Raw genomic sequence first — 67,332 nt, 5'->3', positions numbered from 1 at the left:
GTTGTGATAGCATGAGGTGGAATGGGCGGGTGGATGGGGGGTGAGGTAGTATGTGTGAGCAAAATTTGACGTAGCCCGAAGGAATTTCTCCCCGTCCTCTCATTTTATGCAATGGGGGGACGGAGAGGGGGGGTCGCCGATTTAATGAAGCGGCCTTGCTGTGAATGTGCTGTGTCTTGCGACACTGCATCTGACCCAGGGCAGTGGACAAGGTGCAGGAATGACCCGTCATTCAGGATGTGCTAAGATGGGAGGGAGGGTGGAGGGATGTGGAGTGTATTCAGGGATGAAATGGGTGGGAATGATTTTATGCCTTTTCTTTTTGGCTACCCCCCTAATAAGGGGGAGGAGGCCTTGGTATATGTATGTATGTATGTATGTATGAAAATGAGGCTACGTCTTCTGTAGCTATGTGGAGTGTGGTCAGGGATTTGACAGTCTTTTTGTACCATCGCACATAGCTCGGTTGCTAGCGTCTTGGCTTCGTAATTATGCACGCACAGGTCAGGGCTCGAATCCCTTGGCGGAGCTTCTGAATATGTATATATGTTTTTTCTAGTAGTAGTAGTAGTAGTAGTAGTAGTAGTAGTAGTAGTAGTAGTAGTAGTAGTAGTAGTAGTAGTAATAGTGGTGGTGGTGGTGGTGGTGGTGGTGGTGGTGGTGGTGGTGGTGGTGGTGGTGGTGGTTCACGAGAAGATCAGAATTCTTTAGAACTCACAGGATTCATTATCAAGGTTAGAGGATAAGCCTCCGAGCCATATGCAGTTGCTCTATCTGATTATCTTGACTATCATCAGACAGGTTTATCCAGATGAGGATAACCTCTAAATCCTCGAAGGGTTAATTTGTTATCAGTATGTAATGCGCGCGTAGGATCTGAATCTGATGGTTACCCCTCACTTACATCGGCAATCCGAGCACATATGGCTTTGAATGTAGCTAAACATTTTTGGCTTAAGCCTCTCACCTTATTTGAAATTCTTTTTTTTTTTTTACGAAGATTGTTTAAATGATATTGGCCTTGGTGTAGACACTGATCCATGCTGAGCGTTTATAAAACTTCAATTTAAGAAATAGCTGTAACATTTGTTACCCTATCTTTATGCTTACGTGTGCACAAAGATCACTAAAGTCTGAGATTATGGTAAAACATCCACAAAACCATGTTGTGCCTCAATAGCTTCTACCCCTCTTGATATACAGATTAATTGGGAGTTAAATTATCAACCAACCTAACCTTCCGCCTCCCAAAAGATCAAATGCAGGAACATTTTTCATTGCCACTCTGAGACATCAGACAGGGTAAAGTTTTAGCCAGTCATAAGAACATTTACGGGTCTTTCCTGTTGTCGTCTGTACTTGCCACAACAGCGCCCGATTCCGAAGACGCGTCGGCACGCAATGTGTTCGTCACTTGTCGCGTCTTCGGATTATTATCTTCATGTTTCGATTTGACAGTTCGACCACTGAACGTCATCAGAGAGGAGGAAATGAAATTAAATAAAGTGGAGGGAAGGAAAGAGGATGTGGGATATAGAGGATGGGTTGTGGCAATTTGAAGTAGAGAAAAAAAAAACGTAGGGGGAGGTTGGGTTGGTGATGATTATCGTTCCCCACTGTGAAAACAAGACCGATTATGCCAACTTGACTATTGTGATATGATGAGCACAATTTTTTGTTCTACTATTTATAAGTGTTCTGATAATTACAGGTAGAGTACTACAGATAAAAGTAAAGCAAGAAGACCAGTATGCCGCCTTACAAGCTGATGCATTGTAACTATTATTTCAGTAGTGGAAGGTAATGATGTAGTTCCTAAAATGACAAAGTAATAAGTCATATACGGAGCCCTCTAGTCTTGGTGATCACAGAAAGTGTTCTTGTGTTACAATCAATCAATCGATCAATCAGTCAGTCAACCACTCGAAGTCCACTACTAAACAAAGGCCTCCCACACAACCTCTCCCACACAACTGAGCCAACTTCAGCCACACCACTCCTGCAAATCTATCTACATGGTTTCCACCTTCTCTCTGGTATTCCTCTTCCATGATTTCCATCTCGCGATGTCCACTCAGTAAAACATTTGTTCAATTTCACACCAATCGTTCTATTTTCCTTCCTTGCCCAATTCCACTTCGTTCTTTTAACGTCTCTAGTATCTTTCACTCCAGTCAGCTTTCCTACCCATCTCGCCTTCTTCTCGTCTTTCAATGTTATTCCCAGCATTGATCTTTCTATTCTTCTCTATGCACTCTTTAGTTTGATCTCTGTCACCTTCGTCAGTATCCAAGTCTCACACCTGTAGATAATAGCTAGGAATATAAATTGGTTGTATACAAACCTCGCTTCCCAACAACTCTGATACGCCTTTTTATTTCACTTTCATAATTTCTAATCAGTGCATCAGACTTGAATAATAACACTCTTCACCTTCAAGATTCTCGCCATCGACTATAATTCCCAACCACCCATAAAGAGAAAAAAGAGCTGAGCACAGACTCCAGAGAGTCCTGACGTCTACAAAACCTACCCTTACCTTAATATAACCGCCTAAACATAATAATGACAAATTTAAGAACCGCATAGACAAGGCAATTAGCTGTTTTCAACATCCAACTCGAACTCCACCCAGTGTTAAATGTTAAATCTCTCTCTCTCTCTGTCTCTCTCTTTCTCTCTTCCTTTCTTTCCCTCCCTCCCTACCTACCTCTCTTCTTCCCTCCCTTCCTCCTTCCCTCCCTACCTCGGTTCTGGTCATCGGGTTTTCGAATGATTCATCACGGATGCTGTCCGCAATATTATTGGGTCATGAACGTCCACGCGAAAACGTACGAGAAAATATTAAATAATATATGTTCGTTGGAAAAAAAAAATCGTGAGGTTTTCAGCCATCAATCGGGAAATCTGAAAACGAATCTCCAAATCGTGGGCTTCCCGGCGAGAGTGGTTAGCGGGGTCTGTCGCTGCATGTTTAGCCTCCAGATTTAAACGCATGTGCATAGAGCTGGTGTACTCCACGATATAATTATCTGGTGCTTATATTAGGATTTATGAATACACTGCATAAAGGTAATGCGATGTCACATTGGATCCAACTCATAAGCTTATTCATAAAACGCGACTCGATTCGAAGCAATGCTTCGTTGAGAAGGCACCGATACACTTCCATCTCACCTATATTCTCCATGTCAGACACAGTACTCCGTTTCTTCATCCTAGTTAATGCAACAATTCTCGCCCGGTCAGGAGAGAATTCATCTCGCGTTGAGTGACGGATTGAGTGTTGAGACAGAGTAGTCTACCCTGTTGCTAATCGCAGCACACACCTTGGACGCAAGCCACGATAACCAGGCTGCCAGGCGTTGTTGTCATGCCAAAACAACGCCTCTACAGCTGCACGGGACAGATTTTGCTCTACCCACGCGGCTGTAGTACAACTAGGCCTTAGGTCTGGATCGATCGAGACCCCCCCCCCCCCACCGGTCCTCCCTTCAATCAATAAATAGTTCCCTCGGGTGTATCTGACCAGTAACCTTAAGCCTCACATATGGCACGGTTTTGTAACTCTTCGTGTCTGTGTGTGTGTGTGTGTGTGTGTGTGTGTGTGTGTGTGTGTGTGTGTGTGTGTGTGTGTGTGTGTGTGTGCATGTGTGTCCATGTGTATGTGCGCGCGAGAGAAAGTGTGTGTGTATATGTGTGTGTGTGTGTGTGTGTGTGTGTGTGTGTGTGTGTGTGTGTGTGTGTGTGTGTGTGTGTGTGTGTGTGTGTGTGTGTGTGTGTGTGTGTGTGTGTGTGTGTGTGTGTGTTCATGTGTATGTGCGCGCGAGAGTAAGTGTATGTGTATATGTAATTGTGCGCGCGTGTATTTGAAGGAAACAATGATATAACAGTGGCAGAGTGGAGGCTGTGGCGCGCCGGTGGCAGTTCCGAGAAGACCATTTCAAAACGACGGTCAATCGACACATTCTGCTCTGTAACCCTATTTCGGGCTACAAGGACCGGACAAGAATATATTCCCGGACACGAATAAAAATGTTGTTGAACCCCCGGGCACAAGTTTTGATGCGTTAAGTGACAAAGCTGAAATAAATGGCGCATTTATCTCTTGTACGCTCTCACGACGCTTCAACAGATTTTGTTATTGATGCAAGACGAGTTTACTCACCTCAGAGCAGAGTTTCGTGTTAAAGGAGCTCAACGCCAATAATCTCTATTTTAAACATGACCTGGTTAACGCCATACAACTTTATTCAGCTTAGAAGGACGACGCATTAGGCAATACCTCCATTCGAAGATGACGCTTGAGAAATTTTGTTGGGACGATAACATAAGGCTAGTGACGAAACGATGATGTAATGAATAGTGCGAATAGGCTTTTAGCCTGCAAATCATGTTCTAACAAATACAAAACGATTTCATCAAGCTGAGAGACATATTCAGGTGAAAATGGTAAAAACAGCGATCCTCAAAAGGTTTAGCACAAAATAAACCTTAAAGGTCAGATATCAACAGATATACCATTCGCTAAAAATCATCGAAAAAAGTATTTTTAAAAGCATACAAATAAAGTTTTTACTTATTACAGAAGAATTTATTCAGAAAATTCACTTTTAATTGTGCCTCGCATACCACTTTTCCGAAGTCTAGATATTCAGAATAACAATATTGTTTGTTTGGCAACTGTGACGTCACGAACGCGGAATTCCCCGAACCTTTCCCGAAGCGCACGGGCGGAATGTTTCGAATAGCAGACGACGCAATGAAATGAAGACAAAACTGTTTTTTGCCAAATTTGATAAGATGTAGATGGTGGAATTATATAGAATACTGTCAGTATGTTTTTTTATGTACATTAAACTGTAAATACAAAAAGTTATGGAAGTCTTGATATCTGACCTATAAAGGTCAGATATCAAGACTTCCATAACTTTTTGTATTTACAGTACATAAAACAAACATACTGACAGTATTCTATATAATTCCACCATCTACATCTTATCAAATTTGGCAAAAAACAGTTTTGTCTTCATTTCATTGCGTCGTCTGCTATTCGAAACATTCCGCCCGTGCGCTTCGGGAAAGGTTCGGGGAATTCCGCGTTCGTGACGTCACAGTTGCCAAACAAACAATATTGTTATTCTGAATATCTAGACTTCGGAAAAGTGGTATGCGAGGCGCAATTAAAAGTGAATTTTCTGAATAAATTCTTCTGTAATAGGTAAAAACTTTATTTGTATGCTTTTAAAAAGTACTTTTTCGAGCAATACGATGATTTTTAGCGAATGGTATATCTGTTGATATCTGACCTTTAATCAAGAAAGAAAATGTACATTCAATACATGTATACCACATATGGCCAAGCAGGTATAGCGTATTATAAAATTAATGATAAATTTTCAGACATAAAATATCTACCCGATGTGATTCTTTTATTCCCAGGTTGAGAACCACCGCTCTAGAAGATTCGACAAGAATCCAATCAACAGACTCAAGCCGACGACTTTTCGCTCTGCATGAGCATCTGTAACAGCCAATGATTGATTAACCTTATTCAGCTGAGAAGTAAGAGCGTTATCCTTACCGTGATCTTTCGTGTCTTGGTGAAAAGGGTTAACTTATTAATTTCCTTCACATGACAGAAAAGAAAGTGACGAGATTACGCCATGAGGCTCTTAGCAGCGAACATAGACGAATTACCAAGATAGGTGACAGTTACCAGTGGCCACTGCATGTGCCCAGGGAAAGTGAGAACTAAACCAACTTGCCATATCAGAAAACATTCAATAATGATTATTTAGAAAAAACGCTCGCTTTTTGTGAGTAATTATTATTGAATGTTTTCTGATATGGCAAATTGGTTTAGTTCTCACTTTCCCCGGGCACATGCAATAGCCACTGGTAACAATGTCACATTGTTCACTCCATTTCTTGGCAGACGAAAATATTTGTCATTCTTACATCAGTATGACGTCACACCTAGCTAGCAATGGTGAATTTTTCAAGAGAACAGAGAAATCAACCAATATTACCCTACAAAGTTTATTTCTAAAGCAACATACTGTAAATATTCATATGCTTGTATGCAATACAATTTCTGGTGAAATGCCAATCTAAACAAAACGAAGCAAATATATCGTTATTGCACGATGATTAATTACTGATACTTTATTATTTCCAGTGATCTTTACGTTTCTCCCTTAGTCACATATGAAATACATATCCAAGTTAAAACAACATAATTTCTGGAAGAAAGCACCTGGTGACTAGTAATCTATGAGGAAAGATGATTCAGTCACATACCAAAATGTGGATTTCTTCTCATCCACCGTCAACATAGGGTTCCTCAAATTAAGTTTTATATCTGAGTGTTTTGACTGGAGACAAAGATTCCTAGATGGCTGAGTATTTTCTTTGGGGGTGGCGAGTTTTTTGTTGCAGTGACTAAGTGCATTTATCATCCCATCGTACGACTGAAGTGAGACAGTGCCTATTCCGTCCTTAGTAACATCCGCCTGGAGATGGAAGGGGCGTGTTTGGTCAAGACCGGATTGTTGACCGTTAGCAGCTTTAGGTTGCGAAAGGTCTTCTCACAGATCTGGACCCACACAAATAACTGGACATTTCTCGAAAAAGTTTGAGGCGTGATCTTCTATTTCTTAGTTCTGTATAAAATACACCAAAACCTCCAATACTTATAGATATGTAATCCATCAGTATTTCACAATAATTTCAGGCATTTTAGCTAGCATACTCATCAACAACACTTATGCTTCTTCTTTTACAAATTGATATTACATTGGTCCTCTTCCAATTCTGAGTGACTATTTTTTTCCTAATGATTGTACTGCGAATCGTGTCCACCATTTTTTTTTTTCTCATCTTTAACTTTCCAGCTAGAGACCTCGTCAAACTCAGGGACTTCCTCACATCTAGTGTCTCTCTAGCATGAATATTTGCTTCACTTCCAGGTTTATACATTTTAACCTAACGTTCATACGCAATCCCTTTCCATTCACAAAATATTTTCCATTGGTGGAAACTGACTGAAAAATTATGTTCATTATTTTAGGTTGTGTTAATGCTTCTTCATAGACCTCTACTATCTTTAGCTCAGCAATTCATTCCATGTTTCAGTTTGCATTTGACAAATCTGTAAAACAGTTTAGGTTCGCTTTTACATTTCCAGTTACCCACTTTTCGAAGTTTGTTTTTTCCTCTCTTCGGATGTTGGTATATATATATATATAGATTTATTTACATATATATATATATATATATTTATATATATATATATATATATATATATATATATATATTTTTTTTTTTTTTTTTCTTTATTATTATTATTTTTTTATTCCTTACATATCCCTGTCAAACATCTTTCCTTTTTGTCGCTTCACATCTACTTTTCTTAATTTTCCCACTGACCCTGCACACAAACTTTTCTACGTTCGAGCTGTAAAAGCTTAGAAAGTTGCCTTTTTTCTCGTGTTTTTAAATTCCTCTCATTCTACCTGGAAGAATGTCCTCAAACCCATACTATTTGTTTATCCAAAGTTTCATCTACCTTTTCCATGTAATTCATCTGGTGCATGCACTTTAAAGGGTCAGTTATTCCAGGTTCTTTGGGAAAGCGTAAATCCAATCTCGTTGGTGTGTCACCTCTAAACCTTGTTGTGGTTTTCACTCTCTGAATCACTGTATTTTCATCTTTATATTTAGCAATTAGCCCATGAGTCTTCACTCCTACTTATTTCTCACTTTCCCCTATAAATATATTTCATTGGAGTAACTCACCATGATTGTATTTTGAATATGTTTAGTCCTACCCTGTAAGTGAATAGTTGTGTCCGATAGCATGCCTTGATACTCAGCTTCGCTCCATGTTTTTGTCTTACTACCTCAAAGTCTTAGGTTTTGTTTTGTTTTGTTGCAGAGCGAAAAAATATGTTGGTGTGATTAATTAATTATAAATAATAATATAAAATCAACTAAATACTCTGATTATACTTCCAAAAGATATGATAGATTGTTAGGACTAATAGCACGACAAATTCACGTTAAGTTCTAACTGGTGTTGGCAAACTTAACATAGCAATAATCCGTGTGTAATCAGGATGTGCTATTCCCATATGGTCCATAAATCTCAAGCCAATTAAAACCAATGACAAATGAATATGTTGTTTCAAAGAGTCTGAGACACATTTGATGGCAACATCTCTAGCTATTGCCATAAAATTTGTATTTTTTCAGATCCTTTGAAATGGAACATAAGAGAGGGTGCAGCGGAGACTACTCGGTCTGGCGTTAAATATCGAATACAAAGTTTAAATATAATCCTTGTTTCTGTTTCTTTTATTCTGGCTGGCACCTACCTATTTTATTCAGTTCCGTGGCGCCTTCTCAATGGCAAACATGCAAATTATTTCAATTAACCCCCTCCACCCTAGGTGGAAATCACTTTCCTTTTTAAACTATCTGGTGCCAGGACATTCTATTCATCTCCATGACACTCCGTTGTCAGTGAAGTGGTTAAAATAGACGAATATTTAGAGAAAAATGTAAACATCAGAGCTGAGAACATATTCACCCGAAATAAAAACCGGTAGAGAACCAGTGCCCGTATAAAGTAACAGGACATAAATTTAGAAGAAAAAAAATTAGAAACAGTTTTGCTGGCCACATCGCTAGGAAAAGGGATAGATATCACGCAGAGGTGACTGAAGTTGTATTAGAAAAACACCTAAATGATAATGATAGTGTAATGTCTTTGCTGGACATTTGTTTGTTTATCGCCTATCTCTTAATTAAGGTTAAACTTTGTTGATTCACATCCTTAGTTATTTATATATTCAGTTATCTACCCTATGACACATATATCAATTTACTAGTGGCGTAATAGAGGGTGCATAGAGGGTTTAGGGAGAAATGCCAATGTAATGGTATTGGGAGATCTAAATGCTAGGATAGAAAATGAACCAATAGACGGAGTGGTTGGAAAGTGTGGAGTTCCAGGAAAAAACCGTAGTGGAGAGTTGATGGTGGAGATATGTCTAAAGAGTCGATGGTAGTAAATACAGTGTTTAGGAAGAAAGTCAAGCATAAGTACACATGGGAGAGGGTGGTTGATGGAAGGGTGGTAGACAGGGCTTTAATGGACCATATAGTGGTAACCATAAGAAGAGTAGGAATATTTTTGATAATCATGTTCTAAGGGGAGAGTGGATGAATATTATCATTTATTATTATTATTTTTTTTTTTTCTTGGAAGGTAAGTTGACAATGAAGAATAGATGGGGAAAGAGGAAAAGGACAGAAGGTAGGGAGGTGCTTAGAGTAAACTGCTTGAATGAGAAAGAAAAGGAAAAGGAGTATAAGAAGAAGCTGAGAGAGGAGTAAAAGGAATTGAAGGATAAAGTAGAACTAGGATTGGAGGAGGAATGAGGATGGTTCAAGGAGGGAGTCACAAGGTGTGCAAAGATGGTATGTGGAACTAGGAGAACGGGAGAAAATAGCAGGAAAGGTAGTGAGTGGTGGAATAAGGAAGCAAAGAAGGTTGTAGAAGAGAAGAAACGAGCATTCATAGATTAGTTACAAAATAGGACGAGAGAATCATATGAGAGGTACAAAGAAAAGAGAAGAGAAATAAAGCATGAGATTAAGGAGGCAAGGAGGAGAGCAAATGAGAAATGGGGTAAGAGTATGAAAAAAATGAAAGTAATAAAAAGGTGGTTTGAAAGGAAATTAAGAGAGGAAGAGGAGGTGAATCAAATAGAGAAGAAAAAGAAATAAAAGATGCAGATGGAGAGATGATAATGGAAGAGACAGCAGTAAGAGGTAGATGGGCAGAGTATTCTAGGGAGTTGCTAAATGTGAAGGAGGATAGGGAGGGAAAGGTAGTTGCAGTAGGAGGCGCTAAGAAAAGGACTGTGATGAATGGGGAAAATGGAGAAGAAATAAGGAAAGATGAGGTGAAAGCAGATATTAAAATTATGAGAGCAGGTAAGGCACCTAGATTGGATGGGTGTCATGTGGAGGGCCTAAAAAGGAAGGTACAGTGATAGTGGACTGGCTGGTGAGGTTGTTTAATGTTTTTTTAAAAGAGGGTAGAGTGTCGGAGGAATGGCTGTGTAGTTCCACTTTACAAGGGAAAAGGGGACAAGTGTGAGTGTAGTAGTTTCAGAGGGATCAGTCTGTTGAGTGTAGTTGGGAAAGCTTATGTGAGGGTTTTGATTGAGAGGATCAGAAGAACAGAGGGAGTAATTGGTGAGGAACAGTGTGGTTTTAGAACAGGTAGGGGTTGTGTGGATCAGATTTTTGTGGTAAGACAGATATGTGAGTAAGCTTTAGGTAAATGTAAGGCTGTTTTTGTCCTTTATGGATTAGGAAAAAGCTTATGGCAGAGTAGACAGGAAGATACGGTGGGAGGTATCACAGATATATGGGATAGGATGAAAGCTATTAAGAGCAGGCAAGAGTTTTTACGAGAATAGTAGAGTCTGTATTAGAATCAGAAATGGAGAGAGTAAGTGGTTCGAGGTAAAGGTGGGGCTTCGCCAAGGATGTGTTTTGTTGCCCTGATTGTTTAATTCATACATGGATGAGGGTAGTGCGAGAAATAAAGGCAAGGGTAATGGGTTGGGATTGGAGATGGTCAAATGAAATGGAGAAAAAAAAAGTAAGATAAGTCAGTTGTTGCTTGCTGACGACACCGCGCTTTTGGCAGGACCAGAGGAGGGAAGGGAATTAGTGACAGAGTTTGGGAAGGTGTGCGAAAGAAGGAAATTGAAGATAGATGTGGGTAAAATTAAGGTGATGAGGTGTACAAGGGGAGAATGTGACAGCAGACTGGAAGTGAGTATTAAGGGAAAGAGGCTGGAGGAGGTGGATAGCTTTAGATACTTGGGTGCGAATATGGCGGCAAAGAGAGGAATGAGGGTGGAGGTGGAATGTAGATTGAGAGAAGCAGGTAAATACTTTGGGAGATTAAATAGTGTAATGAGAAATAGACATTTGGGAATGGATGCCAAGAGGAGATTGTGTGGAGGCGTGATTGTGCCGACAGCACTGTATGGGACAGAAACATGGAACATAAGAGAGGACGAGTTTGAATATGTTTGAGATGAAATGTCTGAGAAGTATGATAGGGGTTACTAGGCTGGATAAAGTGAGAAACGAGGTAAGGGAGTTGGGAGATAGGGTTAATGAAAGAGTATTGGGATGGTCTAAACACATGGAAAGAATGTGTGAAGAAAGATTAGTAAAAGAGGTGTGAAAGGCAAAGGTGGAAGGAGTGAACATGAGGGGGCGACCGAGGATGAGATGGATGGATGGGGTAAAAGGGACATTGGAAAAGAGGGGAATGTCTGTTGAGGAAGGAAGGGAGAAGACAGATGATAGGGGTGAGTGGAGAATGGTTGTGTATGGATGATGTTGTGATGCATGGAAGGGAGTGGGTGGGGGTAGGGGGAGGGAGGATGTGTGAATGATATTTTGGCGCAGCCCAAAGGGATTTCTCCTCGTCTTCTCTTTTTCTGTATGGGGGACGAAAAGGGGATGGGGGAATCGCTGATTAAATGAAGCGGCCGTGCTGTGGATGTGCCGTGTCTTGCAATGGGCGAGATGCAGGGATGACTCGTCATCCAGGAGGAGCCAAAATAAGAGGGAGGGAGGGGGTGAATGGGAGTGGAGTACATTGGGAATGAAATGGGTGGGAGTGGATTTTATTTCTTTGTTTTTTGGCTACCTCCCTTATAAAGGGTTAAAACCCGCTGGTATGTATGTACGAATATGTGTGCATGTAATTGGAAACGTGGTGGTCTCGTATTCTCTTAGTTGTGGGTTCGATTCCCGCACTCCTTTCCGATTCCCAGCCCAGCAGTGTCTGTTACTTACCGTATTATTATGTCTATATTATTATGTTTTTATCTATTTAATTCGTAAGTATCAATTATTTACTAATTTAGTCCTCATTTATATTACTCTATTTATCAATTTCATGTTATTGATATATCTATTGATTTCTTTGTATATTAATTTTATTATAACTATTTATAATTTTTCTATATGGGAGAAAGAGCTTTTTGTTATATTACAAAGGATTACAAAGGCGGAGCATGCCGACAGGAGACCTTTTGATCCATATCTAGGTCGGATGCAAAAAAAAAGATATATATATATATATATATATATATATATATATACATATATACATACACATACATATATAACATATACCATATATCAATAATAGAATAATAAATAAAAACTATAATAATGTATATAACAAATAAAATACATAAATAAATGCATAGGTATAGTTAAAATAATAAACAAACAGATAAATAGTAAATAATAAATTAACATATAACTAATAATAAATGAAGATCAGACAGACAAATTATAACAAAACAAAAACAAATAATATAACATAAATTATAATCATTACAGCATCTTACTTAGGTATTTATCTAAATGATTCTTAAAGCTTCGAACTGAACTACATTGCACTACCTGTGCAGGAAGTTTATTCCATTCATTAACTACACGGTTGGCGAAGTTGTTTCTACCTAATTCCAAATTGAATCTATTTCCGGACAGTTTGAGACCATTGTTTCTTGTCTGATTCTCATTCAATGTGAAAATTTGGTCACTTTTGATGTTGCCAATTCCCTTTAAAATCTTAAAGACCTGTATCAAGTCACGTCTGAGTCTACGCTTTTTTAGGGAAAACAGATTCATGTGCTTTAGTCGATTTTCGTATGATTTATTTTTGATATTTGGAATCAGTTTTGTGGCTCGTCGTTGTACTTTTTCTAGTCTGTCAATGTCTTTAATGAGATTCGGTGACCATACGGAAACAGCATATTCCAAATGTGGACGAACTAACGATTTATATAGCTTGTTAATGAGTGATGGACTTTTGAAATCAAAAGATCGCGCAATCAATCCCAGAATCTTATTTGCTTTCTCAGAGGCTGAAATACATTGCTTTTTTGATTTGAGGTCGTTACTGATAATTACGCCGAGATCTTTTTCACTATCCACTTTTGTTTACGAATTTCCAAATAACTTGTAATCGTACTTACTGTTATTTTTACCTATGTGCATTACCTTGCATTTACTTGTGTTAAATTTCATTAGCCACTTTTCAGACCATTGCTGTAATTGATCTAAATCTTCTTGAATATCTAATTGGTTTGAGTGATCATTTGCCACTCCGCACAGTTTTGTATCATCAGCAAATTTGGAAACAGTAGATTTTAGTCCATGGTCTATATCATTTATATACATTTGTTTATTACATTTTTATTTTTCCCTAATTTGTTTATCAGATTATATTTCTTATTTATTTATTTATCGATTAATTAAATGTTTTATTTATTAATCTATCTATCAATTTGTTTTTTATTTATACTTTTATTCAATCATAATGTATTTGTGCATTTATTATCTAATTGATGATCTATCTATTTGCATTAGTTTGTTTACTCTTTCATTTTGATTTATTCATTTGTTTATTAGTTTATTTATCTATTTATGTATTGATGTATTATTTTTATTTACTCATTTATTCATTGATTTATTATATTAGTTTATTTATTTATTTGTTTGTTCATTTGTTAATATTTGTCTATATTTACTCATTTATTCATTGATTTACTTAGAGATTTATTTCTAGATGAGCATTCATTTGTTCATCTACTTTTCATCAAAGTATTCGTTTGTCTGTTATAATATTTTTGCACTTATTCATTTCTTCTATCTCTGCTTTCATAAATTAGTTCGTTATGCTGAAGCAAATCGTCAGGCGTTACGCAAAATCTGGTAATTACACCACCATAGCTAATGAAATATCTGGGTGGTTTTAATCCCTACGAGAACATTTGTTAAGTTAAATATAATACCCTGGCATTTGTCAAAATCAAATTTGTGAAGTGCGTCATCGCAGCGACGGGATTAGGGCTATGTTCGCGCTTTGACGCGAAAGACCTTGTCCACGCACGCGCGCGTGCATGGGAAGTTAGGTTGCCAAACATTGTTGATTGATGGTATCGTGAGTATTTCTATACTTATTCAAACATATTACTCAATACGTAATCATATATTTTTACTGAATTATCTTTTATGAAATATTTAGGTATTCATTCAGCTTATTATAGACTGTCATTCATGAAGACTATCGGGACTTTTGAATTTCCCGCTTTGAATTTACGATTCAAAATCATTGTATTTTTCATTTATTGGTTATATCTTATATATCGTGGTCTTTTAAGTAAATAATAATAGTAATACTAACATTTCGGAGTCAGTTATATACTCATTTAGTTTTAAAACAATCGCAAGATGCATGAAAATCTTCATCATAACAGAAAGGGAAAGACGCTTTAAGTTAAGGCGTATTTTGTGCCTTTCGACCAAATTTAACCGATTCTTTGTAAGTGTAGCTTGTCTCCAGTTGAGCCATTTTGACGTGAAATTTGTAACTATATCTGTGTCCACTCTAATAAAAAAAGATTGCGATGTGTAGTCGAATAAAAAGAGTGTAAAAGTAAAAGTGGGTCATGGAGTGCTTGTTTGTGATGCTATTGTTACGAGAAGCTGTTGGCTTCGAAGTGACGCAAACTTATTCTGCCTTTACACTTGCTAGCACATCGTTCTTCCATACCAGGTACCCCAAACTGGACAGAAGTAGGCCAAATCCTGCCGTGCTAAATCCTGCTAAGATGGTGTATGGAGACGGTGTTTTTGGTGGGCGAAGGGTGAGGTGTTAGGGGTTACGAGGATTTCCCCCCTGGGCAAAACACTCACCAATCAGGCCTTCCATCCGTCTTCCACCCCGTGTACACGTTAAACGACCACTGGACATATTGCAGCTTAATCGTGATAGTGCATACGCAAGTTGTTTACATTGAGCATCTGTGATTAATCTTTGAAAATGGTAGGGGAGATTTTTTTCCTCTAGTTCCCCACAGCCAGTCAATGGGCCTCTTGCAGCAACGTTTTTGTTAGTGATACTCTAATAGACAGTGTGACTGTAACAATTATTGATTTGGGTGCTCACGTTCGACTTCAAGACAATATGTGTGATTCTTGTTATTGTCCCATGTTGATCTGATCATGGTAATGAGCACTGACAGTGTTGTGTTAAACTTTTGTGGCAATACTTAACAGCAAGGGAAAATTAAAGTGTCTTGGCAGGCTGAACTTGCTTACTTAGATTATGCAGTAGATTAACCATTTAAACTTGGTCACAAATCTTGCAAGTCAACTGGTGAAAGGGAGAAGTGAAAGTCAAAGTGTGTGAATAATGAAAAAAAAGTATTATTTAGGAGTGACTGGCAAGTTGCAGTGGCAATCTGTAATATTTTCTATATTTTTTACAGGTCTACATACATGTGTACCAGGGTTTAAACCACACTCTCTTGGCCCATGTCGTCAGAATCTGATCAGAACTTCATTTGTTACTAAGGTCAGACTGGGAAAAGTTTTAAGGTTTGCAGTAATTTAGCTTGTATTTTGTAGGTTAATATTAAAGGTCCTGTAGTTTACTAAATGTTTGGTTGATAATGAGTGATGTAATGGAAAAGTTATTACTGAGTGAATTTAATACATAATTTTGAAGGGCTTTGTCAGTGACTGCCAGCAAACATTCCCATTTGTTTGTTGTGCCACAGCTTAGTTATATTGTTTTCCAAATGTTGTGAATTGGTATTCAGATTTTTTTTTTAGATAAGTGATACAATAAAATTTACATAGAAGAGGTCCATGTTTCAGAATTTGATATTTGAAATGCAAAGGCATACTGCATATAGGTAATTTATCTTGTTCACTGAGGACATGAATAGGAAAACAGTTATGTAGTTTTTCTTTGAACTACAGTACTTATTTTGAAGAGCAGCAAAAAGTCTTCAAAAAATGACAGATTTAAAAGTCAAGTGTTAGTGTACAGGAAGTGCCTTGAAATTCCTTTTCTGAGTATCATGGTGGAAAGATGGCATACTAGTTGATTTACAAAATGTAATTGTACAGAAAAGTTATAAGACACTGCAGAAAATCTAGTGCTCTAACGGAGTGGAGTAGTGACCATGGAAATAATTGTGGAAAAGAAATAGATATGATATTATGATAGGCAAAGAGAGGCTGAAGTTTGCCAGTGAAAAGAAAAGTAAAAGGTGCATTGACAAGGCAGAAGGTTTTGGACCCTGCTCAAGAGTACTAAGTAAGGTGAGTCACCATAAAAATGAGTGGCATACTCAATACAAGGGCAAGTAAACCCTATATAGTCATCAGTTGAGAGGGAGTTATGAAATTTTGAAAGCCATACAGGGCACCAAATCTTATTGAAGTTGCTTTAGCAGTTGTTGAGATAAATTATATAGTTGAGTTTACAAGCATAGAATAGTCTAAGAATACTTAGGTTATCATAAGAAAAAGATTGTGCTCTATCAAAGAAATGGTTAACTGTTGAAATTGGTAGTGTTTTATATCTGAGTTGACATGGTTGCTCTGGCTGTTCAATCTATACATGGATGGGGTGGTGCAAGAGATGAATGCAAGGGTAATGGGTCAGGGGTTGGAGATGATAAAAGAAAATGGAGAAAAGTGAGAAATAAGTCACTTGTTTGCTGATGACACTGTGCTTATAGCAGGATCAGAGGAGGGATTGAGGAAGTTAGTGACAGAGTTTGAGAAGGTGTGTGAAAGAAGGAAGCTGAAGATAAATGTTGGCAAAATAAGGTGATGAGATATTCAAGGTGAGAGAGTGACAGCTGGCTGGAAGTGAGCATTAAGGGAGAGAGACTGGAGGAAGTGGATAGTTTTAGATACTTGACTGCGAATGTGGCAGGAAAGGGAGGAGCTGGGGTGGAGGTAGAATGTAGATTGAGAGAACCAATTAAATGCCTTGGAGGATTAAAAAATGTAATGAGAAATAGACATCTGGGAATGGATGCTAAGAGGAGGTTATATGAAGGAGTGATTGTGCTTACAGCACTGTATGGGGCAGAAACATGGAACATAAGAGAGGAAGAGAGATGGAGTTTGGATGTGTTTGAGATGAAATGTCTGAGAAGTATGATAGGGGCTACTAGGCTAGATTGAGTGAGAAATGAAGAGGTGAGGAGGAGAACAGGGGTAGAAAGGGAGATAGGGTTGATGAAAGAATATTAGGATGGTTTGGACACATGGAAAGAATGAATGAATAAAGATTAATAAAAGAAGTGTGGAAGGACTGAATATGAGGGGACATCCTAGGATGAGATGGATGGATAGGGTAAAAGGGGCATTACAAAAGAGGAATTTTTGTTGAGGAAGGACAGGGGAGGACAGAAGATAGGGGTGAATGGAGAAGGGTTGTGTATGGATGATGCTGTGATGCATGAGGGAGGTGACAAGAACTTTTGGAATGTAAAAATAATTTAAGATTGTCAAATTTGAACTTGCTGGTTTAGTCTATGTGGTTATTTAAAGGGCATTTCCTAATTTTTTGGATGTCTTGTGGGAAGGAAAATACAGTCGTTCCACTTATTTGAGATCAAGGAATTGAAAAACATAGAAGAATGTTAAAGAATAAAAGTATCAGATTTCCTATATCACAGCACAGTAGGAGAGGCTGTGTTGTCAAATAGAATAGTTTATAAAAAGGAGAAGAGCACTGACCATATAGCAGCTCCTGTAGAATGATAAAAAAGAATACAAGTTACAAAGGAGAACAGGGGTTCCATATCAAGGTACCTTTGAAGTCAAAGGTTTTTGCCAAACTCTATCACATGGTTTTGATGCTGTGTGTTTAGTGTAACAGCATAGGTCTTGCCAAAATCCTCCAAAAATGAGAGAGTTAAACTGAATCATTAGATCATTATATGAATGTCAGGTGCAGGAGTTATGCTAGCAATCAGAGAAAAGGTCATGAGCTGAAAGAAGTTTCATAATCTTCCTGTTAACCACTTAAGTATGACTCAAATTCTCATGCGCATCATACTACTCACATTATAAAATGTAAAGTCACTGCTGTATTACTCATTTTCTTTTACCCTGAGTAATAATAAACACAGAAATCGTTATGAAACCAATTCACAGAATCCGGGAGTAACTCGTGTACAACTACGAAAAAAAATGTAATCAAGACGCCAATGCCAGTATCCTCATGTACCCACTTGTGTCTCATGATGCCTACTTAGACATCATCGTACTGAAATGGTTAAGGATAGAGGAACTTTCCTCTTATTGCCCCACCACTATTTTTTTTATTTTTATGTTGTCTTTGATTTTGTTTAGGTTAGGTTAGGTTATTGTCCCAGCACCAGAATGTAATGAAGTTTACAAATGATTGTTTTTAAATTATCCATTATAGGCTTGTTTTTTTCTGGAAAAAAAAAAATGGTAAGATAAACAGAGAAAGGTGGGGGCAATAACCTAACCTAACAAAATCGAAGACAACAGAAAAATGAAAGAAATAGTGGTGGGGCATTAACAGGAAAGTTTCAGGATAGATTCTATCAGTCCATTGCCCCTTGTCTCTTTTGCAGACCTGCAGCCTATAGGAAATTGGCAACAGCCTTTGGGTCATAAGTCACTTAGAGAAGAGATATAGAGTTGTTGTCTGGGGACTGTTAGTGTGGGGCATTGTAATATGAGGTGTTATGTGTCTTCAGTGTGTGGATGTTTTTATTGTGTAGGTGGTGGGCTGTTATAGATGTTTGAGTAGTATGCTGCTGGGTTAGTATTTTGTTGCACTCCTATTGGTGGTAGTTGTGAAATGTAGTGTTAAGGGTTCTGGCATACAATTGTTTTCATAATTTTAATGTGGTTTTCTATTGGGAGGGTTTTGGTATCTGTATGTAGGTGTCTGATAGGGATGGTTTTGGTGGATCCTGTTATTACTTTAAGTGCTCTATTCTGTAAATTTTATAATTTGTTTGTGCTCATCTTGTTGATTGTTAGGAACCATGCTTTGGAGGTGTAGTCAAGGGTGGTACTCGTGAACTGTTTGTACATAGTTGATGGTTGATAGAGGTTCTTACTGATGTACAAAGTTGGTGCTGAGGATGGATTTTAGAGGATTTATCTTGTTGATTTTTGCTGTCAGATCTTTGATATGTGGATTGAAAGTCATATCAAGTGTAAGGCATAGAAGTTTTGGGTTCTTTTCCAGTGGAATGATTAGGACATTTAATATTACTATATATTCTCTCTATTTTGAGTTTCTGATAGTTTTGACCACTTTTTGAATTTTTTATGGTGTTTACCACTTTCCATATTTTGCCATTATCATTGTAATCCATCTATTATTTTCTTTATTTATTTATTTTTTTTTTTTCTATTAGTAATTTGATTTCCAATGTTTCAATTCAATTGCTTGATTATTTTATGTTTCTTTTTTTCTTTTCTTTTTTCCTTTTTTCTTTAATGAGGCTATCTGGTGTGTGTATATATATATATATATACATATACATACATATACCAAGGCTTTATCCCCCTTACAAGGGGGGTAGCCAAAAAGAAAAAGGCATAAAATCATTCCCACCCATTCCATCCCTGAATACACTCCACACCCCTCCACCCTCCCTCTTATCTTAGCACCTCCTGAATGACGGGTCATCCCTGCACCTTGTCCACTGCCCTGGGTCAGAAGCAGTGTCGCAAGACACAGCGCATCCACAGCAAGGCCGCTTCATTAAATTGGCGACCCCCCCTCTCCGTCCCCCCATTGCATAAAAGGAGAAGACGGAGAGAAATCCCTTCGGGCTGCGTCAAATTTTGCTCACACATACTACCTCACCCCCCATCCCCCCACCCATTCCACCTCATGCAATAAAAAAAAAACATCATCCATATACAACCATTCTCCATTCACCCCTGTCTTCTGTCCTCTCCCGTCCTTCCTCAATAGACATTCCCCTCTTCCCCAAAGCCCCCTTCACCCCATCCATCCACCTCATCCTAGGACGTCCCCTCATGTTCACTCCCTCCACATCTGCCTTCCACACCTCATTTACTAGTCTTTCTTCACTCATTCTTTCCATGTGTCCAAACCATCCTAATATTCTTTCATCAACCCTATCTCCCAGCTCCTTTTCCACCCCAGTTCTCCTCCTCACCTCCTCATTTCTCACTCTATCCACCCTAGTAACCCCCATCATACTTCTCAGACACCTTATCTCAAACACATTCAAACTCCTCTCTTCTTCTCTTATGTTCCATGTTTCTGCCCCATACAGTACTGTTGGCACAATCACTCCTTCATACAGTCTCCTCTTAGCATCTCTCTTTGGGAGAGTATGTGATAGAAGAAAGCTAAAGATAAATGTGGGTAAAAGTGAGGTGATGAGATGTACAAGGGGTGAAAGTGGCAGTAGACTGGAAGTGAGCATTAAGGGAGAGCGACTGGAGGAAGTGGATAGTTTTAGATACTTGGGTGCAAATGTGGCAGGGAAAGGTGGAGTGAAAGTGGAGGTAGAATGTAGATTGAGAGAAGCGAGTAAATGCCTTGGTGGATTAAAGAGTGTAATGAGGAATAGACATTTGGGATATATATATATATATATATATATATATATATATATACATATATATATATATACATATATATATATGTGTATATATACATATATATACAGGTAGTCCTCACTTTACGCGCTAGATGCGTTCCAAAAGGCAGCGCGTAATGTGAATTTCGCGTAATGTGAGGAATTAAACTCACTACTTTGCTGTTACAAGTGTTTCCAATACCATAATCCTTCCTGCAGCTGAGCCACGAGCTAAGCATATAACCTCTGACCTGCCTTGTTGTTGTTGATTTACCACCACATATGGGATCATTTTTATTTTACTTTTATGAAAATAAAATTACCCTTGGACAATGAAAAAAATCATGGGTCAGGAAACCATCCCGCAAGCTGAGATGTTGCTCTCACACGTTTCCATACTGACAACAACACAACACTCACCGCTCGCTGTGTACTATTGTACTTCACCCCCTGACGTGTCACATATATATATATATATATATATATATATATATATATATATATATGCCTTTTGGATAGTTGTTGCTACTTTGTTTATTGCTTTTATCCAGGGATGAGTATTGGCCTATTTCAAAATATTTATATATTTGATGTTGTGATGCATGAGGTGGAATGGATGGGGGGTGAGGTAGTATGTGTGAGCTAAATTTGACGCAGCCCGAAGGGATTTCTCCCCGTCTTCTTCTCTTATGGATGGGGGGGGGGGTTGCCGATTTAATGAAGCGGCCTTGCTGTGGATGTGCTTGCGACACTGCTTCTGACCCAGGGCAGTGGACAAGGTGCAGGGATGACCCGTCATCCAGGAGGTGCTAAGATAAGAGGGAGGGTGGAGGGCTGTGGAGTGTATTCAGGGATGGAATGGGTGGGAATGATTTTATGCCTTTTCCTTTTTGGCTACCTCCCTTGTAAGGGTGAAAAAGCCTTGGTGTATGTATGTATATTCTATCTATATATCTATGTTGTCTGAATACTTTTGCCAGTTTGCTTTTGGTAGTTATGAATGTTCTCTTGATTGTGGGTTTTAATTTATCTTCTTATGGGAATGATCAGATGGTCTTCAATGGTTTCCCATGTAATTCGAGTTTGTAGGGAGGGTGAACACATTGTTATGTCTGGAGTTAATTATATTTAGGTTGGGTAGTTGTTCCAGAATTTGATGTCCTCTTTGATTTGCTGTCTGTGTGTTAGCCAGGTTGGATGGTGTGTATTCAGATCACCTGCTAGTATATGGTTTGTTGTTGTTGTTCCCTAGACCATAGCTCAGCAGTCCTTCTCCCTGAGGAAACCACAGCTGGAACAAGGTTTTTCCACAAATCCTTTATAGAGTGTATATTGTGTTTTTGACATGCATGATTGTGCACATTGCAGTCTTCTATAATGTGTTGTATAGTATGGGGTGAAGTGTTACATCCTGGGCAGTTGTTTGCAATACTATCGTCCAGCCTCTTCTGGTAGCTTAGAAAGGCTGGATGGCGGCCACATCGCAGTCTGGCCAGGTGGATTCTATCCTTTCACAGGAGAAAGGATTCAGAGAGATGGATATCAGGGGGTCTGTCATGCAACAAAATATTGTCTTTCAGTTTGTTGATGGAGCAGTGAATGATATGATTATGGATATGTTTCTGGAGGGTGGTTGGTGGTGCTGGAGGAAGAAGATAGTATTTGTGAATGGTATAGGTGTTTGGATGTTGTTTTGATGTTTCTTAGTGTGTGTGTGTGTGTGTGTGTGTGTGTGTGTGTGTGCTGTGTTTGTGGAGGCTGCAGCAAGTGTTTGTGTGCCTCTCGTGTCAACGTGCTTCTTGACTTTGAGGACTTCTGTTTCATAGTGTAAATGGTCTATAAGTGTTGTATTTGTGTAGCCTGTAATTGTCTGTATGGCTTTGTTTTGTATGGTCTGTAGAGTGTTGAGGTGTGTCTTAGTGAGTTTAGGGACCCATGCAGACCTCACATTATTCATCACTGAGTGTATGCATTGTTTGTTTACTGTAGTATGTGTTAAGTCTAGGTGTGCACATTGTCCTTTTTTGTAATGTGTTGTTTGAATGACATAGATGTATCATGTATTATGCCAAGAATCTTGGGTGTATGTGTGTGTGGTATGAGAGTGTTATAGAGGCAAGGTATGTATTTGTGTTCTGCTGTCCAATTGGTGAGAACTGTTGCTGTGGATTTGGTAGGCGGTATTTTGAGGCTTTGTAGTGAACCAAGTGTTGAGGTATGGTTGTAGTATTTCTGCAGCATTACCTGCATTATGGTGTGTGTATGTAATTGTTATGTTGTCTGTGTAAGAAGAGATTTGCATTTCTGAGGTGGTGGGTGTGGGTATATCATGCATATGATTAAAAAGTGTAGGGATAGAACTGGGCCCAGTGGTACTCCATTCTTAAAGTTTCTGGTGTGTGATGATTGGTCATTATATTACACATTGGCATCTCTTCCTGCCAGATAATTGGCCAGCCCTCTTTTGGTATTATTGTGCATGTCTGTGTTATATATTTTGTTTGTGTGATTTGTGTTATTGACTTATGTGGTTGGAGCTGTGGGATGAAGCTTCATGGGGTTGATGTTGTGGGATATATATATTTGTGATAGTGTTGGTTGTTTTCTTTATTCATGTTTGGATTGTGATTATTTCAGTGATGGTGTGAGTAATTGTCTGGTATCTTATTAGGAAGTCTGTATTTACCTAGTTGTGTTTTACAGGACTAGAGATATGCTCATAGTGACCCGTTTTCGTATCTCTCCGCATACAGTTTATTCTTAAAATCGTGTATAGTTTTGGCATTCACTGTTTCTCTGTTCAATTTGTTCCAGACATCAATCAGGTCTCTTCTGTAAGTGTCCTTTAGTTTCTTTTCATGTCCTCTTGTTTCTCATATGTCCCACTTTAATAAGTCATCTCTATCGAGGATTTCCATCCTTTCATAATTCTGTAAATGGTCAACAAATCACCTCTTTCTCTTCTCTGTTCCAGTGTTGACAGATGTAGTTTCTCCAATCTTTGTTTATATGTCAGATTGGCCAATGTAGGTGCCATTTTTGCCGCTGCTCTTTGGATTCTTACCAAAAGTTTAAATATAGTTGATGAAGTGTTTGAGATGGTGCCCCTCTGTAAGGGACACCATCCTAGCCTCCCAATAGGGGGGAGTTTGTGGCATTGTACCATGTCATCATGTTTAGTGAAGTAAAAGTCATGGTGTGCATTGTAGTGATAAGTAGATGTGTCTGTAAGAGCTGGCCAAATAGCTATATGTATCATCTGTTGTAGAAGAGGTTGCAAGGAAGGGCAATTTGTAACAAGACAACAAAAGAGCACAAGTTCTGACACATCTTGTCACTGTCTAAGCCCCTAGTAATGTGTGCATGCAAGGTGGTTCAGTGAAATTATTAGATAAATTGATGTCTGGTAGTTTTTAGTTGATTAATCTACAATGGCAAAAGTAACAGATTTTATAGAAGAATGGTTGTATATGGATGATGTTGTGATGCTTGAGGTGGAATGGACGGGGGGATGGGGGGTGAGGTAGTATGTGTGAGCAAAATTTGATGGAGCCCGAAGGGATTTCTCCCCGTCTTCTCCTTTTATGGATGGGGGGATGGAGAGGGGGGGTCGCCAATTTAATGAAGCGGCCTTGCTGTGGATGTGCTGTGTCTTGCAACACTGCTTCTGACCCAGGGCAGTGGACAAGGTGCAGGGATGACCCGTCATCCAGGAGGTGCGAAAATGGGAGGGAGGGTGGAGGGGTGTGGAGTGTATTCAGTGATGGAATGGGTAGGGATGATTTTATGCCTTTTCCTTTTTGGCTACCTCCCTTGTAAGGGGGAAAAAGCCTTGGTATGTATGTATGTATGTTAGTAAGAAAATTAGACAGTGTTTTGAGAATTGTAAGAGTTAACTTATGGTAACAGTAGTTATTAAGGTTGAATAACACAAAGGTTTACAAAGGCGGAGCATGCCGACAGGAGACCTTTTGATCCATATCTAGGTCGGATGCAAAAAAAAAAAAAAAAAATCAAATAATAAATAAAAACTATAATAATGTATATAACAAATAAAATACATAAATAAATGCATAGGTATAGTTGAATAACAAACAAATAGGCAAATAGTAAATGATAATAAATTGACATATAACTAATAATAAATGAAAATCAGACAGACAAATTATAACAAAACAAAAACAAATAATATAACATAAATTATAATCATTACAGCATCTTACTTAGGTATTTATCTAAATGATTCTTAAAGCTTCGAACTGAACTACATTGCACTACCTGTGGAGGAAGTTTATTCCATTCATTAACTACACAGTTGGCAAAGTTGTTTCTACCTACTTCCGAATTGAATCTATTTCCGGACAGTTTGAGACCATTGTTTCTTGTCTGATTCTCATTCAATGTGAAAATTTGGTCACTTTTGATGTTGTCAATTCCCTTTAAAATCTTAAAGACCTGTATCAAGTCACCTCTGAGTCTACGCTTTTTTAGGGAAAACAGATTCATGTGCTTAAGTCGATTTTTGTATGATTTATTTTTGATATTTGGAATCAGTTTTGTGGCTCGCCGTTGTACTTTTTCCAATCTGTCAATGTCTTTAATGAGATTAGTTGACCATACGGAAACAGCATATTCCAAATGTGGACGAACTAACGATTTATATAGCTTGTTAATGAGTGATGGACTTTTGAAATCAAAAGATCGCGCAATCAATCCCAGAATCTTATTTGCTTTCTCGGAGGCTGAAATACACTGCTTGGATGATTTGAGGTCGTTACTGATAATTACGCCGAGATCTTTTTCACTATCCACTTGTTAACGAATTTCCAAATAACTTGTAATCGTACTTACTGTTATTTTTACCTATGTGCATTACCTTGCATTTACTTGTGTTAAATTTCATTAGCCACTTTTCAGACCATTGCTGTAATTGATCTAAATCTTCTTGAATATCTAATTGGTTTGAGTGATCATTTGCCACTCCGCACAGTTTTGTATCATCAGCAAATTTGGAAACAGTAGATTTTAGTCCATGGTCTATATCATTTATATATACTATGAATAGAGAAGAAGAGAGAAGGAGTTTGAATGTGTTTGAGATGAGGTGTCTGAGAAGTATGGTGGGGGTTACTAGGCTGGATAGAGTGAGAAATGAGGAGGTGAGGAGGAGAACAGGGGTGAAAAAGGATTTGGGAGAGAGGGTTGATGAAAGAATATTAGGATGGTTTGGACACATGGAAAGAATGAGTGAAGAAAGACTAGTAAAAGAGGTATGGAAGGCAGATGTGGAGGGAGTGAACATGAGGGGACGTCCTAGGATGAGGTGGATGGATGGGGTGAAGGGGGCTTTGGGGAAGAGGGGAATGTCTGTTGAGGAAGGAAGGGAGAGGACGGAAGACAGGGGTGAATGGAGAATGGTTGTATATGGATGATGTTGTGACTGCATGAGGAGGAATGGGCGGGGGGGTGGGGTAGTATGTGTGAGTAAATTTTGACGCAGCCCGAAGGGATTTCTCCCCGTCCTCTCCTTATATGCAAGGGGGACGGAGAGGGGGGGTCGCCGATTAAATGAAGCGGCCTTGCTGTGGATGTACTGTGTCTTGCGACACTGCTTCTGACCCAGGGCGGTGGGCAGGGTGCAGGGATGACCTGTCATCCAGGAGGTGCTCAGATGAGAGGAAGGGTGGGAGGGGTGTGGAGTGTATTTAGGGATGAAATGGGTGGGAGTGTTTTTATGCCTTTCCCTTTTTGGCTACCTCCCTTGGAAGGGGGAAAAAGCCTTGGTATATGTATGTATGAATAGAAGTGGCCCAAGAACGGAACCCTGAGGAACTCCACTTGCAACACTTTTCCATCCAGAAGTTTTTCCATTTAAAACAACTCTCTGTTTTCGACCTTTCAACCAATTACTAGTCCAACCTAATAGGCTACCACTTATTCCATGCAAAGCTAATTTAGTAAGTAGTCTTTCGTGTGGGACGGTATCAAAAGCTTTTGCAAAGTCTAGATATATTAAATCTATATTGTTTCTTTTGTCATAATTCGAGATAACTGTGTTGTAGAATTCGAGTAAGTTAGTCACGCAAGAACGTTTCTGTCTGAAACCATGCTGGCTATCATTTATCAAATGTTTACTTTCTAAATGATATTCGATAGCATCTCTGATGATAGTTTCCATTATTTTTCCTACGATTGAAGTCAAACTTATAGGCCTATAGTTATTTGGTTTCTTTTTGTCACCTTTTTTGAATATGGGAGTAACGTTAGCTAGCTTCCATTCTCTTGGGACATCTCCGGATATGATGGATTTCTTGAAAATAATTTCTAATGGAACAACAATCTCATTTTTCATTTCCTTTAAGATTCTTGGATGCCAACCGTCAGGCCCTGGTGTTTTATTAACTTTGAGTTTGTCTATACACCTTTTAATTTTTTCTTTTGTTATATTTACCGTAGTAAGTTTACCCCAGACTTTTCACAGATTTCAGTTTGGAATTCACTTTGAGGTGTTTCGTTTACGAATACCAAGCTAAAATAATTGTTTAAGATATTACACATTCCTTCATTTGAATATTCAAGTTGACCGTCAGCAGATAATAGTGGACCAATGTGATTCCTAACAACCTTTTTATCTCTAATGTAACTATAGAATTCTTTGGGATTCTCTTTGGATTTATCAGCGATGTTCATTTCGTATTGTCGTTTTCTTTTTCTTATTGTCTTTTTTAAATCTCTCTGTATTGATACATAACTTTCATAGTCATTAGATGCACCCGAGCACTTATATTTCTTATAAGCCTGTCTCTTTGGATTCCATCGTTTCATCGTTCATATACAAATGCTCTCCATTCATTCCCTTCTAATGCACTCTCTCTTCCTTGATAGATATCCCCATTACCTTCTGCACTCCCTTTACCTCCTCCATCCTCTTTGTTCTTGGTATGCATGAACCACCTGAGCACTCTTTAATCTGCCTTGTGACATCTTTCTAATGCTACTCTGCCTCCACATTTCTTACTTTATCCATCTTCGTAACATTTGCTATACTTCTCAAACACTTCATCAACTATATTTAAACTTTTCCTTTCTGCCTACTTCAGAATCCAAGTCACCATAGTGCCATGGGTACTATCACTTCTTCATAAATCTTCTCTTTGCATTCATCTTCAAATACTGATTTCTCATGACACTTATAATCCACACACACATTGATATTCTTTTTTTTTTACTTTTCCCAAACTCCATTATTCTACATTTCTTAATGTTGAAGTCCCACTTCTGATTCCATTTCCAAACCTTGTGGTCTCTCTGTAGTGATTCACTATCCTCAACAATTTAGCATTGTCTGCAAAGCTCATGTAACATTTCACATCTTCATCCATGTCATTCACACAAATAGCGAACATTACTGAAGCTAATACTGATCCCTATGGAACTCCATTAATCACCTCCTCCCAACCAGAACCTTTTCTCTGAGTACTACTCTTATTTTTCTATCCTGCAGGAAATCCTCCATCCAGTTTAGTAGGTTACCTTGGATCCCTCCTATGTTTTTCAATTTTTTTTTTTTTTTACATACATATACCAAGGCTTTTTCCCCCTTACAAGGGAGGTAGCCAGAAAGGAAAAGGCATAAAATCATTCCCACCCATTCCATCCCTGAATACACTCCACACCCCTCCACCCTCCCTCTTATCTTAGCACCTCCCGGATGACGGGTCATCCCTGCACCCTGTCCACTGCCCTGAGTCAGAAGCAGTGTTGCAAGACACAGCACATCCACAGCAGGGCCGCTTCATCAAATCGGCGACCCCCCCCTCTCCGTCCCCCCATGCACAAAAGGAGAAGACGGGGAGAAATCCCCTTTGGGCTGCGTCAAATTTTGCTCACACATACTACCTCACCCCCCATCCCCCCACCCATTCCACCTCATGTATCACAACATCATCCATATACAACCATTCTCCATTCACCCCTGTCTTCTGTCCCTTCCCGTCCTTCCTCAACAGACATTCCCCTCTTCCCCAAAGCCTCCTTCACCCCATCCATCCACCTCATCCTAGGACGTCCCCTCATGTTCATTCCCTCCACATCTGCTTTCCATACCTCTTTTACTAGTCTTTCTTCACTCATTCTTTCCATGTGTCCAAACCACCCTAATACTCTTTCGTCAACCCTATCTCCCATCTCCCTTTCCATCCCTGTTCTCCTCCTCACCTCCTCATTTCTCACTCTGTCTAGCCTAGTAACCCCTATCATACTTCTCAGACAACTCATCTCAAACACATTTAAACTCCTTCTCTCTTCTTCTCTTATGTTCCATGTTTCTGCCCCATACAGTGCTGTTGGCACTGTATATATATATATATATATATATATATATATATATATATATATATATATATATATATATATATATATATATACATATGGTACTTTGAGGAAGGTTTTTGTAAGTCTAGGAAAGCACAATCACCCCATCCATCCCTTTCTTTTATTATATTGAGTAATTGTCTCAAATGACTTGTCCCCTGATAAACAAACAAAATTGTCAGAGAATCCTATAACTTGCTAAGATCAATAAAAGTGGCTTTTACCTATTTAGACAAAGAAATGGGTAAAAAAAATATTAGTCACATTAATAAGGCCTAGGCTGGAGTATGCTGCGACACTATGGTCACCCAGTACCAAAAAGAATTAAAAAAAAAAAAAAGATGAAAGAATCCAAAGAGCAACCACAAAAACAGCCCCAGCACTTTCAAACCTGTCATATGAGGAGAGACTGGCTAAATTGAAATTACCAACTTTGGAACAAAGAAGAGAGAGAGGGGTGACCTACTGACCATCTACAGAATCATGAAAGGCACAAGTCCTTGATAGAAAGGACTTACTAAATTGGGACAAGAGGACATAAAGAAAAAAAAACCTCAAAAAGGGTTATAGAAGAGATCTGAAAAAAAAAAAATCCACACAGAGTGGTGGACATGTGGAACAGACTGGACAAAACAATAGTGTGTGCAAAAACCAAACATGAATTTAAGACGAAACTAGACATTGCAAGATACAAAGGTGGGACACCATGAGTATAGCTCCCCTTCCTGTAAGATACAACTAGGTAAATACACACATCAGTCGAAGTGACAACGAAGTTTGGAACTCCAGGAAAAATTCAAGTTTCGTTGATCTCAATAATGAGGGAGTACCTTTGTTGTATTAGTAGGGAAGGAAAAAGCTCATGTTGTAGTGGGAAGGTGAAGAACAAGGAGAAAGGGAGGGATTACTGAGGAAAATGGAAGGAAATGAGGAAGGGGACAAACGGGCCCTGGACATTAGAAGAGGTGTCAACAAAAGGAGTGCAGAACACACAGACGAGGTAGAACAGGGGAGCAGAGGTGTCAAAAGCAGAAATATAGATAATAGCAGCTCAATGGAAAGAGAAGATAACTGCTTTTATGGATTTAATGAGGGAGGAGATGACAACCTCCCCCGACTAGTAAATCTAGAGGAGAAACTTAAAAAAAAAAAAAAATGAACGAAGCATGGGAAGAACTAAAGAAGGAGAACCAAAACCTAACTATTGAAAGAGAAGAATTAAAAAGACAGTTAAAAGAAGTAAAAGATGAGAATGAGAAATTAAAGAAAAATAATAAAGCGAATAAAGAGTCCATAGCAAAAGAAGTACAGGGTTGGAGAAAAGTCCAAGAGAACAACAAAATTGTATTTAGAGATGTAATGACACAACAGATGAAAGAACAAACTAAGGACACAGTCATTAAAGTGATGAGAGAGAAGGAGAATATAGTAAGAGACTTAGCAGACAAAAATAAATGTATAATTATATTAGGGATGGAAGAGAAGCATAATCCAAATAGGACCACAAGAATAAAAGAGGAGAAGGAAAAGATAAACAAGATATTAGAAGTAGTTCAAGAGGATGGACAAGAAACAGGGAAAGAAATTGAAGAAATATATAGAATAGGGAAATACAATACAGATAAGACCAGACCAATTAAGATCAAATTCAGGTCACAAAAGACAGCAGAGAATATCTTAGCAAAAACAGGGAAACTAGCAGACAGTGATCAATATAAACAGGTATGGATAAAAAGAGAAATGAATAAAGAGGAAAGAGAGGATGAGAAAACAAAAAGACTAGAAGCTAAGGAAAAAATGAGAAAAGAACAGAGTCAAAGAGAAATTCTATTGGAGAGTAGTGGATATGAAAGTGAGACAATGGTTCATAGCAGAGAAAAATGGAAAGGAAACAGAAAACATGATGGAAGCAGCAGAAAATGAAGTGTGTCTTACACATACGTGTACCAAAGGCTTTTTCCCCTACATGGGGGTAGCCATAAAGAAAAAGGCATAGAAACCACTCCCACCCATTCCATTTCCTATATATTCCACTCCCCTCCACCTTCCTCCCTCTTTTCTTAGCACCTCCTGGATGATGGGTCATTCCTGCATACTATCCACTACCCTGGGTCAGAAGCAACTGATTTTGAGAAACACAGAATTTTTTTTCAAAAAGTGAACTGGGAAAACTTTTTAACCCATACAGCATCGGAGCCAAAATTGATTGATTTATTTTTTTTTTTTTTTTTTTTTTTTTTTTAATCAACTCAAAATTTGCTTATTTTGATTCAACTTAGCATAGAAGTGGAGAAACTGGGTCGATTTTGTCAAGATATGTGTGCAAAAGTTTGGTAGAACATACGTAGACATTCTTTCACTCCTCACGCAGGTTGAATGAGGTATTTTTCAGGGAAGCTTCATTAGAATTTCATAAAGTGAAGGAATTTTACATTTGTGATGTTTCAAATCAATGTACAGTCACCCATATTAGTCTGACACTTATGGAAAATGTGTTTATAAATAGTTTTTGTGGATTTTTTGGCAAATATTTATCACTTTGTTATGTGGTAAATTGATTTTTCAGTATATATATATATATATATATATATATATACACATGTATATATATATATGTATATGTTGTGTATGTTAAAGACAGATTGAACATTGGCAGAACTTCTAAAAATGATATATGTATGTGTGTATATATATATAATATATATATATATACACCAACTAATTGAGAAAATGACAGAATACAATATACCTCTGTGTTTAACTTTTGTAGATTACGAGAAGGCCTTTGACTCGGTAGAACAAATGGCAATACTAAACTCGCTACGCAAGCAGGGTACAAATGAACAGATCATAAAGGTTTTAGAAAAGATTAATGCTAAAGGTACCACAATAATTTGACTACATAAAGATACAGAAAAGATCAAGATCGAGAAAGGAGTACGGCAAGGCGATACAATTTCACTGTAACTATTTACGGCTTGCTTGGAAGATATTTTCAGAAGATTGAATTGGGAAAAGAAAGGTTTAAAGATTAATGGCGAATATTTGAGCCACCTAAGATTTGCGGATGACATTATTCTTATTTCTGAAAGAGCAGAAGACTTGCAAGATATGCTGAGTGATCTAAACAAGGAAAGTGTCAAAGTAGGTTTAAAAATGAATAAAAGTAAAACCAAAGTAATGTTCAACACAAAAGTTCAAAGTAAAGAGATTGTAATTGATGATTAGAGTCTTGAGGAAGTTGGAGAGTATAGTTATATAGGCCAGATGGTGAAAGTGACAAAAGATCATGATAAGGAAATAAAAAGACACATTGCAATTGGTTGGAAAGTGTTTGGTAATTATAATAAGATCCTGAGAGGCTTTACCTTTATGTGTGAAACATAAATTTTACAATCAATGCATTCTACCAGCAATAATCTATGGGTGTGAGACTTGGAAACTAATGAAGGCAATGGAAACAAAACTAAGGACAGCACAGAGGAGAATGGTATTGGTATTATAGGGCAGTTGCGGTGGTTCAAGAGGAACGTGGGGTGGGATTCCATATGCTGCTTGGCTTGGCGGTCATGTGGGGTCAGGTGTGAGGCGGGTGGATGTATTTGTTTGTTTGTTTTGTGTGAGCAATTGTCTCATGGCGTATTTGGCGGCATGTTTTGCAATCTTGATATCTCCTGTTCTGTTGTTGATGCAATCGTTGGTGTTTATGTATATTGCTTCTAATGTTTTTCTTTGTGGTTTGTTTAGGTTTTCATGTAAAATGTTAGCTTGGTTCCATTGAGGTAAATGTTTTTCATCTATGTGGTTTACCCAGGCGTTTGTTGTATAGTGGTGACGGACATCAGCTTTGTGTTCATGTAGGCGCCTGGGTAAACCACATAGATGAAAAACAACATTTACCTCAATGGAACCAAGCTAATGTTTTACATGAAAACCTAAACAAACCACAAAGAAAAACAGAACAATGTACATAAAACCAAAGATTGCGAAATTGCCAGTTCTGTACATCTGAATATGTACTAAATAGCACCTGCCAAACTATCGAAGTACAACTTCACCTCCTTGTACTTTGTTTCATACACCAGTCACCTAAATTACATCCTAAAGGCCTAAAGGCCGATTTTATACTCCCAAGTTACCCCCCCCCCCAAAAAAAAAAAAATTGTTGCCGGGGTTGCCAGTTTTGTCAATAAATAAAAAAAATTGGGTGTCTTTTATAGCCAATGGATAGGGCTACTTGGTTGTTACCACAAATTAAACCCTTGATGTAATGCCTATTTTTGGTGAATTTTTTCATTTGCACCATACGACATATGCTGCTGACCCTGTAGGGGTTAAATGAAGAAACAAAGATAGAAGAGAAATGGAACATATGAAAAGAAAATGACAAGGAGGGAATAGACAAATACATACCAAAGTAAAAACAAAAATGGGTGTACATAAGTGCTGTTATAACAAAAAGTGTAGGGAGGCTAAAGATAGAAGAGACAAAGCCTGGAAAAAGATAAAAAAAAAAAAAGACCAAATGGCAAACACATCACACTAAGAAACGAATATGTAAAATACGCAGGGGAGAAAAAAGAAACTATGAAAAGGACATAATAGAAAAATGCAAGGACCGACCAAAATTATTCTACAGATATGTAAATGACAAACTAAAAGATAAACATGAAATAATGAAAATGCGTGAAGGAAATAATGAATTATATATAGACGATGTAGAAATGGCTAAAATTATGAACAAGCATTTTAAATCTGTATTCACAAAATTGGGAGGAAGGACAGAAAGAAACCCCCCCCATGAAAGAAATAATGGTGACACAGAAAGGAATAAGGAACAAAATGAAAAACCTTGACGTCAGAAAATCATATGAGCTAGAAGGAATTGCAAATTGGATATTAAAAGAATGTATAGATGAATTAATGGACAAAATACTCAAAATAATTTATTTCTCACTCAAAGAAGAAAAAGTACCACAAGATTGGAAAAGTGCAAATATTGTACCAATATACAAATGAGGGTGACAAAGAAAATCCAACTAACTAGACTGGTCTCCCTTCCAAGTACAATAGCAAAAATATGCAAAAAAAGTTATCAAAAGTAAATGGATCAAACATTTGGAAGAGAATAATATATATACATATACATAGACCAAAGGCTTTTCCCCTCTTACAAGGGAGGTAACCAAAAAACAAAGGCATAAAAACCATTCCCAAAACTATTTGGATTTGGATGCAGAGGATCATGTGCCACAAACTTGATTTTCTTTTACTCGAGGCTAATAGAAATAATACAAGAAAGGGACGGATGGACAGGTTGTGCCTTCTTAGAATTACAAAAAGCATTTGATAAAATACATATACCAAGGCTTTTTCCCCCTTACAAGGGGGGTAGCCAAAAAGGAAAAGGCATGAAATCATTCCCACCCATTCCATCCCTGAATACACTCCACACCCCTCCACCCTCCCTCTTATCTTAGCACCTCCTGGATGACGGGTCATCCCTGCACCTTGTCCACTGCCCTGGGTCAGAAGCAGTGTTGCAAGACACAGCACATCCATAGCAAGGCCGCTTCATCAAATCGGTGACCCCCCTCTCCATCCCCCCATGCACAAAAGGAGATGGGGAGAAATCCCTTCGGGCTGCGTCAAATTTTGCTCACACATACCTCATGCATCACATCATCCATATACAACCATTCTCCATTCACCCCTGTCTTCTGTCCTCTCCTATCCTTCTTCAACAGACATTCCCCTCTTCCCCAAAGCACCCTTCACCCCATCCATCCACCTCATCCTAGGACGTCCCCTCATGTTCACTCCCTCCACATCTGCCTTCCATACTTCTTTTACTAGTCTTTCTTCACTCATTCTTTCCATGTGTCCAAACCATCCTAATACTCTTTCATCAACCCTATCTCCCAACTCCCTTTCCATTTGATAAAGTACCACACAAAAAGCTACTATGAAAAATTTAAACAATTGGAATACAAGGGAAGTTATTGGAATGGATGAAATATTTCTTGAATGGGAGAAAAATGAGGGTGGTACTTAGAGACAAGAACTTGACCTAGGAAGAAATGATAAGTGGAGGCCCACAAGGTTCTGTATTGGCTCTGATAATGTTTGTCATATAGATTTATAAATGACATGGATGGTGTGGAATGTTATATGAACTTCTTTGCAGATGATGCAAAACTACTAAAGAGAGTAAGTACAGAGGAAGATTGTAAATCACTACAAAAAGACCTGGACAAAGTCTGGGAATGGAGTCAAAAGTGTGAAGTGAACTTCAACATCAAGAAATGTAGTATAATGGAATTTGGAAAAAGTAAAAATAGAATATTGAGACAATATGAAATTGGTACAAAGGAAGTTAAAAAAGTCAACTTGAAAAGGGACCTAGGAGTAATTATTAGCAATGACATTGCTCCAGACAAGGATATCAACAGAATAGAGAAACTTTCAGTTTACTAAGATCAATGAAAGTGGCATTTGACCACTTGGATAAAGAGATGGTAAAGAAAATATTAGATACATTGATAAGACCAAGATTGGAGTATACTGCAACACTATGGGCACCCAGTACTAAAAAAGAACATAAATTAGAAAGAATTCAAAGAGCAACAACAAAGATAACACCAACACTCTCCAAATTGATGTACGAACAAAGCTTGACCAAACTCGAACTACGAACCCTGGAACAAAGAAGAGAAAGAGGAGATCTACTAACCATCTACAGAATTATGAAAGGAATGGAAGTCCTTGATAGAGATGATTTATTAAAGTGGGATAAAAAAAACAAGAGGACATGAAAAAAAAATAGGATAGTTACAGAGAAGTCTGAAAAAGAATAGCTTCTTACACAGAGCGGTGGATATCTGGAACAAATTGGATGAGGAAACAGTGAGTGCAAAAACTATACAAGAATTTAAGATCAAACTGGATACTGAAAGATACAAAAGCAGGTCACTATGAGCACAGCTCTTCCTGTAAAATACAACTAGGTAAATACACACACACATTGGTACAAAGGAAGTAAAATGATTTACCTCCGAAAAGGATCTAGGAGTAATTATTAACAAAGACATGTCACCAGACAAGCATATAGACAAAATAATTGGAGAAGCCTATCATTTACTAAAATCAATAAAGGTGGCTTTTAAATACTTGGATGAGGTAATGGATAAAAAAATATTAGTCACACTGATAATGCCAAGATTGGGGTATGCTGCAACACTATGGACACCCAGCACAAAAAAAAAGAATATAAAGAAATTGGAAAGAATCCAAAGAGCAATGACAATGATGGCACCAACACTTAAAAAAAAATGACATACAAAGATTGTCTAAACTGGAACTACCATTCCTGGAACAAAGAAGAGAAAGAGGAGACCTACTGGTCATTTACAGAATCATGTAAGGCATGGAAGTACATGACAGAAGAGGCTTGTTAAAGTGGGATGAAAGAAAAATAAGAGGACATGAAAAGAAACTCAAAATGGATAGATATGGAAGAGATCTGAAAGCAAAATAGTTTTCCACAGAGTGGTGGATGTGTGGAACAAATTGGACAAAACAATAGTGCGTGCAAAAAAACACACAAGAATTTAAGAATAGACCAGATGCTGATAGATACAAAGACAGGTCACTACAAGCATAGCTCCTTTTCCCATATAATACAACTAGGTAAATACACACATTCATTTATATGCCTCTTTTATTCCATAATTTACCTCCACCAACCCCTTACCCACCCACTGATGCATGTAACACCAAATACTGAAAAATTGTCTTTTCCTCTTGCTTCTCGCCATTTAAATTCACATCCATCCCGCTACCATCACCATTCCTTGTACATCTCATCTCCTTATTTGACCTAAACTTACTTATATATTTCTCATCACGCATCACAAATTCTATTACCAACTATTTCTCTCTGGAGACTTAGCAAAAAGTGCAGTGTCATCCTCAGCTGGCTCACCTCCTACTTCCATTCACACCCATCAACTCCAAACCCCTATGCAGCACTCATATACCTCCCTTACCGCAACATACCTACTGTACCAGTAGCATACTACTCAAACATCCATAACAGTGTATCACCACAGAACACATCCATACAAAAATACACATACTCGGATCATAAAAAAATTACTCCAAGAGAAACCACCTAGCTTTCAGCTCCACCAAGGTCCCTCAAATATCTGCCCTACAAAGAAATCATTCTTACAACAAATAAAAAGCTCACACCTGTTCCATGTCCCTCCAAAACTCATTTGTCATCCCTCCCATGTCATCATCTATGGACAAATTGTCATTCCTGTTCACACCACTTGGGTCAAAGGCAATGCAGCAAGACAGTACCTCCACAGCGGAGCCATACAACCAGAGCTGGTTTGCTCCTCCCTGCTTCATTATGTGGTCCCCCTGTCTCATTCAATTAAAATTATTTATGTAGCAAATAAAAAAAAAACGTCCCTTCAGGCTGTGTCATTTCTTCATCCATTTGGAACAATTGTCCATCCACTTCTATATTTTGCATTCTATCTTCCTTGTTCAACAGACATTCCTCTTCTATCCAATACCCACTTCATCTAGTCCATCTGCCTCATTCTCTTTCTCTCAAGTTCACTCCATCCTCTTCTGTTTTCTCTTTTTGTTTTACCATCAATCTTTCCATATGCCCAAACCATCTTGGCACTGATCAATCCTATCCAACTCTTTCCACCTGAACATAGATCTCACCTTTACATTTCTTATTCTTATAAGATATAAGGTGTTTTATAGACATTTTTTATTGGGAAAAATTCATCTGAAAAAGTCAACAATAGTAATTTTTTTTACATTATTATAGTTTTATTAGATAGATAGACTTTATTTGGCAATGAATCAATGTACATGAAGTGCAAATAATGACAAGACCACATAGTTCGAAATTTATTCATTTATTATTATGATTTTTTTTTTTTTTTTTTCACATCCGACCTAGATATGGACCAAAAGGTCTCCTTTCGGCATGCTCCGTCTTTGTAATCCTTTGTAATCCTTTGGTAGATATGATATAAGTCTTATGGGCAAAAAGTCATACAAGTATCAAACGTTAGGCCCAGAATTTGAGCGATCTTTTCCAGTGGAAGGATTTGGCCAGTCAATTTTACTAAAAGGTAATTTTTATTATTATTATTATATTATAGTGGAGAATGGTTGTATATGGATGATGTTGTGATTGCATGAGGAGGAATGGGTGGGGGGTGGGGTAGTATGTGTGAGTAAATTTTGACGCAGCCCGAAGGGATTTCTCCCCGTCCTCTCCTTATATGCAAGGGGGGACGGAGAGGGGGGGGTCGCCGATTAAATGAAGCGGCCTTGTTGTGGATGTGCTGTGTCTTGCGACACTGCTTCTGACCCAGGGCAGTGGGCAGGGTGCAGGGATGACCCGTCATCCAGGAGGTGCTCAGATGAGAGGGAGGGTGGGAGGGGTGTGGAGTGTATTTAGGGATGAAATGGGTGGGAGTATTTTTATGCCTTTCCCTTTTTGGCTACCTCCCTTGGAAGGGGGAAAAAGCCTTGGTATATGTATGTATGTATTAATATTAATGGTTGATGTTAATAACTTCACTGTTGATTTCTGGGTAAAGATTCCATTCTGTTGTTGAGCCATTGTTCCAGTTTGTTCAAGTAGGCTTTGATGTTCTTTGCTGATACTGTGCTGGGTTATTATTTTCGTCATCTGCATATGAGAGAACATTTTTAGCTCTGGTTCTGCCTCTTCATTAGAAAGATTCATTTGTTAGTTTGTATATGCATGTGCCTCCATATACTTTGTTTAACCCACAAGTATGGCAGAAATGACCCTCATATCCAGGTTGGAAGTGCGTTTTTGGCTGAGATGTCTGCTCTTAACTCAGCTAACCCTCAACACTATAAGGGTGTCATGTCAACAGTCACCAGTGCTTCCTTTCGTGGGGATGGTATCACACTGGAGTCAAAGTCATAGATATAGAAAGGAAATAGGCAAGAATTGGTTTACTAATAGGGTGGTCGACAAATGGAATAAACTTAGTAACCATGTAGTAAGCACTGAAACTAACAGTTATTTTAAGAAATGATTAGACAACTTTATGGATGGAGATGACAGGTGGTGATGGATACGGAGCTGCCTAGTGTAGGCCTTATGGTCTCTTGCAGTCTCCTTCATTCTTATGTTCTTATTTAAGGAAGGTAACAGAACAGAGTTAGAATTGATTTTTGCAATAGAGGTTAGTCTCCATAGTGGGATTAGGTGCATGCTTTGGCTGGCTACCTTCCTTTTAAGGGGGAAGAGTTTCATGGAATATTGATAGATGATAGTCTACAGTTACACTACATGAGTGATTAAGGCCATCATATATGTATGTGTGGATATATTTTAAGTTTTAATATGAAAACTGCTTGCATTATTAGTTTTATTTTTCATTTTACAGACTAACTGTGGGCTGCATTAAGTGATGCCCGGACTGCGGTCGTTGGCAGTACGCCGGCGATCCACCCGCTCCCCACATGGCCTTCCACCCAGTCATCCACCTCATACTCATACCAGTTGTCAGAACAAGGAAACGACTCCACATCTGACATCTTTTGAACACCAAGAAAGAAAGGATGGTACAACTTTGCAGGAGGAACACGAAGACTGTGACCAAGACCTTCAAGACTGGAGGAACAAAAGCAAAGGATCGGTATTACAAGTATTGGAGCCACGGGTTACACCCCTTACAGATGTGATAAACCCAGCTCCTATAGCATCAGGACTGAGTGACCTGACGCTTGAAAGTAGTGATATAACCAAGTACAAAGACTGTGTGCAGGAGAACAGTGCTAAGCAACGCAGCCCATCTTGTGAAAGTGGCTTAGATCTCAGTTTTGATAAAAGTAAGGAGGAAGAGGAGGCAAGTAGGGGAAGAATTGAAGGCGAGTGTAGCAAATCTTGTGGGTCAGGAATAAGTGGAACAGAAAAAGTGGAAGTGTGTTGTGTAGACGATGATGGTTTTGTTTGTTTAGGTGAAAAAGAAGATAATACAATGGCAAGTGTCATGGAGCGGACCAGTGCAACAAACAGGGATAGCTCATCTCCCTGTCTGCAGGAGAGAATTGTTATAAAGATGAAGCTTTTGCCCAATAGTGATATGAATAAGGAAAACAATGGGAAGGGTTTGTGGCTCAATGGTGACTGCACCACTGAGGGGATAGTCCACAAATATACCCGTTGGACAATTGACAGTATCATCAATGGTGAGGGACATACAAGAAGAGGGGACGCATCGTGGCCCTCCAGAAGTAGTGAAGTGAAAACTGAACCAGATGCAGTGGAGACTGATGTCTCGATGCTTAATGGATACGATTGCAGTGTAAAAGAAACAAAACAAGAAAGAAACCAGTGTGAGTGGCAAGATGGAATAAAGAAAGAAAGACTGGATTATGATGAAAATGGATATGAAGAAACCTCAAATGGTGGGATTGGGGATGATAGAAGAGAAAGGGACTGTTATGCAAGCTCAAGATTTTTCCCATATGAAATTAACACAGGAAGAAAAAGAACAAAATCATCCTCTTCCCCATTTAATTCCTCAGGTGGTCAGATTTGTAAGTGCACAGACAGAGACAGACCAGACCACAAATGTAATGTACATTTTGGCTTCAGTGGTAGCAAAAGCAAAAATCGAAGTGAAAGAGAAAATGGGAAAAGAGTCAGTAGTTCCATAAAGAAATGTTCCATAATAATAAAGAAGGTGTACACACCAAACAATGAAAGTAGTTATGAGAGTAGCTTGTGTGAAAATTCTTATGACAGTCCTGATGAGGATCACCCAGCAGAACTTGAGGAAGCAAGTGTTGTTAGACCCAAGCGGAAAGCTGCTGTCTTAGCCAGTGAAAAGTGCCATGAGACACTGGACTCTTTTGGTGAGGTTAAAGACTGCAAGCCTGATAAATTGCTCAACAAAGATGAGGGTCTTACCAAACATTTTAAGAAAGAACCAGTTATGCTTCTCAAGGACATTAAAAAGGAACCTGAACCCTTTGAACATGTGCATGATGAAATCGAAGGATTCTGGAAACCAATAGGTGATGAACAACACGAAGATAAAAAAGTACTGGATAAGGAACCTGGGGAGGTTTTAAAAGAATTTGAAGAACAACAACAAGTTAGGGTTGTGACACGATTGAGTAAGGAACTCTTAGGGCAGATGAAACATAAGGACAAGGAACCAGTTGGACTTTGTAAACAAATGGATAAGGAGTCGTTACCAGTAGGTCTTTTGAAACGAATGGAAAAGGAACCTATGGGGGTTTTGAAAGGAATAGGTAAAGAGTCCATAGGCCTGTTGAAACAGTTTGATAAGGAGCCTGTTGTGCTTGTCAGACCTGTGGAAAAGGAACTTGCAGGGCTAGTGAAACAAATATCAAAAGAGTCAATGGGTCTTATTGAACAGATTAAGAAGGAACCAATTAATATTAAACAGATTAAAAAAGAACCAGTAGTCTCACCAAAGCCAGTGAAGCCACGAAGAACCAGACTCTCTACGTGCAGCATTCGAACTAGAAGTCGTTCTAGTGAATTGGATCCTGCCCATCCAAGTACACCTGTGACACCTCAAGTGCAAATAGTTAACCATTCTCTTCCAACACAGTGCGATGACAAAAACTCCATGTTTTCACCTGATTCAAAACAGGTTTTACAATGTTCTGTCAGACTCTGTGACGTTTTTATGAATCAGTTTGGGAGGTTCATATGTCCGAGTTGTGATAAACCTTATAACAGTAATGACTGTGTCTGTGTAAATCTTGGGGACCTCACAATGGTTTTTGATTGTAAGAAGTGCTTTTGGGTAGTTAAAAGACGAATTGCGACAAAAGAAGTTCAGTATTTAAGCTAGTTGATAGTGTTGTATGAGCAGAAAAAGAATCAAGATATTGTGATTATTTACTCGTGAAAATGTTTCTGTTTGATTTTTATGCAAGTATGTTTTAAGTTGAATTTTTATACAGAAAGTAACAAGTTTATCTCCTTTTACTCACATACACACACACACATGCTTGCACACAGACATATTCTCCCTCTGTCCTTCGTTTCCTTCCTTCCCCTTAGTGCACCCTCCCACTCTAATTTATTACACACCATTGTAATATACCTCCCCTCCTTTCTCTACCTCTCTCTTCTCTCCCTCTCCATCTCTCTCTCTATCTTTCCCTCTCTCCCTCCGTCTCTCCATCCACGTTTCTTTTCTAACCCTCTCTGTTCCCCCATCTGTATCAATCTCTATCTCTTTTTCTTTTTCACTTGGGGATATGCAAGACCAATGAAAAACAAGAATTTAAGTTTATATGTTGTGTGACAAAAGTTCAAATTATAGGATTATTTGGGAAGGTTTTGTATAATGAATGATTGATTTGAAGGTGAAATTAACATATGCATACAGATGAGTCACAACCTTAAATTTGAAGTGAAGTCTAGCCCATAACTGTAAATGAGTTTAGTTCTATGATCTCTCATTGGCATGTTTTCAAGAAGAATCATTAGTTGTTATTCTTCAGGTGATTTGTAAATTTTAATTATCTTCCAAGTTTCCCTTGTGTGCTGACCAATACAGAGCCCTAAAAGTATGTGATTTTACACACCAGGATTATTTCATTCCTATTATAGAAGTACAGTAAACACATTTTTGAGAAATAATGGCCAGTGTCATACTTGAGTTGGTTATGGAAACTACTACAGTAAGCTCCTTGTGTTAAGATAGGGAGTAAATACATCACACACACACACACACACACACACACACACACACACACACACACACACACACACACATGGTAATTACTTACAGACACACAACACATGAGCTCTGAGTGTGGTGAAAGGAGACCACATCTGAAGCGTTGATCATAAGTCCAACATGTGATCCAAGACCATAGTGAAACACACACACACGTTGGACTAACAGCGAAGATTGGAACTCCGGAAAGAAACAATTTTTGTGGATTACAGCAACAAGGGAGTACCTGTGTTGTATTAGTAGGGAAGGGGAAAGCTCGTGGTGTAGTGGGCAGGTGAAGAAAAAGGAGAAGGGGAGACATTATTGAGGAAAATGGAAGGAAATGAGGAAGAGGACGAACGGGCCCCGGACGTCAGAAGGAGTGTCAACAAAAGGTGTGCAGAACACACAGACGAAGTAGAACAGGGGAGCAAAGGTATCAGAAGCAGAAATATAGATAATAACAGCTCAGTGGAAAGAGAAGATAACTACTCTTATGGATTTAACCCTTTGGCTGCCCGATGCTGGGAGGATTTATGTTTCCGAAAAATTGCATTTTACCCATAATATATGAAGCGTCTATTTCCTTCTTTTGCATAATATTCTGATGTTGTGGACACCATTCCCAATCCAAATATATCAATATTAGCTTTCTGAGATAATTCATATATTTATTATGAATATTTTTTTCTGAAAAATGAAAATTTTGGGGAATTAAAAAAAATTAAAAATACAAAAGTCATTCTTTTGTATGCCAGTAATACTCAGTAAGGTAGATAATGACCATATGTTATAGGAACAGTGATATAGAGACACATAAGTTGGTCCTGAAGAAAAAAAAAAAATTACGTAAAAATTTATTTCTTAGGGTACCTAAATTTTCTATCAATAAAACGATTATTCACACATCTTACCATATCACAGCTAGCCTATCATAATTTTCTATCACTGGAAGTATTGTAACTAGAATATTTTAAGGCTAAAACGTTTATTGAGAATATATATATGATCGATCAAAAAACATTTCAGTCGTCTGCAGCTGCTACTGAAGAGAATTATCATATGCTATTAATTGTGGAAAAAATCATCCTATTTCCTATTTCTTAGTGATTGTAAAACAACTAGTCAACATATGAATGACAAAACTTAGCTACGAATCATATATTCGGCCTTTTATGCAGTTTTAGATGCTGATTAAAGTCCATTCGCTCGCACATGTTTACAATCTATCAGCTGATATTGCCGCGTAGATAAGGGCTATTAGTTCGTCCAGCTAGTAAGAGATGGCAGCACCTACCGGTTGTAAACTTGATCTCTCGTTTCTATAAGGTGTTGGGAGCATGGCGCGATGTTTAAAATGTTTTTTGGCTTGTGGTGCATTTTTCCGAGTTAGGGCTGTCATGAGACTGTTTTAATTTTTGCAAAAATGCGCATTGGGCAGTCAAAGGGTTAATGAGGGAGGAGATGACAACCTCCCCCGACTAGTAAATATAGAGGAGAAACTAAGAAAAAAATGAACTAAGCATGGGAGGCTAGGTCTAATCAATTAACACTAGTTACACAGAACCAGAAATGGAAAGAAATAGAAGAAATATATAGACTAGGGAAATACAATACAGATAAGACCAGACCAATTATGGATTCAGGTCACAAACGACAGCAGAGAATGTCTTAGCAAAAACAGGGAAACTAGCAAAAAGTGATCAATATAAACAGGTATGAATAAAAAGAGATGAATAAAGAGGAAAGAGAGAATGAGAAAGCAAAAAGACTAGAGGCTAAGGAAAAAACGAGAACAGAACAGAGACAGAGAAATTCTATTGGGGAGTAGTGGATATGAAAGTGAGGAAATGGTTCATAGCAGAGAAAAATGGAAGGGAGACAGAAAACAGGATGGAAGTAGCAGAAAATTAAAAGTGTCTTGCACAAATATAGATGGCCTAATAACAGGCTTGAATGAACTGAATCATTACCTGAAAGGAAAAGAGCCTGGACATAATGGGAATTGTAGAGGCAAAATTGAAAGGTCCACTACCACCCAACAGTGTAGGACATGGTGCATATAATTATTGGATTAGGAACAGAGAGGTAAAACAAGGGGGTGGAGTTATGTTCCTGACTAAGAAGGATATAAATGTGAGGAATGTCACATATGGAAAGAATAAGAGTAGAGATGATTATGATGGAAGTGAAGGACAGGGATGGGAAGAGCAGGAAGTTTGTGGTAAATTATGTGCCACCTAAAACGGTTTTGTGGGAAGAGAGAGAACACAAAAATATGTTAGAAGACACAAGGATAACACTAAATAAGATAACGGAAGATGGAGGGAAAATAATAATAATGGGTGATTTTAATTGTAAAGAAATCTGCTGGGAAGAGATGACAGTGAAGGGTGGAGATGACCTAAAATGGGATAGTAGAGATAGTGGGACACGGAAAGAAAATTAAGAAAGACAGTTATAGAAGAGACCTGAAAAAGAACAGCTTTCCCCACAGGATAATAGACGTTTGGAACAAGTTAGATGAAAATGTGGTGTGTGCAAAAATGATACATGAATTTAAAAATAGTCTAGATAAAACGAGATATGAAGACGGGACACCACGATCATAGCTCCCCTTCCCGTAAAATGCAACTTGGTAGATACACACACACACACACACAAGATCTCTGGAGTCTCATTTGAGGTGTGGATTATAAGTCCCACACCTGATCCAAGACCATAGTGAAACACATACTCATACATACATGCACACATAATTTGCTGGTGTAGCACATGGTGTTGAGGGTTCATGATGACACGAGCCCAAAGTCAGCACTTCACTAACACTGCAAGACATTAGTATCCCTTTTGAACAGGTGCATGTGTACAGGTTTGTGTATGTTAGGTTACACCATTGACCATAGATCAGTCTGCACTAAGTCTGTTCAGAAGGTATCTGACCTTATTGCTTTTTCTCAACCTGTGGCAGCCAAGAGGCAAGAATGGCACCAAGTAGTATAGTTGAACTTACTATACATATATATTTTGAAGTCATGCCAGGTGAGTTGGTCGCTTCCATGCAACTGATACGTACAATTGTGTAGCATGTGCTCATTACATTATCTTTATTCATCACTTACTCATGATACTAGGAGAGCAGCATGACAGCATCAAGATTTTTCAAAAATATGGTAAAACTCAAGCTCTAACAATTTGTAAGTTGTATAATGATTTCAGCACTGATGATATAGGAATTACATAAAGAATGCTTCAAATAGTTTTAAGATGGTTAAGCTTTGGTTGACAGTACCTGTTGTTGTGTCAGGCCATCAAAAAAACAGAATCCACATGTCATTGACCAAATGTGTAATTTGATCACAAAAGATCCTCTGTTAACCATTTAAGAAATTGCTTACAACTTTGAGATTAGCAATGGTTCTGTACATATCATTTTAACAGATGATTTGGGTATGCACAGAGTGGCTTTGAAATTTGTACTCCAGCTTCTTTTATGTGAGCAGTAGAGTTCCACCTTAACATCATACAGGACATTCTGGAGTGAACCAACAGAGCTCCTGGGTTCATAAAGACTATAACCAAATGGAAATTAGTCATTGAGTATGACCCAGAAATCAGGGCTCATTCATTGCATAGGAAGATTTTAGGGTCCCCAGAGCAAAGTGGAATTGATGCTGATTGTGGCTTCTGACTCTCGCAATGAATACATATTTTTTTCTTTTTTTCTTTTTCTTTCTTTCTCTCTCTCTCTCTCTCTCTCTCTCTCTCTCTGTCTCTCTGATGCAAAAGATCAGACCTGTGGAAGTCAGGCAACTGGCATCTAAATCATGATGGCACCCTAGCCCATTCTTTGCAACTGATCCAAGATTTTTTACCAAACACCAAATTCTTCAGTCACCAGACTTTCAACTCTAGACATGGCTCATGTGGTTTCTGACTGTTCTCCCAAGATGAAGATGCCATTGACAGGGCTTTGACTTAGAGCCATGAGAACATCATGGAAAGTAGTGGCCCATTTGGTAGTTATCTCAAAACAGGACTTTCAGAAATTATTTCAGCAGTGGAAAAACTAAAGGGTTAAGTGTATGGAATTACAAAGTGCCTATTTTGAAGTACATTATGTTCAAACATCTTCCTCTTTTTCTTCTTCTATTAAGGTTATATGCTTTTTGAATAGACTTTGGTATATACTCTCCATTGGCTTTAACTGGTTCATTCTCTCTCCATGCATCTCTATATTCTTTCTTTATCCATTCTTATATGCCTTTTCTACATCCATCAATATTATGTACTGTATAGATTGTCCCCCATCCTAGTACTTTTTTTAATGTATTGCTAGAGGATGAATATCTGATCCATGCATCCCTTGTCTTCTTTGAAACCAACCTACTTATATCTTTAACTTTATTTTAGTGACCTTATCCAGTCATATCATTCTGTCATATAGCTTTTCTTGGTATATTCAGCAAACCTGTTCCTTCATAGGTCTTGCATTCCATTATGTCACCCACACCTTTATACAGTGACATTACACATAACTTTCTCCACAATAGTGATCACACAATAGTGATCACTGGTGGGAGAACACAACAAGCTAAGATTTGTTTCACCCATATGCTGTTATGGGTGGCAATATAAAGTGCATAAGGTGACTCCTTTCTGTTCAAGATAGTTAGTGGAATCTCTGGTTGTACTGCATACATTGGCAGGGAACTTATTTCTAGCCCTCTGCCCCACCCCCCACCCCCAGGAAGCTATATTTACTATCCTCCTTAAAGAAGAATGAGTCTAGTTTCTAAAAATATAAATTTCAATAATTTCTCCTTTGCACTTAAGAAATTGTCATACCATTTCTCTTATTGATTTACTTCCTTTTAAACAAGCCAAGAAAGTAGCCAAACTCCTTTTGGTTGTAGAGGTTTGGTGCACCTAGGGTTGTAGTTGGGTTGATGACCCCTGTCATGACTGAACCCATCTAGGTGTAGATTGCAAAGAAAATCACTTCAGGTCAGATGCTTTAACCCTAACTTTAGGTTTGTGTTTTGAGGGGTTGGATGGACACTGATGGTTGGATTGATAGCCTACTCCATAGAAAATCAGCTGTAGACAAATTATAATATATGTGTGTGTGTGTGTACCATTTTTTCTTTTTCTTTTGTCTTCTTCCCTGTTTATGGAGAAATTGCAGCCTACTTGGAAATTTTTTTTTTAGTTTATTATGGTTGAAGATTAAATTTGGTTACAATGCTATAGGATTGCATTTTCTCACAGAATATGCAGAGATAAATTTGTCTTCCTGTAAGTACATGAAAGAGGGTCAGTAATGTTATCTTAAGCACACAAGGGAAATTATTGTTTTTAGCCTGTATGACATCTTGTTCAAACCTTTGACACTTGTCAAATTTTGTTTAAAAGTATGGGAACAGTGATGACACAGCTTTGCAAGTCAGGTACACTATAGAAGGTAACTGGTGATGGCTTGATCTACCTCTCCAAATCTACAGTGTTCAGCATAGAATTTGCTAAGGGTACATTGCAAAGGATGGTTTGATTATTTTGTTTGAAATTGGCTAATTGATGCTTTAAAGCTGGCTTCAGTTAAGTGAAATGTATGTTATCATTTTTTGCTGTAGCTCTGTGGAAGGTGATGATTTAACCAGAATGCCAAATGAAACACAGGTGACTGTTCTCCAAAACTATTTTTACTAAGGTTTTAAGATTAATCTGTTATGAGGCTAATTGTGAAATGGTGTTCATAGAAAATATATTTTCTCGTATCTGTATGATTCACACTAATTAGTAAGACAGGCCACAATAACATGACACTGTGATGTGATCAGCAAATAGGAAAACCTTCAGTCCTCTCTATAATATCAAAATACAATTTGGACTGGGCAAAATCTCTGGAAAGAGATGAAAATCTGACCTTTTGGTCTATTCTTTTATTTCAATGAGTTCAATTACTGGCTGTATAGATGTATTATGGAGAGGGATTGGGTTTTTACTTTATTTTCTCGTACAGTCACACATTTGTTTGTCTATGAATTTGCATAGCATATTTATATATATGTATGTATTATATGTATATATATGCATTATGTGTGTGTGTGTATGTATGTGTATATGTGGGTGCATGTGTGTACTTAAATAGTTGTACTTAATTGAGTTTTACAGGATGGGTTTATAGTGTTCTGTCTCACAACTGATATAATTTATTCATCATAATTCTATCATAGCTTAGTTGCAATGCACACTTTGAGCACACTGCTTCCACTGGGAATTCATTCCATTGTTTACTTCAGTATTTGGAAACCTGTACAGTACTTTGTTTCATTTATTTATTATTATTTTTATCCTCAATCTCTCCCTTCTTCCTCCCTCCCCCTCCCCTTTCCCTCCACACACACACACACTTACAATCTCACTCACACTCTCTCTCTCTCTCTCTCACTCACACTCTCTCTCACTCACTCACTCACACTCTCTCTCTCTCTCTCTCTCTCTCTCTCTCACTCTCTCTCTTCTTTCTCTCTCCTATCCTCTCTTCTCTCCTCTCCTCTCCCTCTCTGTCTCTTCTCATCTCTATCTCTCTCTTCTCTCTATCTTTTCTCCTCTCCTCTCTCTCTATCTCTATATTTCTTGCCTATATTGTTAGCAGTTTATATTCATGACCCCATGACTTTTATTATAACCAGTGATGTGTACTTTGACATGGTAGTCCTGCAAGACAGATGGCTTCTCATTCATCTTCAAAACATACTTCAGCAACATCCTCACCTACATTTGGAGATGCAGGGTCTGACACTCTCCAGACCAGGCCCAGGATAATCTTTATATAGTTGTGTAAGGAGAGCTGACAACTGCTATCTGCTTCGTTGTACTACTAGTGATATAGAAAGTCCCATACCAATATCAGTCAATCAGTCTGTTGTCCCAGATCTTTTTTTGCAAGAGACCTTTGGCCCAAAGGTAACTGGCAACATCCACCAGATTGTAAGATGAGTTGTTCTATGGCTTTGTCACATTAGTTGCATCTGGGGCAGTTTCTTCGTGAGGCCAAGCCTGTTCTGTGTTGGTATTGTCTTAATGCTGGATGATGAATTAAATGTCATGCAAGTGTGGTTCTTGCTTCTCTGGGAGGGATTTTTCTATGGCCCCACACCAGTACAACACACACCAGTGTTTCTTTCCAGAAACCTGGGCTGGACAATCATTGCCAGCTATTGTGGAGATGTGTATTTCCAGCCAGTGAAGTCCAAGGAAACAGTTATTATCATTATTACTATTATCATTATTATTATTGTTATTATTATTATAATTATTATTATTACTATTCTCATTATTATTTTCATCATTGTGCAATTTTATTTTATTCTTGCTCCTCCCATTAATGCATTTAAGCATTGGAATCATTCATCTATACTTCCTTCTATTTTCATTTAACTAAAAACCTCCAGTTACTTGGTGCATTTTGTGTGAGCACCATACTTCAGAGCATATTCAAGACTGTTAGTATTGACACACAGACACATAGAGGACTTCCTGGAAGAGGCGCCTGTGACTCTAGGTCCACATTTACACTTAACACTGAATCTTTTACTTTTTCTTAACAGACCACACTTGTAACCTATCTATGACACATAAATTGTTGTATGATACTTTTCTCAATACATTCCTCATACATGTCGAGTTTAGTTCAAGAAGAATTTGAGCACACCACATATTTTTTTTTTTCCATCTTCCCAGTTTTCTTATTGATTTTTTGCATACATTTCTTTTCTTATTGCATTCCTTGCATGATTATCTCTCTCCCATTGTTTTTCATGTATTATCAGTAACAAATTTTTATCCCTATTAATTCAGCAAAGTAGACCCAAAATCCTGTGTGTGGTATGTCTTTGCCTATTGCAGTTGTGAATTGGCTTCCAAATCATATAACCAATTCCTTGTCACAGTTATAAATGAACCACAACACATATATTGGTTGTTATTGTTGGCTAGCTCTCATTGTGAGTGGATTATGGCACTAGAATTATAAAAGAAATTTAATTCCCTCTTGGACTCCGGTAATGGAGTAGAATAGAATCTAAATTCTATTGATATCAAGTATAGGCACCTCTAAACTTTTTTGTGCCTCTCATCCGTTGGAAATATGCAATACTAAACTCGGCTCTTCTTTGTAAATGTTTTGCAAGAGGCAACAAATACATTCACTGTTTCTTTCCTTGCACTAGGAGGACCTAGAATGATTCTGATGTATTCCAAGCTGTCTATTACTTAGTCTTTCAAAAAGAGGATTTCAAAACACTTCAGCTTTACTAACTCTTGACTTTAAATTTATGTTTCTTCCAGTTGTAATGAGAACAGTACTGTAGGAGTCTTGAATTATAATTTACAGTATGCTGATAGGGACTTGTGGAGGGACTTCGTGAGGCATCATCGCTGACAGGGCATCGCCCTACCTGGTGTATGGTGAGAAGTGAGAAGTCTTATCACCATAGCACAACCTTTACAACAAACTTTGACATTATATAAATCTGATGAATATTATATGAATTATGAAAATTAGCATCAGGCAACAGTATAAGAGTTCTTAGGACAATGATAGGCAAAGTATTGATTTTGTTGGGTCTCGATACTGTTACCTCATTATCAAGATGAAACTTGATGCATTGACTTGTTGACAATTTTTTTCTTTTTTTCTTTTCTTTCTTTAATCATACAGTAACCCCCCTATCTCCACTCCACATGTCATGCTTATATATATATATGTATATATATATATATATATATATATATATATATATATATATATGTATATATATATATGATGATTATTCATTGTGACAAATTTGAGGACAGGGACAATACAGAAACATGAGAAGAGCTTTGAGTTTTATTACCGATGTTTCGAAACGTTGGTAATAAAACTCAAAGCTCTTCTCGTGTTTCCGTTTTTTCTCTGTCCTCAAATATATATATATATATATATATATATATATATATATATATATATATATATATATATATATATATATATATATATATATATATAAATATATATATATGTACAACACTGAATGGGTCCTAGTGAACAGATTACATTTTTATCAACCACAACACAATTTAATTCTAAGCCATCAACATACAACACTTGTCATGTGCTAGCCCTGGTTCGAGTCCTTGGCCACACCATGTTTCAATTTCTGCATGTTGGCCTCCGCAGATCTCCCGTTGTTGATGGTTTACAATTAGTGTTGTGGTTGGTATATATATATTATATATTATATATATAGATATATATATATATCAACATTGTTCTTGGAAACCAGGCCTTCAAAGAATGATTGCAAAGAACTGGTTTGGATATGGGAGGTATTTAAAAACAATGTTTAAAAGAAATTCACTAAATGTGTGCTTGTATATGTATGTATATATATGTATATGTATGTATATATATTATATATATATTTATATTTATCTTGTAGCATTAAATTCTATCCATTATGTTTATTTCTATTATTTTTCATTAATTTGCTGTCTTTTATCACATAAATGTAAACAAATGGCAGATTAATCCATATTTGTCTTCATACACTCCATGGAAATTAGCAGTAGTACTTCACTTGCATCACCATTCATTTAATACTTCACTGTATTTACTGTTTTCATCTTGCCTTCTTTTAAATCAGAGATTAATGGGTATATTCATTTGGTCAATAAATGCCTCCAAATTCAAAATGGGGTTTACGAATGTCAGGACTCAATTGAATTTTTAGGCCAAATGAGAAATAGAAGTTTTAGAAGAAAAACAAAATTAAAAAATGTAATGAATCTTAATTTGAGGAACAGTAATTAACAAAAATGAGGAAGTTATTTTTACCTTTGGATAAAACATTATTATTATTATTATTATTATTATTATTATCATTATCATTATTATTATTATCATTATTATTATTATTATTTGTTTATTTATTTATAAAGTTATATGTATATATTCATGTGGGTTAGTGAGGGATCACAAAAGAGTCAACAATCAAAATGTTTGCAGAGGGGGGAGGAGGCTGCTTTAATTTATTCATAAACTGACATGTTTCCATTAAATAAGTGTATGTTTAAAAACATATTAGTATATATGTATTAGCCTTGGACTAATGACAAATATCTGCAAGTGGTGGTCTTATAAGATGAACATCAGATAGTAACCATCTCCCAGCCACTGTCTTCAAAAACTTTGTACACTCGCTTCCATCTGGAAATGCTGCCAGGATGAGTTGACACTGTCTCCAGACTGGCCTCAAGATCCTTCTCAATCAACTCTTCAACTGTATTTCTTCCACCTCTCCACACAAGGAGAGCTGACAACCTGTTAGCACATGACATCGAAACTCGTCACACTAATGCAGCACATATCTCTCAGGGAAGAAATGTAGGACTATTATCTGTGGCCAGTGTGGCTATGAGCTTCCGGTCATTGAAACTCAAGGCAACAATTATTATTTTAAATATTAGTTTTTAATGGGGTGCCTTTTTTCTCATTTGCTCTCTTAATTCCTTCAACCCCCTTCTGTCTATCTCTATCCCTTTTCTTATCTCTCCCTTTCTGTCTGTTCTCTCTCTCTCCTTCCTCTTTTCCCCACTCTGTTTTTTAACATTGCAATAAAAGCAAATTTGAGATATAATCTTTCAGACCCGAGTCAAAATTATCTTTCAGTTATTTCTCTTAGACCATGTGCTCCATCCTTGTCTCCAAAATATCAATGTTACAACTTTTACAAGTGACACTGATGCATGATTTAATGGATCATCACAGTTTTCTTTCATGAATGTGGGAAAATTATCTCCACCTTCTTTATAGAAATGGCAGTAATTACCCTCTATCAAGTTCCTGAACATATCTGTGATAGGATAGCTTAATTGATTTACACATTCCTTCAACATCCAATCTGAAACTTTAAGAAGACCTATACCTTTCCTTTTGTTTAGTGTATTCATCTTATTGTTCCTTTCTGAGGGAGTATGTCTCTGTTAACTGGTTTTCTTGTTTGGTTGTCCTCATACAGACAGATCCCTTCCCTATGTAAAGACTGTTGTGTAATGCTATGGATACATCTTCCTCCTACCTTTCCTGGGTTATTTATTGTGTTCAGTAAAAATTTTTTTTTTTAGGGTCTAGATTTCATCTTTTTCTGGAAATATTCTTCATGTCCATTTCATACTTCTGTTTCACAGTATGCTTTTTCTTTTGCATAGTTATACATCTGTATTGAACCAATTCCTCATTGTTACTGGGGTCTCTTACCTTCTTACCTCTTACCTGTTTACCTCCTCTTATACTATGAAGAAAATTGATTTTCTTGCATTTGCCATCATATTTCTTATTATGGTTTCGTTTCAAAATCCAGGATTATTGTCTTAATATCTTCTTTATACCTTTCCTGCCATTCTAGAATATAACATCTAATTATGTATTTGAACTTTTAAGATGCCATGATCTCTCTTGTATAAGGGGCTGAAATTATATATTTTTGACATTACACTTTCCTGTCTTGAAATTTATGTCAGGCCCATCACCTCTTTATGTTGACACAGTTGACAGTTCTGAAAGAAATTAGAGCAACATCCTTTTCATTTAATTAATTTAAAAATCTACATACATAAAATTACCCCTTTCACTGCATGGATGGTTTCCTTCCACTTAATAAAATTGCCTGGCTGCAGCTAGAACAAACAAAATATGAGTAACAGTGAAAGGATTAAAATCATTGAACCTGTGTTTAGTGTTTCTTCTGCAGCTACACTATTTCTTGAGTATGAATTAAGTATTTTTTCTTTCTCTAATTTTATAAGAATGTTGAGTACTTGATACATGATGATATTGTTCCTTTTCCAGTCTTAAATTCAGGGATTAAGATTTATGAGTTTTACATTATGTATTATGGCTTACAATGCCCTACAAGGAATCATCACTCCTGCCTGCTTTCTCTATATATCCCTCTATATATGATGTCATTTTATATTTAGTGTTTCAGTAGGTGCAAATACTTTTAATTTTATTATCTATACACAATGCCCATCAGAATTAGAGTACATCATCTTAAAGGATTTGTTTCTTTAACCCACAATTTTCTCTCTCTCCATCCCTCCCTCTCACACACACACACATACACTTCAACGAATGGACGGCTTAGAAGACGTTCAGAAGAAAACTGAAGTCTGTGGATCCCAACGCAAAGAGAAGTGCCTAGTGTTTTTACAGGGTGGGGGGGAAATTGCTCGTGGAGTAGTAGGAAAGTAGGGAAAGAGGAAAGGGGGAGGGATTACTGAGGGAAATGGAAGGAAATGAGGAAGGAGTAGACTTGGCCCAGGCAGACAGGCGAAAGGTAAACAAAAGGCCTCCCGACGACGACGAAATGTCTAATAAAAATGTAAAGATTAGAAGTATAGATAAGTGATGAAAATATTTTCAAGGGATTTAAGGGACTGTAGGGCGCGAAAACACGAAAAATTCTGGAAAATCAACGAATTTTAGGTAAACATTTCAAAAGATTCTCTATGATGGTGGTAACACTTTAGCCAAATATTACAGCTCAATTCCGTTTCTTTTCTTATATATAAAATAAAATAGATAAATTTTTGGCAACCTCTGGCAACCCCATTGCATGAAAAAACATTCTGTATATTGAAATAAAGTCAAAATTTTGATACCCAGTTCTGTTTTGTTTACTATAATTAATATATATGGAGATATCTGGCAACTTGCCCAACACTAATCGTCAATCACCACAAGGATCTCAGTATCTCTTCAAAGCTAAGGAGAAAGGATGTCGCCCTGTCGCGTATCTGTTAGCCTACCAGTCATGCATGCGATCGTATTATCTTTTATATCAACCAACAGGTATTCAAAATATTCTCTATGATGGCTGTAACACTTCGACCAAATATTACAGCTCAATTCCGTTTCTGTTCTTATATAAAATGAAATAGATAAATTATTGGCGACATCTGGCAACCCCATTGCATGAAAAAACATTCTGTATATTGAAATGAAGTCAAATTTTCGATAGCCAGTTCAGTTTTGTTTAAAGTTTTAAATGGAAACGTAAAAAAATAGACAATGTCACGAGTGAGTACGCGGCCGGAGGATTTTAAATGCCGTGCGCTCCTTTAAACTTTAAATGCCTCTCCTGAAAAGTTTATGTTTTTATATTTAAAATAGCCATATCTCTGTTTCTTTTTGTCCGATTTCATTCATTCTTTCGAATTTGTAAAGAGAAAGAGTAATTCTTTAATTTGATCAGGAAAAAACAAAGGAAACTGTAACTTAATTTTTTTGTTTAATTTATCATAGCAGATTTTCACTGAAGTTTCTACTATTCAAAATAAAAAAATCATAAAAAAGAATAAAAGAGAGTAGGAAAAAATCTAACTCAATGAAGTTGTATCCAAGACTCTAATCTTTCATTTCCTACATAGTAGGCTGATTACCTATGCCTGTGGATACTTCAATGATTACAGATACTATCATAAAAAAAAAGAAAGAAAAAAATTAACTACACGTAATATATACATGTTACTAAAACAATTTAGTATGCAATAATACTCTTTCCGATAGAGTAAGTATACATAAGTTCACCAAAGAAATTGAACAACTTTTATGACACGTTCACCTATAAGCACTTCCCACAGTCCCTTAAAGAAGGTGGGGGGGACACAACCCCCCCCCCCCCCCCCCGACTGACAAGACTAGAGGAGAAGGTTGATAAGGTGATCGAGGACTTGGAGAGTAGGTTAGGTCATATGAACACCATTTTACAAAGGGTTGAAAGATTGGAAGAACTAGAAAAGGCGAATAAAAACTTAACTGATGAAATAGAAGACCTAAAAAGACAGTTAAGAGATGTAAAGGTGGAGAATGAGGAATTGAAGAAGAATAGTAAAGAAAACAGAGAAACGATAGCTAAAGAAAGTAAAAATTGGAAGAAAACCCAAGAAGGAAATAAGGTTTCATTCACTGACATAGTCAAACAGCAATTGAAAGAACATACTGAAGACTCAGTTATTAAAGTGATGAGACAAAAGGAGAATATAGTAAGAGATTTAGCAGACAAGAAGAAATGTATAATTATATTAGGAATGGAAGAGAAACACAACACAGATAGAACCACAAGAATCAAAGAGGAAAATGAAAAAGTAAGCCAATTACTAGAATCAGTTCAGGAAGATGAACCAGGAATTATGAAACAAATCGAAGAGAAATTTAGACTCGGAAAGTATAGCACAGACAAGACCAGACCAATTAAGATTAAATTCAAGTCACAAACAACGGCAGAGAATATCTTATCCAAAACAGGGAAACTAGCAACAAGTGAACAATACAAAAAGATATGGATAAAAAGGGAAATGAATAAAGAGGAAAGAGAGGAAGAAAAGCAGAAAAGACTGGAAGCTAAGGCAAAAAACGAGAACAGAACGGAGTCGGAGAAAGAGAGATTCTATTGGAGAGTAGTGAACATGAAACTAAGGAAGTTCGACATACAAAAGAAAAACATAAGGGAAACAGAGAACACAATGGAAGTGGCAGAAAACTAAGAGTGTCTTACACAAATAAAGATGGATTAATAACAGGATTGAATGAGCTGAATGATTATTTGAAAGAAAAAGAACCAGACATAATGGGAATTGTAGAAACAAAATTAAAAGGCCCACTACCACCCAACAGTGTAGGACATGATGCATACAATTATTGGATTAGAAACAGAGAGAAAAAACAAGGGTGGAGTTATGTTCCTGACTAAGAAGGATATAAACGTGAAAGGTGTCATATATGGAAAGAATACAGTAGAGATGATTATGATAGAAGTGGAAGACAGAGATAAGAAGAGCAGAAAATTTGTGATAAATTATGTGCCTCCAAAAACAGCCTCATGGGAGGAGAGTGAACATAAAAGTATGTTAGAGGACACAAAGATAACATTAAATAAAATAATGGAAGATGGAGGAAGGAATAATTATGATGGCGACTTTAATTGCAAAGAAATCTGCTGGGAAGAAATGACAGTAAAGGGTGGAGATGACTCATGGGGAAACGCTCTACTTGAGATGTTTATTGACCACACAATGACACCATGGATACAGGAGAACACTAGGTATAGAAAATGAAGAAGAAACCATCGAGACTAGACTTATTAATTACATCTGAACCTAGAATAGTGGACAAGATTGAATATAAAACACCAATAGGTAAAAGTGACCACATATTGATTGAACTGGAACTTAATGAAGAAAAATATATCAAAAGAAATGAACAATATAGAAAAGGAAGAATGATGTATGAAAAAACAAACTTTGATAAAATAAGAGAATTCTTTCAACAAGAAAACTGGGAAAAAATATACAAAGAAGAAACATCAGTGGAAAAGAAATGGAATATTTTGACAAAAATTTACAAAAAAGGAGTGGAAAAGTATGTCCCAAGACAAAAACAAGAAAAAGAATATGTAAAATGCTGGTACAACAAAAGTTGTAGAGAGTTAAAAGATAAAAGAGACAAAGCCTGGACCAGATGGAAAAAAGACAGAAAACCTGAAAAATGGAAAATATATACCAGTTATAGAAATGAATATGTACAAACATGCAGAGAGGAAAAGAGAAAATATGAAAAAGACGTCATAGAAAAATGTAAAGATCAACCAAAACTATTCTACAGATTTGTAAACAATAAACTGAAAAACAAACAGGACTTGGAGAAATTAAGACAAGGGGGAGTTGAATACACTGAGGAAATGGAAATGGCGGAAATTATGAACAAACATTTTAAATCAGTGTTTACAAGGGAGAACATACAACCTGAAGAGATTGAATGGAAAGAGAAAGTCCCCCCTATAGAAAAAATAGAAGTATCAAAGAATGAAATATTGATACAATTGAGTAATCTTGATGTCAGAAAATCACATGGACCAGATGAAATAGCAAACTGGATTCTGAAAGAATGCAGGAATGAACTGGCAGACAAAATACATAGCATAATAAGCAGTTCCTTGAAAGAAGGAAAAGTTCCAGAAGATTGGAAAAAAGCAAATATAGTACCTATATATAAAGGAGGAAATAAAGAAGAACCTACCAACTATAGACCAGTCTCTCTAACAAGTACAATAGCAAAAATTTGTGAAAGAATTATCAAAAATAGATGGGTAAAATACTTGGAAAAAAAACAACGTACTAAATCCAAGGCAATTTGGATTCAGACAAGGACGATCATGCATCACCAATTTAATATGCTTCTATTCAAGGCTAATAGATATAATACAAGAAAGAGATGGATGGGCTGATTGTGCATTTCTAGACCTAAAAAAAGCTTTTGACAAAGTACCACATAAGAAGTTGCTTAAGAAACTAGAATCTGAAGGAGGAATACAAGGTAAATTACTAAATTGGATGGAAGACTTTTTGCAAGAAAGAAAAATGAGAGTAGTGATAAGAAACCAGCACTCAAAATGGAATGAAGTAATAAGCGGTGTCCCGCAGGGAACAGTCCTGGCCCCAATAATGTTTGCTATATATATTAATGATATGGATGAAGGAATTGAAAGCTATATGAGCTTCTTTGCAGACGATGCAAAACTACTGAAAAGAGTGAAAACTGAAGAAGATTGTGAATCACTACAGAGAGATCTAAATAAAGTACAGGAATGGAGTAAGAAGTGGGAGATGGAGTTCAATACAAAAAAGTGCAGTATAATGGAATTTGGAAAAAGCAAAAACAGAATAACAGGATCATATAATTTGGGAGAAGAGGGAATAAAAAAAGTAGAAAATGAAAAGGACCTGGGAGTCATTGTTATGAATAATATGTCACCTGAAAAACATATAGATAAGATTTTTGGAGAAACTTATAATTTAATAAGAACAATCAAAGTGGCATTTACATACCTGGATGAAGAAATGGTGAGGAAAATCCTAATCACCCTGATAAGACCAAGATTAGAATATGCAGCAACAATATGGTCACCAAGTACAAAAAAATGTATAAAAAAACTTGAAAGAATACAAAGAGCAATTACAAAACTGGCACCAACACTCTCAAAACTATCATATGAAGAGAGACTACAAAAACTTGAACTACAGACACTAGAGCAAAGAAGAGAGAGAGGAGATTTGATAGCTATTTACAGAATCATGAAAGGCATAGAAATTACTGATAGAGAGAATCTGATAAAATGGGATGACAGAAATACAAGAGGACACGGAAAGAAAATAAAAAAAGACAGCTATAGAAGAGATTTGAAAAAGAACAGCTTTCCTCACAGAGTAATAAACAGTTGGAACAAGTTAGATGAGAAAGTGGTGTGTGCAAAAACAATACATGAATTTAAAAATAGTTTAGATAAAATGAGAAATGAAGACGGGACCCCACGAGCATAGCTCCCCTTCCTGTAATATACAACTAGGTAAATACATGTTCTCATTCTGTATATTGCCTGTAACATTTGAACCTGTCTTTAGGAAAAGGAATGAAAAATGTTTTCTTCTTTTGTCATTTATTTTTTCAATTTTTGTAGTGTTCTGACCCATGGGTAAGCTTCTTCACAGCCAGACTCTCTTGAGACCATGTCCACTTCATGCTCCATTGTATATTCAACTTAAGATACCCTTAAGAGGAAGGAAAAAAAACTGTGCTTTGTGATCCTCCATTTGATCCTCTTCTTTGTTGAAGTTATAGATATCCATTTTTCACTCGAATGAACTCTTACATATCTATACATCTTATCACATTTTTTCACCTTAATCAGGTTTACAAAATTCAGCACCCTCTCATATATATATATAGATATATATAGATATATATATATATATAGATATATATATATATATGTATATATATATATACTGTATATATATATATATATATATATATATAGATATATATAGATATATATATATATATAGATATATTTTTTTTTTTTTAAGTTTTCTTAAGTTTTGATATTTATTAGCATATCACTCTTTCTAATGCCCCAGCCCCAGTTTGCTAGCAGACCCAATTCCTCAAAGTTCACTCCAACAATATGCTACTTGCCCCTTCTCTTCCACATTCACACTCTCCTTGTCCCCTGTCTCCCCTTTTATTTCTCAAAATCCCTTTCCAGTACACAGAATGGAATGTATGCACTCTAATTGCTCCACAATTACCAATATATAAAGGAGGAAACAAGGAAAATCCAACCAACTACAGACCAGTCTCCCTAACAAGCACAGTAGCAAAAATATGTGAAAAACTTATCAAAAGTAGATGGGTTGAACATCTGAAAGAAAAAAAACTATACTGAAGCCAAATCAATTTGGATTTAGACATGGAAGATCATGTACAACAAACCTGACTAATAGAAATAATACAAGAGAGGGATGGATGGGCAGACTGTGCCTATTTAGACCTACAAAAAGCATTTGATAAGGTACCACACAAGAAACTAACAAGAAAAATAGAATCAATAGGTGGCATCAGAGGAAAATTATTGGAATGGATGGAAGACTTCCTGACAGGAGGAAAATGAGGGCAGTAATTAGAGATAAATATTCGAAATGGGAAGAAATGATAAATGGTGTCCTGCAAGGTTTGGTATTGGCTCCAATCATGTTTGCCATATATGGATGGAGTAGAATGTTATATGAATTTCTTCACAGATGACACAAAAATACTAAAAGTAAGAACAGGAGGATTGTGAATCATTAATCAGACCTGAACAAAATCTGGAAATGGACTCAAAAGTGGGAAGTGAACTTCAATATCAAGAAATGGAGTTTAGAAAAAGTAAAAACAAAATAAAAAAAATTATAAAATTGGTGAAGTCAAGAAAGTGAACTCTGAAAGAGACTTTGGAGTAATAATCAGCAAAGACATGACATCGGACAAACATCAATAGAATAGTCAGAGAAACCTTCAACCTATTAAGGTCAATGAAAGTGGCATTTGACTACTTGGATGAGGAAATGATTAACAAAAATATTAGTTACACTAATAAGACCAAAACTGGAGTATACAGCAACACTATGGACACCCAGTACTAAAAAGAAAATAAGGAAATTAGAAAGAATACAAAGAGCAATGACAAAGTTGCCACCAGCTCTTTCCAAATTAACATGCAAACAAAGATTATCCAAATTGGAATTACCAACACTGGAGCAAAGAAGAGAAAGGAGATCTACTGACTTTCTGTAGAATCATGAAAGGAATGGAAATACTTGATAGGAAGGATTTACTAAAATGGGACAATGGAAAACAAGAGGACACAAAAAAAAAAAACTCAAAAAGGATAACTATAGAAGAGATCTGAAAAAAATAGCTTCCCACACTGAGTCCTGGATACCTGGAATAATTTAGATAAAGAAACAGTGTGTGCAAGCACTATTCAAGATATTAAGAAAAAAATTGATGCTGAAAGATATGATACAAAGACTGGTCACCACGAGCATAGCTCCCTTCCTGTATAATACAACTAGGTAAATATATGCTCCTAAGCATTCCTTGTCTCTCCATACTTTCCTGGCTATAGCATATATGCCAGTCTTTCAAACCTGCCTTCTTCTTTACTTTGTGGAATGTCTTTAACCTTACCATGCCCCAATCCTCTGTTTTCTGCCTTGTTTTCTTGATTCCACATTCCATCCAGCACCTCCCACTTGTGTATTTAAATACTGTAATTTAAATAGAAAGGAGCTATGTTTGTCAGGTCTTGTAATTATTTCTCCATCGGTGAAAAACAGCTTTGAATTTTAATTTTGGTTTTAATTTGGGTTCTGCATTTTTTAATGCTATTCCACAACTATATAAAAGTTTTGTTTTTTGTTTTGTTTTTCTTCTTCTTCTTCTTCTTCTTCCATGACCTCATGACACCTCTTGTCACAAACCAAGAGGTCATTTCAGTCAGTTTTATCCACCATCTTTGACCTGAACAATGCAATTATATCACTTTTTTTTTTCTATCTCTATCTCTGTCTCTGACTCTGTCTCTCTCCTTTCATTGATAATAGATCCAGGGTGTTTGATCTGTACTCGTATGGATTATCTGCTAGGCTGGAGATCAGTTTGGTTACTAATGGTTGTATTGTCTCAATCTTTTTTTATATCCTCCATTTTTTATGGAGGTCACAGTAGTGCTGTATTTCTCATTTGGGGAGGATATTCTCTCTCTCTCTCTCTCTCTCTCTCTCTCTCTCTCTCTCTCTCACCATTATCTCTCCGTCCATGTTGTGAATAGATTTATGTTTACCAACAATCTGTATATCTCACCTATAGTCTTGCTGATGTGTTTGTCAGGTGACAATTTATCCATAATCAATACTCTCAAATTCTCTTCTTTGTTTTTACAGTTGTTTAACTTTCCATTTAATAAATTGTTGTTGGTCTCTGTACTTTTGCCCATTTCCAATACTCTTCATTTTTGTCACTAAAATTAATTTTTTCACACTTGACTCCAGTCATATATTGTGTGTGTAATGCCTGTGTATGTATGGAGAGAGATTTTTTCAGTAAGAAAATTAATTATAACTGAAAAAGTAATCCAAAATTATCACTGATAAAACAAATGTCATTGTGAAATTGAAATTGCTTAACAGCATTTAGGGTTTGCTCAATGAAATTAAAAATCAGGGTTTCATTATTTGGTTACAAAATGTTAACAAACTTCTTGTGTAAGAATTATAACAATGAAAAAGTGATCCAAAATTATTTCTGATATAGAACAATTGTCAGTGTGAAATTGCTTAACAGCATTTAGGGTTTGCTCAATGAAGTTAAAGATCAGGGTTTCATTATTTGGTTACAAGATGTAGCCCAATATATGTTCAAAAAAATTCTCATGTAAGAATTATGACACTTTGTGTTCAGCATAGTCATTTGAATAAAAGGATACAAGATTATCATGGTCACTTGAGTATTTCTTATTTACTATTTGGATATTTGTACAGAATTTGTAACCTTGACCACCTTCCAAAAGTTAATTTTTACCACTGAGACCAGTGTTTGGTTAAGCTGTATCGTGTACCATCTTCATTTTCTCAACAAATTAGTGCTTTCCCTTTTGCAAGTGAAAGCAGTAAAGGAAAAATGGGATTTGTTTGAGTTTATTTCAGGTATTTGTTGCTTGTGGAGAAGATGAGAGGGCTTGATTGTGGCATTGGGGGATGCTGGTGAAAATGATGCAAGAAGAAAAGGATAGGGCCAACGGAAAAGAGAGAATACAAAGCATTGAAAGTCATGGAAACTGGAAAGGCACATGAGTTAGATAGGTATTACATAGTGTCTAACAAAGGGAGAAGTAGTTATAATGAATTGGCTAGTGAGTGTGCCTAATAGAGGAAAGTGTGCCTGTGGACAAGGGGAGTCCATGGATAATTATCCTACAAAGGAAAAGGAACAAGTATGAATATAATAGGTTTAGAGAGATCAGTCTGTTTAGTGCAATAGGTAAGGCATATGAGAGAGTGTTAATTAAAAGGATTAGGAGGAGTAATTGAGGAAGGTTCATGTATTTAGTAATGGAAAAGGGTACATAGATCCAATTTTTGTTGTAAGGTAAATATGTGGGTAATTGCAAAAGGTAATGTCTTTTAGTCTTATGGATTTGGAGAAGGCATAAGATTGTGGAGAGAAAGGCATGGAATGTGTTGCAGGTACAGTATATGGGATAAGGGGAAGTTTGTTGGTGGCAGTCAAATGTTTTTATGTGAGCAGTAGAGCTTATGTAAGTGTAAGAAATGGAGAGAATGGTTTGAAGTAAAGGTGGAAGTAACTAGGGTTACCTATAGTCGCAATGATTGTTCAACAAGTATATTAATGGGGTGGTGCAAGAGGTAAAGGTAATGATGCTGGACAATTTTGGAGCTAGCAAGTGAGAGATAAGTTAGTTGTTTATGGATGACACTAGCTGAATTAGAGGAGGATGAAGTTGTGGATATTGGGAGGGTATGTGAAAGGAGAAGGTAAAAGTAAATGTGGCCAAAAATAAGGTGATGAGTTATGCAAAATGGAAAGGTTGGTAATGTGTTGGAGTTGAAATTATAAGGTGCTTGAGGAAATGGAGAGCTATAAGTATTTATGGTCACATGTAGTATGGTATGGAGGAGTGGTAGTGAAACTGAATTATAGAATATGGGAAGCAACTAAATATCTAAGGGGAATGAAGAATGTCATAAAAAATAGTTGTCTGGGTATAAGTGCAACAAGAAGACTACAAAGGGTGATTGTGTCCATGACACTGTAAGGAGCAGAGGCTTAGAATTTAAAGGAGTCAGAAATGAATATAGCAAGTATGGTGGGAGTTAAAAGGATAAATAGAGTGAGGCAGTGAGCACATGAATAGGTTAATCAAAGAATTTGGGATGGTGTTGGCATATGGAAAGACTAGCAAAAAGAAGTTTGTAAGCCAGAAGTGGAGTAAACTTGAGAGGAAGACCAAACTATGACATGAAAGAGGCATTAGGGGGCAAGAGATAAGTGTGAGTGGAGAGTGGTTGTAGATGGGTGAGGAGAGGTCACCATATAATGAAGTGGTTGGGGGTAAACCAGCGTTGGCTTTCAGTCCCTGCTGTGGAGGTACTCTGTCTTGCTGGATTGTTTCAGACCCTAACAGTAGGTATGGGACAGGTATGACCCTTCATGTACAAAGAGCAAAAATGGGTATTTGGATGGATGAAGGGTGTGTACATGCTTTGACTAGGCCATTCCTCTGAGAAGGGCTTTCTTGTACATAAATGTAATATATATGTATATTGGGAGACTCCAGGTCTTCATGTATATGTACACACTATATATATATATATATATGGGGCATTGTTCAGTAATGAAAAGTGTACTGAGGAATATGTAGAGATGAACACGGAAAGAAAATTGTATGAGGTAGTGATTGTGCCCACAGTACTCTGGATTGGAGGCTGAGAGTTTGGAGGAGGTAGAAAGAAAGAACTTAAACATGTAAGTTCTCATCATCCATTTCTACTTTCCACAGTTTTTTTTTAGTTTTACCTCACATGTTCTTTTCATATGCCCAAACCACCACAGCATTCTTTTATTTGATTGATCCAACAGTTTTCTTTCTCATTTTATACATCTTCATATAACCAGCTATTCTTATCACACACTTCATCTCAAACATGATTAAGATCTTTGTTCTGCCTCCCTTGAAAGCTATGCTTCTGTACATCCCCAGATATCTAATTGTCATATTTTTTTTTAATTCCCTCCAGGCTCTCATTTGCATTATATATTCTATAATTTACCTCCACCTCCACTCGTCCAAAACACCCTTCCATGCCCATTACCACTCTCCTACCAACCAATTTGGCTCACATGCATCTATGTAGCTTTCTTAATGTGTTTGCTATCATTTCCCTTTCAATACACACCTCTAGCATCTCTCTGTTAGTGTGCCTTCCACATTATTCCTCCCTACCTACTGGTTCATCTCCTCCTTGAGCATTAGGATCCCCTAACATTATTACATTCATATTCTTCCCAAAACTTATACAAGTCATTCCAAAATTACATTCCTCCCCACTACTCCATCTTTAGGATCATCTCCGACTCAGTCATTAAGATCTCCTAACACTGTTACATTCACATTCATTCCAGAACTCCATGCTGGTCATTCCAAAATGCTTTTCTCTTCTCATCACTTTTCTCATTACCAGGACTATATGCACTAACTAATGCCCGTATCCCCCATCCTAATTTCTCTTTCACTCACACCATCCTTGATGGCACTTCCCTCCATTCCACCACACTCCTTACACTTTACACACCACCAGTACCATGCAAAGGTCTGGTGATGCCCGGGCCCAGCTCCATGATTGTATGCCCCAAAGATTCAAGTATAAAGCCTCATAGTACTGAGAAATATTATGAGAAAGAAAGATATTTTGAATATGTAAAGACAGATGAAACATAAATAATTTATTCAATTTACATATAAATCAACCAAATTTTTTAAGTCTTCCCCAAATGATACCTCCTCTATCTTGTTTCCCTGTCTGATTGGATCCCCCTGCCTCCATTTGGATGCCTAGGGCCACCACTCCTTTGCCCCCACCCCCCTCAGCAGCAAACCACTGCCTACTACATTCCCCATATCCAACTCCCCTTTCCTTTTCACTTTTGTTCCACTCAACACTAACAGATCCATCTTTCTTCTCACAAGCATACTACTAACCTGTGCCCTTTTTTATCTTATCCATACCACATTCACACTCATTCAATCATCCAGTTACTAGAGTTCTGGTTGAAGTTTTCCCAGACCCTCTTTTGCTTTAACTCTTGGAGAAAAATACAGAGAGGGAGATCCCTCACTGTATCCTATTTGGTTTCCTTCTATGACATATGAGACCATTGTGATGACATTCTTCTCCCTCACTACAATCACAGGGAGGTCAGAAAAGGAAGACATAGAACCCTTAGAAGTTATAAGGGTCGATTAAAGGAAGCAGCAGAAAGTGGGGACTTTTAACAAAGAGTGGCCCAAAATAATCCCTGAAATATGGACAGTATGTCACCATACCCCATTATGGGTAGTAGGTGATAGAAAAATGTGTTATATGAGTATGGAAAAGGATCATACCACAGCAAGAATTGAAAGAAA

The 67,332-nt window shown here is 37.2% G+C and overlaps 1 protein-coding gene across 6 annotated transcripts; it reads left to right on the top strand.

The window, feature by feature from the left end:
* Positions 1-14,353: 14,353 nt before the first annotated feature.
* On the top strand, positions 14,354-47,897 carry LOC143040240 (uncharacterized). Of its 6 annotated transcripts, none has more exons than XM_076210970.1 (4): positions 14,363-14,440; positions 14,675-14,944; positions 15,390-15,475; positions 39,374-47,897. In XM_076210970.1, exon 4 carries the CDS (start codon positions 39,398-39,400, stop codon positions 41,819-41,821), a length of 2,424 nt encoding a protein of 807 aa, XP_076067085.1. In that variant the 5' UTR covers positions 14,363-14,440; positions 14,675-14,944; positions 15,390-15,475; positions 39,374-39,397; the 3' UTR covers positions 41,822-47,897. The 6 variants fall into 6 exon arrangements, with proteins under 6 accessions (XP_076067087.1, XP_076067085.1, XP_076067086.1 ...); XM_076210971.1 differs by having other exon boundaries at positions 14,675-15,126; XM_076210973.1 differs by having other exon boundaries at positions 14,369-14,440; positions 14,675-14,694.
* Positions 47,898-67,332: the final 19,435 nt, after the last annotated feature.

The sequence above is a fragment of the Oratosquilla oratoria genome, chromosome 28 (genome assembly GCF_046742065.1).
Source record: "Oratosquilla oratoria isolate Oo_2021 chromosome 28, ASM4674206v1, whole genome shotgun sequence".
In the NCBI taxonomy this organism is placed as follows: domain Eukaryota; kingdom Metazoa; phylum Arthropoda; class Malacostraca; order Stomatopoda; family Squillidae; genus Oratosquilla; species Oratosquilla oratoria.
The sequence above is the reverse complement of the archived record's forward strand: the minus strand, read 5'-3'. Positions and strand labels throughout refer to the sequence as shown.

What these genes read in the sequence shown, in the direction of transcription:
- LOC143040240 (XM_076210972.1), top strand. Translation starts at nt 39,398, where the DNA reads ATGCCCGGACTGCGGTCGTTGGCAGTACGCCGGCGATCCACCCGCTCC.